At 38.8% G+C, this 64,560-nt stretch overlaps 1 protein-coding gene across 4 annotated transcripts; it reads left to right on the top strand.

The window, feature by feature from the left end:
* Positions 1 to 3,904: 3,904 nt before the first annotated feature.
* On the top strand, positions 3,905 to 53,749 carry LOC110462967. 4 transcript variants are annotated; one of them, XM_021517255.1, is made up of 12 exons: positions 3,905 to 4,274; positions 15,085 to 15,227; positions 16,314 to 16,455; positions 17,314 to 17,404; positions 18,098 to 18,288; positions 23,185 to 23,277; positions 27,646 to 27,788; positions 28,169 to 28,196; positions 28,464 to 28,543; positions 29,079 to 29,178; positions 43,396 to 43,545; positions 52,935 to 53,749. In XM_021517255.1, exons 2-12 carry the CDS (start codon positions 15,085 to 15,087, stop codon positions 53,088 to 53,090), a joined length of 1,317 nt encoding a protein of 438 aa, XP_021372930.1. In that variant the 5' UTR covers positions 3,905 to 4,274; the 3' UTR covers positions 53,091 to 53,749. The 4 variants fall into 4 exon arrangements, with proteins under 4 accessions (XP_021372930.1, XP_021372929.1, XP_021372931.1 ...); XM_021517254.1 differs by lacking the exon at positions 3,905 to 4,274 and adding an exon at positions 10,896 to 11,700; XM_021517256.1 differs by lacking the exons at positions 3,905 to 4,274; positions 23,185 to 23,277 and adding an exon at positions 10,896 to 11,700.
* The last annotated feature ends 10,811 nt before the right edge of the window (positions 53,750 to 64,560 follow it).

Genomic DNA, 64,560 nt, shown 5'->3' with positions numbered 1-64,560 from the left:
ACACAATGATACACATTGACACACAATGATACACATTGACACACAATAATACACATTGACACACTATGATACACATTGACACACAATGATACACAATGATAAACATTGACATACAATGATACACAATGATACACATTGATACACAATGATACACATTGACACACAATGATACACATTGACACACAATAATACACATTGACACACAATGATACACAATGATACACATTGACACACAATGATACACATTGATACACAATGATACACAATGATTCACATTGACACACAATGATACACATTGACACACAATGATACACATTGACACACAATGATACACATTAATACACAATGATACACAATGATACACAATGATACACATTGATACAATATGATACACATTGATACACAATGATACACAATGATTCACATTGACACACAATGATACACAATGATACACAATGATACACATTGAGACACAATGATACACAATGATACACATTGACAAACAATGATACACATTGATACACAATGATACACAATGATTCACAATGATACACAATGATACACAATGATTCACATTGACATACAATGATACACATTGACACACAATGATACACATTGATACACAATGATACACAATGATACACAATGATTCACATTAACACACATTGACACACAATGATACACAATGATACACATTGATACAAAATGATACACATTGACACACAATGATACACATTGACACACAATAATACACAATGATACACATTGATACACAATGATACACAATGATCCCCAATGATTCCCATTAACACACATTGACACACAATGATACACATGATACACATTGATACAAAATGATACACATTGACACAGAATGATACACATTGACACACAATAATACACAATGATACACATTGATACACAATGATACACAATGATTCACATTAACACACATTTACACACAATGATACACAATGATACACATTGATACACAATGATACACAATGATACACAATGATTCACATTAACACGCATTGACACACAATGATACACAATGATACACATTGACACACAATAATACACATTGACACAATGATACACATTGACACACTATGATACATATTGACACACAATAATACACATTCGCACACTATGATACATTTTGACACACAATGATACATATTGACACACAATGATACACATTGGCACACAATGATACACATTGGCACACTATGATACATTTTGACACACAATGATACATATTGACACACAACGATACATATTGACACACAATGATACACATTGGCACACTATGATACATTGTGACACACAATGATACATATTGACACACTATGATACACATTGGCACACGATGATACATTTTGACACACAATGATACATATTGACACACTATGATACACATTGGCACACGATGATACATTTTGACACACAATGATACATATTGACACACAATGATACATATTGACACACTATGATACATATTGGCACACTATGATACATATTGACACACAATAATACACATTGGCACACTATGATACACATTGACACACTCTATGATACATTTTGACACACAATGATACATATTGACACACTATGATACATATTGGCACACTATGATACATTTTGAGACACAATGATACACATTGGCACACTATGATACATTTTGAGACACAATGATACACATTGGCACACTATGATACACATTGACACACTATGATACATTTTGACACACAATGATACATTTTGAGACACAATGATACACATTGGCACACTATGATACACATTGTCACACTATGATACACATTGACAGATACACAATGATACACATTGGCTCACTATGATACACATTGGCACGCTATGATACATATTGACACTCTTCGATACATTTTGACTCACAATGATACATATTGACCCACAATGATACACATTGGCTCACTATGATACACATTGACACACCATGATACATATTGACACACAGTGATACATATTGACACACAAATGATACACATTGATACACAATGCTACACAATGATTCACATTGACACACAATGATTCACATTGACACACAATGATACATATTGACACACTATGATACACATTGGCACACTATGATACATATTGACACACTTCGATACATTTTGACACACAATGATACATATTGACACACAATGATTCACATTGACACACAATGATACACATTGACACACTATGATACACATTAATACACTATGATACACATTGACATCATACGATACACGTTGATACACAATGATACATATTGACACACTATGAACACATTGGCACACTATGATACAAATTGACACACAATGATTTACATTGACACACAATGATTCATATTGACACACAATGATACACATTGATACACAATGATACACAAGGATTCACATTGACACACAATGATCCACATTGACACACAATGATACACATTGACTCACAATGATACACATTGACACACTATGATACACATTGGCACGCTATGATACATATTGACACACTTCGTTACATTTTGACACACAATGATACACATTGATAAACATTGATACACAATGATACACAAGGATTCACATTGACACACAATGATCCACATTGACACACAATAATACACATTGACACACAATGATACACATTGGCACACTATGATACACATTGGCACACTATGATACATATTGACACACAATGATACATATTGATACACAATGATACACATTGACACACTATGATACATATTGATACACAATGATACACATTGACACACAATAATACACATTGACACACAATGATACACATTGGCACACTATGATACACATTGACACACAATGATACACATTAACACACAATATTACACATTGACACACAATGATACACATTGACACACAATAATACACATTGACACACAATTATACACATTGGCACACTATGATACACATTGACACACTATGATACATATTGACACACTATGATACATATTGACACACTATGGTACACATTGACACACTATGATACACATTGACACACTTTAATGCACATTGATACACTATGATACGCATTGATACACCATGATACACATTGACACACTATGATACGCATTGACACACATTGACACACTATGATACACATTGATACACTATGATACACATTGACATCATACGATACACGTTGATACACAATGATACATATTGACACACAATGATACATATTGACACACTATGATACACATTGACACACTATGATACACATTGACACACTATGATACACATTGACATACTATGGTACACATTGACACAATAGGATACACATTGACACAGTATGATACACATTGACACACTATGATACACATTGACACACTATGATACACATTGACACACTATGATACACATTGACACACTATGATACACATTGACACACTATGATACACATTGACACACTTTGATACACATTGACACACTATGATACACATTTACACACTTTGATACACATTGACACACTATTATACACATTGACACACTTTGATACACATTGACACACTATGATACACATTGATACACTATGATACACATTGACACACTTTGATACACATTGACACACTATGATACGCATTGACACACTATAAAACCCATTAGCACACTCTGCTGGCAGTGGCAATAAGATAATATGATTCTAATCGAGAACGTTAAACTATAATATACCCTGCTTTGGACTGACAATAATAGAATGTACCCCACAAAGAAATCGGTGAAGTGTCGAAAACAACCCAGTGTAAACTAGAGATCGGTCGGAGTGATGTCGACAGATGTTATCGGTCCTCTGTGTAACTGTTCTGTCCTGTGATGACGCTGACAAGTAACAGTTGGCGGCCTTCTTAAGTCGGATATAAACGCATTGCTACATGCGTCTTAGAAAGGTTATTTACCTTATGTGAGGGCATACAAATAGGTATTTCAGTTATTACACAGAACGACTGTGTTTATAGAGATGTGATCTTTATAATATTGTGTTAACAAGTCTCTGTCGATATGATACCCTACCAGTGTTGAATAAGGGTTTAGTACTGGAGTGACATAATATCAAACAGTTGACCGCTATATTATCAGATGTTTGACCAGCTGTCCGTCATCAGATAGATTTAACCTTCCCGCCATCAGATAGATTTGACCCGCCTGCCATCGAAGAGTTTGGACTGGCCGCAGTCAGGGAGGTTTTAGGACCTGTCCAATGTACAGGCATCAACAAAGGTAGGTACGGTTAGTTTGAAGGGCTTTGAGGTATCCTTTGATTCGGCATTATTACAGAGGTGGAACGTCAGCGATTCGTGAAAAGTATATTTAAGTTAGCATTGTTTATATCGCTAACAACAAGCACTGTTCAATCCATATATTTACATACGAAAAAGTAATAATCGAATTGTGATTTCAACGTAATCTGATAACACAGGTTGTATGTGTGATCGACCTCCAGTTTATATGACTTCAAATGTATTCACTGTGCTATTAAAAGCAGAAAACTAAGAACCACAATGTTGCTGATTTAAAAACAATAACCAGACTATTTTTTTCGTACTATTTGTGAAAAATTTGTGTAGCATCCGATCTATTCTCAAACATATAACTTAACGGTGCTGATGACTTTACAGATACATTTCATTGCATCTATATATACGTCATCAATGAATGACGTACATATAGATGAGACCCAATAAGGCAGAGTGAGCTAGGAGACTCGCTCGGATTTACCCAACAACTCAATAAGGTAGAGAGAGCTAAGTGACACGTTCAGATTTACCCCACAACCGAATAAGGCAGAGTGAGCTAGCAGACTCGCTCAGATTTACCCCACAACTCAATAAGGCAGAGAGATCTAACGGTATCGCTCAGATTTACCCCACAACCCAATCAGGCAGAGTGAACTAGCAGACTCGCTCAGATTCACCCCACAACCCAATAAGGCAGAGTGAACTAGCAGACTCGCTCAGATTCACCCCACTACCCAATCAGGTAGAGTGAACTAGCAGACTCGCTCAGATTCACCCCACAACCCAATCAGACAGAGTGAGCTAGCAGACTCGCTCAGATTTACCCTACAAACCAATAAGGTAGAGTGAGCAAGCAGACCCGCTCAGATTTACCAAACAACCCGTTTAGGAAAACTGAGCTTACAGACTGGCTTATATTTACCCCGCAACCAAGACAGGTTTCTTGATTCCTAACTCCATTGAAGTTTATCAAACTCTAACAGGTTATTTTTAAATTACAGAGAACACTCGGTAAAATAAGCTAACTCAAGTAAGAGAGCACGATAGCAAGCTGTTACTAATGAGGGGACCTCCATTTGTCTCAGTGTGTGTATTATTTTGTACATAGTATGGGTGGTTGACACTGGTCAAGTATTTAGATGAAATGTCAGACTACCCAGATATTAATTTATTCTATTTTGCACAACAGCAATACTACATGTATAAGCTTGCACTTCGATTACTAAACTTTACCCCGCTTCCCATAAGACCCACGTGACATCTTTGTTTCTCTCTCTCTCTCTCTCTCTCTCTCGTATGCTGATCAGACTTATCTGAGGTACGAAATGTATATATTACAAATATAGCGGCTTTTTCTGCTCAGCCAGCTGTTACGTACAGGTGAAGATAAAGGAATATTGATACCGAATCTTTTATTACTTAATAGACTTTACGTTCTATCAGGTAACCAGATAAGTTTCGTGCAGAACATATATACTTAGAACAAAACAAACCGAATAAAATCAAAACTATAATTCTGGTTTTGCTTAATGTGGGGAAAAACTGTTACAGAAAATATCCTATTAATTGCACCATGACACGCTAGGGAGTATTTGGCACACTATGATACACATTGACACACTAATCTTTGTTTCGATAGGTAGCTAATCACAATTAGGGGTGATTAGACACGCTAGGGAGTATACGTAGCGGATCACAATTAGGGGTGATTAGACACTCTAGGAAGATAGGTAGCTAATCACAATTAGGGGTGATTAGACACGCTAGGGAGTATATGTAGCGGTTCACAATTAGGGGTTTAGACACGCTAGAGAGTATACGTAGCGGATCACAATTAGGGATGATAAGACACGCTAGGGAGTATAGGTAGCGGATCACAATTAGGGGTGATAAGACACGCTAGGGAGTATACGTAGCGGATCACAATTAGGTGTGATAAGACACTCTAGGTAGTATACGTAGCGGATCACAATTAGGGGTGTTTGACACGCTAGGGAGTAGCGGATCACAATTAGGGTTGATAAGACACGCTAGGGAGTATACGTAGCGGAGCACAATTAGGGGGGATAAGACACGCTAGGGAGTATAGGTAGCGGATCACAATTAGGGGTGATAAGACTCGCTAGGGAGTATACGTAGCGGATCACAATTAGAGGTGATAAGACACGCTAGGGAGTATACGTACCGGATCACAATTAGGGGTGATTAGACACGCTAAGGAGTAGCTGATCACAATTAGGGGTGATAAGACACGCTGGGGAGTATACGTAGCGGATCACAATTAGGTGTGATAAGACACTCTAGGTAGTATACGTAGCGGATCACAATTAGGGGTGTTTGACACGCTAGGGAGGAGCTGATCACAATTAGGGGTGTTTGACACGCTAGGGAGGAGCTGATCACAATTAGGGGTGTTTGACACGCTAGGGAGTATACGTAACGGATCAAAATTAGGGGTGATTAGACACGCTAGGGAGTATACGTAGCGGTTCACAATTAGGGGTGATAAGACACGCTAGGGGGTATACGTAGCGGATCACAATTAGGGGTGAGAAGACACGCTAGGGAGTATACGTAGCGGAGCACAATTAGGGGTGATAAGACACGCTAGGGGGTATACGTAGCGGATCACAATTAGGGGTGATCAGACACGCTAGGGAGTAGCTGATCACAGGTGATAAGACACGCTAGGGAGTATACGTCGCGGATCACAATTAGGGGTGATTAGACACTCTGGGGAGTAGCTGATCACAATTAGGGGTGTTTGATACGCTAGGGATTATACGTAGCGTATCACAATTAGGGGTGATAAGACACGCTAGGGACTATACGTAGCGGATCACAATTAGGGGTGATAGGCTAGGGAGTATAGGTAGCGGATCACAATTAGGGGTGATTAGACCCGCTAGGGAGTATATGTAGCGGTTCACAATTAGGGGTTTAGACACGCTAGAGAGTATACGTAGCGGATCACAATTAGGGGGGATTAGACACTCTAGGGAGTAGCTGATCACAATTAGGGGTGTTTGATACGCTAGGGAGTATACGTAGCGTATAGACACGCTAGGGAGTATACGTAGCGGAACACAATTAGGGGCGATAAGACACGCTAGGGAGTATACGTAGCTTACAATTAGGGGTGATTAGACACGCTAGGGGGTATACGTAGCGGATCACAATTAGGGGTGTTTGACACGCTAGGAAGTAGCTGATCACAATTAGGGGTGATTAGAAACACTAAGGAGTAGCTGATCACAATTAGGGGTGAGATTAGACACGCTAGGGAGTAGCTGATCACAATTAGGGGTGACTAGAAACACTAAGGCGTAGCTGATCACAATTAGGGGTGATTAGAAACACTAAGGAGTAGCTCTAGAGAGTATACGTAGCGGATCACAATTAGGGGTGTTTGACACGCTAGGGAGGAGCTGATCACAATTAGGGGTGTTTGACACGCTAGGAAGTTTAGGGGTGATAAGACACGCTAGGGAGTATTCGTAGCGGATCACAATTAGGGTTGATAAGACACGATAGGGAGTATACGTAGCGGATCACAATTAGGTGTGATAAGACACTCTAGGTAGTATACGTAGCGGATCACAATTAGGGGTGTTTGACACGCTAGGGAGTATACGTAGCGGATCCCAATTAGGGGTGATAAGACACGCTAGGGAGCATACGTAGCGGATCACAATTAGGGGTGATAGGCTAGGGAGTATAGGTAGCGGATCACAATTAGGGGTGTTAAGACACGCTAGGGAGTATACGTAGCGGGTCACAATTAGGGGTGATAAGACACGCTAGTGAGTATACGTAGCGTATCACAATTAGGGGTGATAAGACACGCTAGTGAGTATACGTAGCGGATCACAATTAGGGGGGATTAGACACTCTAGGGAGTAGCTGATCACAATTAGGGGTGATTAGAAACACTAAGGAGTAGCTGATCACAATTAGGGGTGATTAGACACGCTAGGGAGTATACGTAGCGGATCACAATTAGGGGTGATAAGACACGCTATGGAGTATACGTAGCGGATCACAATTAGGGGTGTTTGACACGCTAGGAAGTAGCTGATCACAATTAGGGGTGTTTGATACGCTAGGGAGTATACGTAGCGTATCACAATTAGGGGTGATAAGACACGCTAGGGAGTATACGTAGCGGATCACAATTAGGGGTGATAAGACACGCTATGGAGTATACGTAGCGGATCACAATTAGGGGTGATCAGACACGCTAGGGAGTAGCTGATCACAATTAGGGGTGATTAGACACGCTAAGGAGTAGCTGATCACAATTAGGGGTGATTAGACACGCTAGGGAGTATACGTAACGGATCACAATTAGGGGTGATAAGACACGCTAGGGAGTATACGTAGCGGATCACAATTAGGGGTGATAAGACACGCTAGGGAGTATACGTAGCGGATCACAATTAGGGGTGATAAGACACGCTAGGGAGTATACGTAGCGGATCACAATTAGGGGTGATAAGACACGCTAGGGAGTATACGTAGCGGATCACAATTAGGGGTGATAAGACACGCTAGGGAGTATACGTAGCGGATCACAATTAGGGGTGATAAGACACGCTAGGGAGTATACGTAGCGGATCACAATTAGGGGTGATAAGACACGCTAGGGAGTATACGTAGCGGATCACAATTAGGGGTGATAAGACACGCTAGGGAGTATACGTAGCGGATCACAATTAGGGGTGATAAGACACGCTAGGGAGTATACGTAGCGGATCACAATTAGGGGTGATAAGACACGCTAGGGAGTATACGTAGCGGATCACAATTAGGGGTGATAAGACACGCTAGGGAGTATACGTAGCGGATCACAATTAGGGGTGATAAGACACGCTAGGGAGTATACGTAGCGGATCACAATTAGGGGTGATAAGACACGCTAGGGAGTATACGTAGCGGATCACAATTAGGGGTGATAAGACACGCTAGGGAGTATACGTAGCGGATCACAATTAGGGGTGATAAGACACGCTAGGGAGTATACGTAGCGGATCACAATTAGGGGTGATAAGACACGCTAGGGAGTATACGTAGCGGATCACAATTAGGGGTGATAAGACACGCTAGGGAGTATACGTAGCGGATCACAATTAGGGGTGATAAGACACGCTAGGGAGTATACGTAGCGGATCACAATTAGGGGTGATAAGACACGCTAGGGAGTATACGTAGCGGATCACAATTAGGGGTGATAAGACACGCTAGGGAGTATACGTAGCGGATCACAATTAGGGGTGATAAGACACGCTAGGGAGTATACGTAGCGGATCACAATTAGGGGTGATAAGACACGCTAGGGAGTATACGTAGCGGATCACAATTAGGGGTGATAAGACACGCTAGGGAGTATACGTAGCGGATCACAATTAGGGGTGATAAGACACGCTAGGGAGTATACGTAGCGGATCACAATTAGGGGTGATAAGACACGCTAGGGAGTATACGTAGCGGATCACAATTAGGGGTGATAAGACACGCTAGGGAGTATACGTAGCGGATCACAATTAGGGGTGATAAGACACGCTAGGGAGTATACGTAGCGGATCACAATTAGGGGTGATAAGACACGCTAGGGAGTATACGTAGCGGATCACAATTAGGGGTGATAAGACACGCTAGGGAGTATACGTAGCGGATCACAATTAGGGGTGATAAGACACGCTAGGGAGTATACGTAGCGGATCACAATTAGGGGTGATAAGACACGCTAGGGAGTATACGTAGCGGATCACAATTAGAGGTGATTAGACACGCTAGGGAGTATACGTAGCGGATCACAATTAGGGGTGATAAGACACGCTATGGAGTGTACGTAGCGGATCACAATTAGGGTTGTTAAGACACGCTAGGGAGTATACGTAGCGGATCACAATTAGGGGTGATTAGACACGCTAGGGAGTGTACGTAACGGATCACAATTAGGGGTGATAAGACGCTAGGGAGTATATATATGTAGTTCATCCCAATAAGGGACCGCTAGTGACGTCATTAGTAATACCCAAAACGGTTTCCGGAAAGGAAGGAGTACAATTGATCATCTTTCGTCAATTACAAGAATACTAGAATCGTGTATAAAAAAGAAACAGTCTACCTTTGTAGCATTGACTTCGTCGATTTTTCAGAAAGCGTATGACCGGAAAGACAGACGGTTATTACGGACAATTTAGTTTGGTGATATTGGCATCAGTGACAATTTTATCTGTGTAATGCATAGTTTGTATTCTAACGTTAGGGGTTGTGTCCGTGTGCAGTGTCTAGTCCGGATTAAAACAGGGCTGTTTATTATCGGCCATCATGTTCAACTTATTTATCAATGATCTTGCCATTTAATTATCAGCAACAGGAAAAGGTGTCAAAATGGATGATGAGACTATTGTAAGCTTAGTGTACGCAGACGATTTAGCGCTGATCGCAGAAAATTGTGAGGATCTCCAATGTTTATTTAACGTACTGTCAGACTGGTGTCTTACTAATCGTATGGTTGTCAACGGAAGTAAAACGAAAGTTGTGCATTTCCGGAATGCGGCTATCGCCCGGTCTCAGTATTTACTTCATTGTGGTGATTTGCCGACATCGATTGACTATTGCTAACGGATACGCTGGATTACGCGGTAACGGCCAAATGTGTAGCTCAATCCGCTAGCCGTGTTTTAGGTTTACTTATCTCTAGGTTCAAAGCCGCCGGAGGGCTTCCATAATTAACGTTTATACTACTCTCCGATACCATGGTGTGGTCAACCATAAGTTATGGGGCGGCTATATGGGGAACACAGGATCATTCGTGTACTAATGCCGTGCAGAATCGGGCTGGACGCTTCTTTTGGGGTGTTGCTGCAGTGGCTGGTGAGATGGCCTGGGAGCCAACAACAGTAAGGCAATGGAAGTGTGTGGTTTCCCATTGGTATAGGCTTAGTAATATGGATAATTCACGTATCAATTATCGCGTCTTCCAGTGGTGTCGGATAATCTCGAACCGGAGTTTTAGGAACTGGCATTTTAGATTTTTAAAAACATTAAAGGAACTTGACCTCATCAACGTTCATGATGCGATGAGGTATTCTAAAATCGAAGCATGTAATATGATCCAGGAAGCTATGATGAACATTTATAAAAAAAAAGTGGTTACATCTTTTACGGAAACCATTGGTCAACGTAGAATGAGAAAATAAGCTTCGAATATGTGTGAACTATATGTGAAGTTGCCTCTTACTGGAGGCCAACGTATACGTAGCGCACTCGCTAAATTAAGATGTGGGGTAGCTCCACTGCGCCTCGAAACCGGAAGATATGAAAACCTACTCGTGATGGACAGAACATGTAGATTTTGTGTAGACCAGATATAGAGGATGAGGAACACACACTTACTAGAGGTCCGGTTTTTGATGATATACGTGATATTTGATATGATATAGCTATAGAAACTGATAGTGATTTTATGAATTTTAATTATGAGGAGAAGCTACACTTTGTTTTATCAAATGAGAACTGTGCTAAATATAGTGCCAAAGCTCTAGCAGCTATTCTTAAACGTCGTAATAATGTTATATATCATTGATTATTGTACATTGAAGTTTGAAATTTCAATATAATGTTATGGCATGTATTAGCTTCTCTCTCTTATAGCCTTTTAAAGTGAAGTGCTTTTACATGCATTTAACCTATTTTAGTCGCTCGTAATTCTTTTAGAGTGGCTTTCGTCATATCTGTTATGTATAGTTTACTGTATCGTTGTATATATGTATGCGGAAGGTGAGACTCAAATAAACTATCTGCATCACGGTATGAAGTAGATAGAGTATTTGATAAACCGGAAGCAGAGATCACGTTATAGTTCCCTGTGGTAGCTAATTCATTATTAGATCGACACACAAGATATGCTACAATCCCCTATTGTATGATAGACTATAACCGAGGCAAAGAATTAAAAAAACGAAGCACTAAAACATCCCCAAAATTAACTCAATCAGCAGTTTCTATTTTCTGGAACAACCTTACAGAAGTGTGAGGTAGGTTGAACTTGCAATGAAATAAAAACAATCAGTCCTTTTCATTACGGTGATTTTCAATTGAATTACTGTAATTATGATGACTAGAAATAGCCTTATGAAATAATAATAATAATAACACACAATCAGGCGCGTAACAACCTATGTAGCAAAAAAGCCCGGGCTTACACATCATTTTTGACAAAATAAAAATAAAATAAACGCAACATAGACTATATGATATAAAATATTAAAAAGCAATGACAGATGTTTTGTATCTGCTATAAAGACCGCCAACTAAAATGCTTCGTTGCAATCAAAGTCTCTAACAAATGTAGCACTGAGGGTAGCATATTCGTTCGGCATGGTAACCAGTATATCGGTTCTTATGTACATAACGTTAAACTATTCCTAGTGCTAGCTTGTGATACAAGTCTCATATCTCTGCGCAACCGGAGTCACAGTCGCGAGGAGAAACGTCACACTCTTACAACAAGTATCCCAAAATCCACATAATTTTAGAATTTTCTTTTCCGTGGAATAATGTTACCGAACACCATAATAGAACTGGCGTAGATGAGTACCAATCCCTTCGTACCCAAAAAGAAGCAAAATATTTGTAAAATAATAGGGGAAAATGATATTTTCTTGCTTTAAAATGGCCATTAAAACTGATGCCAGAACAAGGGAGAACGAGTCTCATGTGTTCTAGAAAACAAAATTCTCCTGGGGGAGACCCCCCAGACCCCCACCAATGGGAGGCAGAAAACCCCCTCCCATACCCTCCCCCTCCTCGCGCTACGCGCTTCGGGGTGCTACCTTCGGCAGCACACTTCATCGTTGGGCTTACACATTGAAAACCCGTTTGTTACGCCCCTGACAATGATTTAATATAGCGCCCTATGTAGCTAGAAAAGGCCACTCTAAAGCGCTTAACAGTACATAGATATACAATGTATACAATCAATACAAATAGCATTTATGCTATAAATCTCCATCACGATCATCCTATCACGACTGAAGCTAGTTTTTTGGATAAATATACATCAAGAACAACAAAGAATAAAATATGTCCAGTAAATGTCATTTTATTAAATGACGAATAACATGGCAGACATGGATAACAACAATGTCAACCATGTTGCATAAACATATTTACAAACATAAACAATATCTTAAATATATATCAAAAAGGTGGAGCACGAGAATACGCCAATTAAAAATAGAATGTGAAGCTAAAATTTGCATGGGTTGGATGTGGGACAAAGAAATTCCGAGCAATACTTTCACCTTGTAAATTTTATGTTAATATCACATGACGTTAATCTGGATATCTGATTGGCTGATTGCCTTGACATATACATGTAATCAGTATGGGTGTACTCGATTTACTTCGAACCGTATGACCCTGAATCTTTCAGCTTCACATCTTACTCGTAATTATATAGACGATTAAAACATACAATATTCCGATCTACAACATTAATGTATTTATTGGTATAAATTGTATTTATGCTATAAATCTCCGTCACGATCATCCGATCACGACTGAAGCTAGTTTTTTGGATAAATATACATCAAGAACAACAAAGAATAAAATATGTCCAGTAAATGTCATTTTATTAAATGACGAATAACATGGCAGACATGGATAACAACAATGTCAACCATGTTGAATAAACATATTTGCATTTAGAGATTAATCAATACAATTTTGAGGAATTCGCAGGAGCTTCCTTATCAGGCGTTAATTACTAGTCCTATGCCACCTGGCTAATATCTCCCTATGTGTGTATGCGTTCTGTTTGTGGTGGAACCGTGGCTCCAACGGTATCATTTATAGTACCACCTGACTTGAATGCTACAGCAAATAAAGAGTAAACCAAAGAATTGTGAGGGAAATGGGTTGTTATCTCCGTAGGCTGTCATTCTGTAGGTTGAGAGTTACAGTATTCATTCGCTTGAAAGTAAGAAGTCCTGATCTTACCTTAACTTTTACCAACCAGTCAGTTTGGTCCCTCTGATCTAAATATTGTTAGGTGTTAATAACCAACTGCATTCATCCTTTAAGTAGTACCCCAGACGTAAGAGAGAGTGAAAATAAAAACAAATCGGGGCCTAACTTCTTCCTTAAGGTTCTCAGTATTTTAGGCAATTATATGATTTATATTAGATTTTTACGGGGATATAAACGCACGATAAACAATAAAATTGGAAGTTATCGTTATCTCGAGTTTATCAAAACGCAAATATCGCAAGATCTTTCCATATTATTCAATTATAGCCTTTAGCTAAGGTCGATACCTGGATTATCAACCCGAGAAAACATATATTAATCGAGGACGCAAATATTAACCAAGGACGCAGTCCGAGATCAATATATCTTTTCCGGTTGATAATTCCAGTTATCAACCGAAGTTAAAGGCTACATTTGTTTTATTATTTTCAAAATAGTGATGTAAGCAAGCTACGAAAGTGGGACGGTGCGTTCGTTTGCAGACACGTCATAATTCTATATTTAGAAACACTCAGTCTTTCTAAAAAAATCACTGGCTCCAAGTCAATATCGGATTTTATCGGTGGATACGTGATGCACTTCTAGCCAATCACTTGTCGGGCATTATATGAAAAAACAAAATCCCAAATATTTTCGGGAATTAAATCGAAAACATATATTCCGATATAAAAGGGGTTACATGAAGCGGTTATTACCTTTCCTACTCCTAGAATACATTGTTCATGACACAACTTGTTTGTAATATATTCTAGATGATGACGTCATACGGTAACTGTACAGACGATGTTCTATGGACCTTGGAGACAATTGGAGGTTGCGCCTCGGGAGACACAGGGGGACTAGGGGTCGTGTTTGGAGTTGTCTGTATCCCACTGTGGACCTTTTCACAGCTCGCGTGCGTAGTCGTCATTAGCGACACAGCGTAACGGTTTGATGAAATCTAATTTCCACCCTGTATCAATCCCCATTATATTTATGATACGTTAAATATCCCTATCCAAATGCACTGTGTTTTGTCGTATATACAGTAACCTCCCCTTAACTTCGTTTTGGATATACATGTACATATGTACGTTTAGCTCAGTTGGGCCAGGACACTCTATCTGGCCCGGGTTACTTTAACGTGGTAAGAGTTAATCAACGGTTAAGGGCAGTAAGCGTACAGCAAAATCAAGAGCATCCTACATCATTTTACTGCCATACAGACCAAAACCTGGAGGATTTATTTCGTTTTCAAATTTCTTCATATTGGCAACAATTACAATTTTTCATTAACCACTGATTAAAGTAAATCAACATTTGAACAACTGCGGCCTGAAGTTCGGGGCTAGAACTCCAGGCTAGTCATACGGAATTTTACACTCAAATCACTGCTGATTAAATTATTTGAATTGAAATTTGAACAACTGAAAATAATAGTTAAAAGTGTTCTCTGGTTAATAAAACCTCCCTGATCTCCCATCAACATTGACCATTGTCAAGAGTAAATAATATCGGGAATAATATCTGACTGAACAACATTGATAATCATTAACATCACCTTCTCAAATATATCATTTTTAATCAGAAAATTTATAAATGTGATTTGCATAATAAAATGTGAACTGAATCTAGCCTCTCGAGGTCGTTCATTTACGTTCACCATCCGGGTACTTTCGTCACTCGGGCACGTCCGTGTTATTCGGGTACGTCCGTCACTCGGGGCTGTTCATTACTCATATTTTCTTCTGGAATCTTTTTTGCATGCATTTTAGCAGATGTGATTTTCATGCTACCTAGCTACGCTGTTAATGAAATATTTCACTGTTGTCACTACAAGTTGCTTCCCTTTGTCCAGTGAACTCGACAAATTATTTGAGTAGCACTGTAATAATAGTTAAGTCTCAAATACACCTTCCCTGACGCCTTGATTCTTGATTCGAACCCGCGCCTACCAGCTATATCTCGTATCTTACAACAAATTGTATTTCTTCTATTTCAGTCTGTATTTGATATATTGTCAGCCGGACGGTAAAGCCAGTAAAACAGGTACAAGTCACGTGACCTGCATCGTCGTATTTCATTGGGTAGCTGATGTTCTCAGTTTGTTCGGTTGTATTATGACGCATCAATTACCCTTACAGGTATATATAGTACAGTGTTACAGTACAATGTAATACTACAATATTGTACCGAAATATTAGCATACAATGTTATAATACAATGTCATAATACAATGTCATAATACAATGTTACACTACAGTTTTATAATACAATGTTATAATACAATGTTATAATACAATGTAATACTACAATATTGTACCGAAATATTATCATACAATGTTTTACTACAGTGTTACACTACAGTGTTATAATACAATGTTATAATACAATGTTATGATACAATGTTATAATACAATGTCATAATACAATGTCATAATACAATGTTACACTACAGTTTTATAATACAATGTTATAATACAAAGTAATACTACAATACTGTACCGAAATATTATCATACAATGTTTTATTACAATGTTACACTACAGTGTTATAATGCAATGTTATACAATGTTATATTACAGTATTATACTAAATGATATACTACAATGTTATATTACAGTATTATACAACGTTCAACTACAATGTTATACTGCAATGTAATCACTCAATGCTATACTACAATGTTATACTACAATATAATGTTTTAATTAATGTAAACTTTATTGATTATGTAGGATAAATATCTTAGACTGTTTAAAACGTAAAATAAAACTCGTTTAGATACTAACAATGTTAACTTGGTATATGGTGGGGTCGGAATGAAGAAATGCCTACGATTTGATTCCAAAGAGATGTGATAGGAAATCATAATAGAAGATAACCGGTAATATACCTGAAACACCTGATATTAATGAACGCCCGAGATTGAACGCTTCTGTTAACTGAGATCTAGTATTGATGTGGTTAAGCTGACATAGTACGACGTGTTTGTGTTTCAGACGTATTACGCCCTTACATCAGCCAGTGTTCATTTCCTCGCCATCGTACCGGCCATGTTGTCGAGTAGAAGGACTCGTCGTAGCGATAAGGGTAAGGACAAACTCACAATATTCCAGCAGAATGATCCGACAGTGGAAGAACAGTAATCGACATTAATAATAGAACACGCGCCTCAGCCACAAAGCGGACGAAGTAGAGCAACACAAATTATAAGAGGTTGGCTAGCCAAATATTGTTTATAATGAGAATTGAACACGGAACGTGTATCAAATTTAAGTTATATTTAAGGTACCAACGTCTATATTCATTCTAAATAGGTACAATGTATTTCCATTCGGCAATTTAGCCTGGAAAGCCACTCATGTCCATTCTTTTATCGAATATCTAAATATCTTGGGGGGGAAAATGGGGACCTAACTATGAGACATACTGAAAATGCATTCAACAATAAAGTTAATTGTAGACCTTGTCAATTGGGGGGCTGAAATGTGGCACATTGACCCATTTTCTGTTCAATGCGATTTGCGCTAGTTTCTGTTTAACGTTAATACCCTCTTTACACAGGATGGTGACCTTTTGGTCTCCCTTGTGCGACTATAAACTGGCTAGTTGGTCGTTTGAGGCTCAAAGGAGGCCGATAGGTCTCTGGATCCGCCACTGTGGGCATGAAACAGTTTAATATTTTTACATTGCTTTTCATAATGGGGAACATTATGCAATAGATTACCACTAATATCTTTTAATGGTTAATGTTTAAGAGGTATGGTTAACGTGTTTTTTCAGATATGGGTGAGACAACGTTCAACTGCAAATGTTTACGACACTGTTGTATGACACAGTCCTCGTGTACCGCGGCCATGTCCATTCTCTCCGCTGTTTCCTTGGTTACTGTTACCATGCTACAGACGCCGTGGTACAAGTCAGCCGTAAAACGACACGACACGCCTAGCAACGGAGGAAATATTCACTCACAGGTATATACTTAAAAAGGACTAAGTTAATATAATTTGATAATACATTTATCTGCAGCGGGTAAACAAATGACAACATAAATGAACAAGTTCTCTAATATAGTCTGAACCTGCGACATTCTCCTATTATACTCCGTACACACTGGATTATCAAGGTTTACCTGAACACTCCGGACTAGCGATATTTACCGGTACACCCGGGTTATCAAGGTTTACCTGAACAGTCTGGTCTGGCGATATTTACCGGTTCACACCGGGCTATAAAGGTTTACCTGAACACTCCGGTCTAGCGATATTTACCGGTACACACCGGGCTATCAAGGTTTACCTGTACACATCGGACTAGCGATATTTACCGGTACACACTGGGCTATCATGGTTTTTCTGTACATTTCGGACTAGCGATATTTACCGGTACACACTGGGTTATCAAGGTTTACCTGTACAATTCGGACTAGCAATATTTACCGGTACACACTGGGTTATCAAGGTTTACCTGTACAATTAGGACTAGCGATAGTAACTGGTACATACCGGGTTATCAAGGTTGACCTGAACACTCCGGTCTAGCGGTATTTACCGGTACACACCGGGTTATCAAGGTTTACCTGTTCAATTCGGACTAGCCATATTTACCGGTACACACTGGGTTATCAAGGTTTACTTGTACTCTTCGGACTAGCGATAGTAACCAATACACTGGGTTATTAAGGTTTTTCTGTACACTCAGGACTAACAATATTTACCGGTACATACTGCATTTTCAAGGTTTACCTGTACAATTCGGACTAGCGATATACACCGGTACACACAGGGGTATCAATATTTCCATGTACACACCGAGTCATCAAGGTGTTTACCTGTAAACTCTGAACTAGCGATATTTACCTATACACATTGGGCTATCAAGGTTACCTGTACTCTCCGGACTAGCGACATTTTCACTGTTTACCTGTTCACTTCGGACTAGCAATATTTACCGGTACACACTGGATTATCAAGGTTTACCTGTACACTCCGGACTAGCGATAGTAACCGGTACACACCGGGTTATCAAGGTTTACCTGTACACTTCGGACTAGCGATAGTAACCGCTACATACCGGGTTATCAAGGTTTTCCTGTACCCCCCGGACTAGCGATAGTAACGGGTACACACCGGTTTATCAAGGTTTACCTGTACACTTCGGACTAGCGATAGTAACCGGTACATACCCGGTTATTAAGGTTTTTCTGTACACTCAGGACTAACAATAATTACCGGTACATACTGCATTATCAAGGTTTATCTGTACAATTCGGACTAGCGATAGTAATCGGTACCATTGGCTAGAAAGGTTTACATGTACACTCCGGACTAGCGATATGTACCGGTACATACCGGGTTATCAAGGTTTACCCGTACACTCCGGACTAGTGATATTAACCGGTACATAACGGGTTATCAAGGTTTTCCTGTACACTCCGGACTAGCGATAGTAATCGGTACATACCGGGTTATCAAGGTTTACCTGTACATTTTGGACTAGCGATAGTAACCGGTACATAACGGGATATCAAGGTTTTTCTGTGCACTCAGGACTAAAAGATATTTACCGGTACACACCGGGTTATCAAGGTTTACTTGTACACTTGACTCCGGTTTAGCGATATTTACCTGTACACATCGGGCTATCAAGGTTTATCTGTACATACCGGATTAGCAATATTTACCTGTACACACCGGGTTATCATGGTTTATCTGTACATACCGGATTAGCGATATTTACCTGTACACACCGGGTTATCAAGTTTTATCTGTATATACCGGATTAGCGATATTTACCTGTACACACCGGGTTATCATGGTTTACCTGTACATACCGGACTAACGATATTTTACTGTACTGTGTGAACGTATGCGGGGGAGAGTGAACCGTGAACTCGTTTATCTCTTTATCTTGAATAAAAATAAGGGAAGAGCTTAACAAGTGTTAGACATGTCCTATACGTGGGATTATAATCAGATATCTACAGGCGACTGTCCACGTGGCTGACGGATGGCTATTTGATCTGCTGCTGTCTGTGGTGACATCAGTGTTGATGATATTACATGTTAAACTGCGTGAAAGCTTTAACGTTTTGTACAATATGTACTAGAACACTAGACGATGTCGACAGCGTGGACAAAATGAAGTCGAATGATTGGAGCACCAGTCCTTTCTCACGACATACAAGAGACAAAATGTACATTAGATAAATTTATATAAATTTTCACCACGGTATATTAACATTTCTATTGCAAGTTTCTCTATAAGCATTACCAAAAGAAATTGCGTCCATAGGGCTATGAACGCAATTGGATCGGCGTCATTTTGAAGCTTCTGATCCCGCTTCTAATAACATGAAACTACCGTTAAGAGCAAACATTTTAATGACGTTATGCTGTCCAATGAATCTGGTTTGCACGTACGATATAAACGAATCAATATCGAAAATATGAGGAAATATCTGTATTAAGGTTAAAAATTACTTTAAAATTTAGAATGTCTATATAAGGATCAAACGGAATTTTCTTAATGTTCATGTCATTATGAGCGCAAGTCGGTTCATACCAGCATGATATTGAAAAAAAATGCCGTTTAATCCTTAAATAAATGCAAAGGAGTCTGAAACTTGAAATTGGAAATGAGGCAGTATTCAAGAACTGTTAACAGGTTAAGTTTAATATGGTTGCTTAGATGTCAAGCTTTACTTTAAGACAAGCTGCTTGAATATTTATGAAGCATCGGGTCTTAAATTAAAACTCGACATATAAGAAAGTAGTCTAGCATAATTAAACACAAATTTGCCTGCCCAATCTTTGACGGACATGTTTTCCTTTAGGCCCGCACCCTAAGTAAAACTACTGTACTTCCATGTACATGTACCTCGCTTACTTCATTGCTTTGAATTAAAAATAAGTCTTCGAATATTCGGTAAATGTATGACTTACTTGATTATTATATTTTAAATATGGAATTATTCAAACGAAATCCAAAAAAATTAGCCAATCAGTTCATGAACGGCCTTTCTCAGAGTATTTGTTTTGAACTGGTTCCACCATCCCTATAAAACGAACTCCCGGACTCCCAGGGATGAATGTTCAGCGATTTGAAATCAAAGACTGGGTGCTGCTTTTTTCAACCTTTTTCCATTGACTTCAAAATTTATTTTTTTACTTGTACCATGGATACCTGTCAATATGTAACACGGAGATAAGTACATTGGCAACGACCTCAATGTCATTTGATCAGCGTCACAATACTATCTCGGTACGTTGTAAGATGTACTGGAGCTACTGAATTTTATACCAGAGGTCATATCAATCCCAAATATTGACCTGATACCGGATACGTACAGAGGGTCACAGCTCAAGGTTATATCCTAATGAATGTTCTCCTCAGTACCCCTCATAGGAAATGGAGTTTGTGTCTTGCATACCATTGGTGTTAGCTGTATTTTTGTAAGACTGAATAGTTAACCACGACATTGTATGTTCTATAGCAGCAAAGCAACAGTTATACTGTAGCGGAACGTTGTGTGTAGGAGCAAATCGTCAATCATTATTCCTTGTTCGCCTCTTGTACCAGTCCAAACGACATCTGTTGTATTTGAGAGATCAGACGAGACGCACGAGTTACTCCCCTTGACAATTAAGAACTTCCGCGAGCAAGCGGTCTACAGTTTATTGTATGCATGAATGATATATTCTCTCATTTCCGTGTGTGTAAGATAGAGCTGTGCAGGGTAAGAGAGGGGGGTAAGAAATGTATTTCTTGCATACTAGACCACGATACCGCATTTCTGGCGGTGCTGGAAAATTCTATCCGACCCACGGGTCTAGATCGCTTTCACGCGCAGACTTGCGTGGGAATTATGGTGACCTTTCGGGGTCACGCTATTGTTCGTGACGTCATTTTATGACGTTTTGGGGTCAGTCAGGGTCATTGAAGTCACTAACAATTGCCATCCGGGCTTCATATGCAAATGAGAAGCGGACAGTTAACAACTTTACTAGAAGAGCAGCTGTTTTGACGGGTTTTAGGTTCGTTTTCGTTTAATAAATATCAGGGGAAAATTGATATTTTCAAAATGGTAGCCAGTCCAAACGCATTTTCATGGTTTCTGAGCTTATTCTGGTAGTTGGAATGAGAGAAAAATACTCCTTTTTTCTCAATAGTGCAGGATAGGGAAATTCCAACCTCGGGATTACAAAATTTGGCAAAACCCTCGGAAATTGCACCAAAGCCTTCATGAAATAAATAGCTACGTGCAACGCACCCGTACAATCACTGCGATTTTAGATGAACACGTGTGGGTTGGTGGGTATGATATTGTCATTTTTACAAATCTACAATTGCTATATTTTCTGCAAACATTGTTCTTCATTTATTTAATAGCCACGTATTGATATATCAAAATACTTCTCCCGTTGACCCAAACATTTGAGTACTGCAAAGATTAGATCCTCATGGGGCACGTGTAAATCTTGCATGTTTGAGAGTGTAGAAAAACATTTCTTTCATCTCTGAGATAAGAAAGGACTGGAAGCTTTTCTATCTTAAATTGCACTTTATGTGCGTGACGTCACAATGAGACAATTATGACATGACGTCACGAAGTTGGAACATCTAATGTAGCGGAAAATGCGACGCATTCAGGGGTTCTGGGATAGTTTTAGTGACTGGAATGAGAAAAAAACATTTTTTCATCTGTTGGGGTGTATGATAGGAAGATGTTACCCTCGGGATTTTCAAATTGGTGCAAAACCTGAGGCTCGAGGGTTTGCAGCAATTTGAAAATTCAGAGGGTGCAATATCCCTATCTTACACCGTTGAGCATGATAGAGTATTATAACCCTCCTGCATTCTCTTTATAGCCCCTCCGTCTGTATGTCTTGACGGGTTATTGTCTCGGAGCTCTCTCGGCCGGACTTACGTGGCTGACGAAATTCAGAGAGGTCATACAATTTGTAAGTCAGTAAAATTTAGTGTCATCTGTATTCTTTTTAGACTGGATAGCTCAACACACTGTACAAATAATTGGCAAAAATGATAAAAAAAAATGGAAAAGAAAACTTAAAAGGCAAACTTCATAATGCTAATATGAACCTCTGGTATAGTTAAGATTACATATTTTGTTGTATGATAAGTGGTACTCTTAAAGTTATAAAGAATTTCGACATCTACCTCAACTACAATGTGTACATGCTATAACAGCGGCTGATGATACGGTCAGCCACATCAACTTTGGGTGGTCGGGTAGCGCAGTGGATAACGCACTTTTCTTTCACCAAGGCGGCCGGGGTTCGATTCTCCTATCGGATATGAAAAAGTATGGGGTCACCTGCCTGCCCACTTGGGTTTTCTCCGGGTACTCCGGTTTCCTCCCACAGTAATTATGTAAACATTTGTATATAATTACTGATATATTTACATGATGTACTTTTTAGATGTTAAAAATAATTAATACAGTAAAAAATCAGGACTCACACAGCTAAATCATTTACTATATGCTATTTCTAAGCTTTTTAGCTAATAGCTTTTCTATTTGAAGCTCAACACTAGTGACAACTGCCTAGATTCATAGATTCATACCTGACAAAGGTTTCAAAAGGCATTTTGGCGGGTTTAATGGCATATAAGAGCGCTACAGACGTCTGCTTTTGACAACCGGAATTTATTAACCAAACCGGTGAAGTGGGACGGGAACACCCCCTGAGTTTAGACCACAAATCAATCCGCCATCACATATCAAAATTAACCAAGAGTATACATTTTTTAATGTTTAATATCTGTAGATTTCATTCAATGTAAGACATGTCAACAATTACCCATTAAGATTACTCAGAGGCACTGTATTAAACCGGAACACATTTTAGGTCGGGACTATAATCGTATGAAACGCTTGCTGATTGGCTAAGTTAGTTGTGTATGAAACACTTGCTGATTGGCTAAGTTAGTTTTGTGTGAAACACTTGCTAATTGGCTAAGTTAGTTGTTTGTGAAACACTTGCTGATTGGCTAAGTTAGTTGTGTATGACACACTTGCTGATTGGCTAAGTTAGTTGTGTGTGAAACACTTGCTGATTGGCTAAGTTAGTTGTGTATGAAACACTTGCTGATTGGCTAAGTTAGTTGTGTATGAAACACTTGCTGATTGGCTAAGTTAGTTGTGTGTGAAACACTTGCTGATTGGCTAAGTTAGTTGTGTATGAAACACTTGCTGATTGGCTAAGTTAGTTGTGTGTGAAACACTTGCTGATTGGCTAAGTTAGTTGTGTATGAAACACTTGCTGATTGGCTAAGTTAGTTGTGTGTGAAACACTTGCTGATTGGCTAAGTTAGTTGTGTATGAAACACTTGCTGATTGGCTAAGTTAGTTGTGTGTGAAACACTTGCTGATTGGCTAAGTTAGTTGTGTATGAAACACTTGCTGATTGGCTAAGTTAGTTGTGTGTGAAACACTTGCTGATTGGCTAAGTTAGTTGTGTATGAAACACTTGCTGATTGGCTAAGTTAGTTGTGTGTGAAACACTTGCTGATTGGCTAAGTTAGTTGTGTATGAAACACTTGCTGATTGGCTAAGTTAGTTGTGTGTGAAACACTTGCTGATTGGCTAAGTTAGTTGTGTATGAAACACTTGCTGATTGGCTAAGTTAGTTGTGTGTGAAACACTTGCTGATTGGCTAAGTTAGTTGTGTATGAAACACTTGCTGATTGGCTAAGTTAGTTGTGTGTGAAACACTTGCTGATTGGCTAAGTTAGTTGTGTATGAAACACTTGCTGATTGGCTAAGTTAGTTGTGTGTGAAACACTTGCTGATTGGCTAAGTTAGTTGTGTATGAAACACTTGCTGATTGGCTAAGTTAGTTGTGTGTGAAACACTTGCTGATTGGCTAAGTTAGTTGTGTATGAAACACTTGCTGATTGGCTAAGTTAGTTGTGTGTGAAACACTTGCTGATTGGCTAAGTTAGTTGTGTATGAAACACTTGCTGATTGGCTAAGTTAGTTGTGTGTGAAACACTTGCTGATTGGCTAAGTTAGTTGTGTATGAAACACTTGCTGATTGGCTAAGTTAGTTGTGTGTGAAACACTTGCTGATTGGCTAAGTTAGTTGTGTATGAAACACTTGCTGATTGGCTAAGTTAGTTGTGTGTGAAACACTTGCTGATTGGCTAAGTTAGTTGTGTGTGAAACACTTGCTGATTGGCTAAGTTAGTTGTGTATGAAACACTTGCTGATTGGCTAAGTTAGTTGTGTGTGAAACACTTGCTGATTGGCTAAGTTAGTTGTGTATGAAACACTTGCTGATTGGCTAAGTTAGTTGTGTGTGAAACACTTGCTGATTGGCTAAGTTAGTTGTGTATGAAACACTTGCTGATTGGCTAAGTTAGTTGTGTGTGAAACACTTGCTGATTGGCTAAGTTAGTTGTGTATGAAACACTTGCTGATTGGCTAAGTTAGTTGTGTGTGAAACACTTGCTGATTGGCTAAGTTAGTTGTGTATGAAACACTTGCTGATTGGCTAAGTTAGTTGTGTGTGAAACACTTGCTGATTGGCTAAGTTAGTTGTGTATGAAACACTTGCTGATTGGCTAAGTTAGTTGTGTGTGAAACACTTGCTGATTGGCTAAGTTAGTTGTGTATGAAACACTTGCTGATTGGCTAAGTTAGTTGTGTGTGAAACACTTGCTGATTGGCTAAGTTAGTTGTGTATGAAACACTTGCTGATTGGCTAAGTTAGTTGTGTGTGAAACACTTGCTGATTGGCTAAGTTAGTTGTGTATGAAACACTTGCTGATTGGCTAAGTTAGTTGTGTGTGAAACACTTGCTGATTGGCTAAGTTAGTTGTGTATGAAACACTTGCTGATTGGCTAAGTTAGTTGTGTGTGAAACACTTGCTGATTGGCTAAGTTAGTTGTGTATGAAACACTTGCTGATTGGCTAAGTTAGTTGTGTGTGAAACACTTGCTGATTGGCTAAGTTAGTTGTGTATGAAACACTTGCTGATTGGCTAAGTTAGTTGTGTGTGAAACACTTGCTGATTGGCTAAGTTAGTTGTGTATGAAACACTTGCTGATTGGCTAAGTTAGTTGTGTGTGAAACACTTGCTGATTGGCTAAGTTAGTTGTGTGTGAAACACTTGCTGATTGGTTAAGTTAATTGTGTACGAAACGCTTGCTGATTTGCTAAGTTATATGTAGTTGTGTATGACACACTTGTTGATTAGCTAAGTTAGTTGTGTATGAAACACTTGCAGATTGGCTAAGATTGGCTAAGTTAGTTGTGTAGGAAACACTTGCTGATTGGCTAAGTTAGTTGTGTATGAAACCCTTGCTGATTGGCTAAGTTAGTTTTGTGTGAAACATTTGCTGCTTGGCTAAGTTAGTTGTGTGTGAAACACTTGCTGATTGGTTAAGTTAATTGTGTACGAAACGCTTGCTGATTTGCTAAGTTATATGTAGTTGTTTATGACACACTTGTTGATTAGCTAAGTTAGTTGTGTATGAAACACTTGCTGATTGGCTTAGTTAGTTGTGTATGAAACACTTGCTGATTGGCTTAGTTAGTTGCGTATGAAACACTTGCTGATTGGCTAAGTTAGTTTTGTGTGAAACATTTGCTGATTGGCTAAGTTAGTTGTGTGTGAAACACTTGCTAATTGGCTAAGTTAGTTGTGTATGACACACTTGCTGATTGGCTAAGTTAGTTGTGTGTGAAACACTTGCTGATTGGCTAAGTTAGTAGTGTACGAAACACTTACTGATCGACTAAGTTAGTTGATTGTGAAACACTTGCTGATTGGCTAAGTTCATTGTGTATGACACACTTGCTGATTGGCTAAGTTAGTTGTGTATGACACACTTGCTTATTGGCTAAGGTAGTTGTGTATGAAACACTTGCTGATTGGTTAAGTTAATTGTGTACGAAACGCTTGCTGATTTGCTAAGTTAGTTGTGTATGACACACTTGCTTATTGGCTAAGTTAGTTGTGTATGAAACACTTGCTGATTGGTTAAGCTAATTGTGTACGAAACGCTTGCTGATTTGCTAAGTTAGTTGTGTATGACACACTTGCTGATTGGCTAAGTTAGTTGTGTATGAAACACTTGCAGATTGGTTAAGTTAATTGTGTACGAAACGCTTGCTGATTGGCTAAGTTAGTTGTGTATGACACACTTGCTGATTGGCTAAGTTAGTTGTGTATGAAACACCTGCTGATTGGCTAAGATTGGCTAAGTTAACTGTGTATGGAACACTTGCTGATAGGGATTGGCTAAGTTAGTTGTTTGATCCTGAAAATGATCTATATTTGTATTACTTTCTATTTAGTAGTATCGACCGTATTCATACACCTACATCCGGGTCTTCCTTCACTTTGTCGCCATCTTGTCTGAGGGATTTTACGTCACAGGCGTCTTATACTACAACCAATCACGTGTCTTCATTCTACACTCGCTTCCCTGGACCCTAGCCAGGTAAATTATATGCATAGGATGTTCTCTCAAATGTGTATTTATTGTTCAGTCTTAACGACCAATCGACACAAAGAAAATTGGTAAAATATTGCAGTTTTGGGAAATGGTATACAGGTTTAAAATAGATGGTACTAATTAATGAGGTCTTGCGGATCATATTTGGTCTCCAGTGTTACCTCACAAGAGGACACAAGGGGACGCTGGTTATGTAGGGGCTCAAATAAGCAACCAAATAAACCACCATGCGGTAGATAACACACAATACTTTCCATCGTCGTCGATTAAGTATATCGTTACCAGCTTGGTCGTTACAAATTAGAATGCATTGTAAATAAAAAAAACACGTATTTGTCTCAATGCAGTATACTTGTATTTTTTAGAATGGGAGTTGCCGGAATCCACATCGGAGTATCCTTTGTCTATTGTGTAGATATTACCAGGTGTTTTTTGACGTAATTCTTTTAACCGAATAAAATTCAATAGCAAATTCTACAAAATTCACATCAGAGATTCTACACGTGTTTTGAGTATGTATAATAGTTCATAAGCGTGTACTTGGGTTACGTACCATTAGATTTCGTGAGAGTCGATACAGTTGTAGAAGATTTTAGTGGAGTATTGAATTTGCGTCAAGTTCATACAATTGTATCAGACAATCATTTCTTGACCAAGCAGATACTACTACAGGGAAGCATTCACTACTGTTCTACAAAGGATATCGAGACCGATGGGGGTTACCCAGCAATAATACACAGGTAAGGATCAGCATTATGTCAATATATACAACACAACAGGGACACGTACATAGATTCATAAAAACGAACTACACAGGTGACCATAATACAAAGGTTAACAACTATATATGCTTCAAAGGTAAACGGTATTATTATAACTATCAATAAGATCTCTATGTACAGTGTATAGGAGGTACTGTATAGTGTAGTGGTAGGACGCCGGGCTCGTGACCGAAGGGTTCGAGTAACGTCACAGCACTTTGTTGTATCCTTGAGCAAGATACTTTACTCCGCTTGTTCCAGTCTACTCAGCTGTAAATGAGTACGTGGTTGGGCAGCGCTAGAACTGTTGAATGCTAGCTAGCTGTGAGTGCCTAAATGGCAGCACCGGCTGTATGCTCCTTAGGGAGTTGAGAAAGATATTGGCTGGTTGCAAAGGCCCTATAACCACGGATGATAATTTGTGAACCGCTTTGAGACGAACTACGAACTAGGTTGTGGTAAATCAGCATATAAGAACCTCGAATTATTATTAATTATTATTTATTACTTACAGCACGACGTCTGATTCCGATGGGAGTGAGGAGGACCATGTGATGTTTGAGTTTCCGCCTATGACGTTTGATGGCAGTGCAAACAAAGATGACATTTCACAGGTATATCTATCCACTAGCTTGGACATAATCTCCAGTATCCAATTAACATTCATATTATATGTTTGATAAAAAATGATGCATATCCTACATGATTTTCAAAAACAAATGGTGTTCGCACACAACAAGAGAATAACGAGGTATCATCGAACAATAGTTAAAACTTAGGAATGATAAAACTGGGGCAAAATATGAACAAAGGAAATACTAGCAAGAAGAAAATGTACAAAGAAAATAAGACCAGGTGTTCCGGAAGGTTAAGAGTCTTCTGCTTCATCGACAACACCCGTCATGTAAATCTAAGTAATGACACGTCCTTACATCGAGAACTCCGGTAGGAACGAGAAAACCACAAGGTTCTAACGAACATACTTAGACAAACATCTACTTCATATCACACCAGATATACATCGGAATTAAAGATACTGTTCTTTTCTATGCATTTTGTTGCAGGTATCCTTTTGAATTATTCATTTAAGGTGGAAGTAAAAGTATAACAGCAGTATACGTCATGACTGGACACGTAGTGGATAAGCTCCTTGGTCTATGGTCAAAAGGTTCGGGTATAAAATTAATAATAATAATAATTCAAGGTTCCTATATACCGCTTTATCACAACCTAGTTCTTAGTTCTTCTCAAAGCGGTTCACAAATTATTATCCGTGGTTATAGGGCCTTTACAACCAGCCAATATCTTTCTCAACTCCCTGCTAGCATTCAACCATTCTAGCACTGCCCAACCACGTACTCATTTACAGCTGAGTAGACTGGAACAAGCATAGTAAAGTATCTTGCTCAAGGATACAACACAGTATCGGGACGTGACTTGAACTCGCAACCCTTCGGTCACGAGCCCGGCGTCATACCACTAGACTATCGTGCCTCCATTCCCGTGACAGAGATGCTCGTTTCTGCGCAAAAATATTAATTTACGATGGATATTTCACATCACCTTACACAAAGTTGTATTGTGTGTAATTAATTGATATTTTTTGTGCATAGGAGATGATGCCAGCAAATATATTAAAAAATAAATCTCTTTCCCTGTCGAAGCCATAACCCATTACGCTGGTACTCTTTACCTTCTATAATCGTTTAAAGATTTAGAGAGTATTACTCCACAGCTATTTCTATTTTATCACACATAACCTACAAGACAATATATATAGAAGCACTAACACAGAGCGGTAAAGTTTCTGATTTCTTAAACTGAATACATGTATGTGTGCGTTCTTTCCATTGTTAATCATACATACATGTAATTGTATTTGATACAAATCTAGTTATTTTTTGTAGCTATTACGCTGGTCATTTAGATTCCTGGGTCACGTGTTAAATTTTCGAGTGTGATTATTCCGTCAATTGACGGACTCCAGATCTAGATTTACCTATGTAATGGAGATAATTGACGTTGGTGCAGAGGAAGGTGGTCTGTGTAGTCTGACCACGTAATTAATGGCGGCCTTCTCCGATACGGAAATGACCAAGCCCTTGGGGGCTAACACACTGGACTAATTGCGAGTTCAGAATGGAGAGAAGGTTTCCAACTTACGTCACCCCTAAACACCATATCTTAATTACCTAAACACGCCCAGCTCTGTGGCGACGCGTAACTGTTTAACTTCACCATTTTACACCACAGCATCAACACACAAGTACAAAATATACCATAGCATCAACACACAAGTACAACATATACCACAGCATCAACACAAAAGTACAAAATATACCACAGCATCAACACACAAGTACAATATATACCATAGCATCAACACAAATATATAATATATCACAGCATCAACACACAAGTACAAAATATACCACGGCATCAACACACAAGTGCAAAATATACCACAGCATCAACACACAAGTACAACATATACCACATTATCAACACACAAGTACAAAATATACCACAACATCAACACACAAGTACAAAATATACCACAGCATCAACACACAAGTGCAAAATATACCACAGCATCAACACACAAGAACAACATATACCACAAAGTACAAAATATTCCACAGCATCAACACACAAGTACAATATATACCACAGCATCAACACACAAGAACAACATATACCACAAAGTACAAAATATTCCACAGCATCAACACACAAGTAGAAAATATTCCACATCATCAACACACAAGTACAAAATATACCACAACATCAACACACAAGTACAAAATATTCCACAGCATCAACACACAAGTAGAAAATATACCACATCATCAACACACAAGTACAAAATATACCACAAAATCAACACACAAGTACAAAATATACCACAGCATCAACACACAAGTACAACATATACCACAGCATCAACACACAAGTACAAAATATACCACAAAATCAACACAAAAGTACAAAATATACCACAGCATCAACACAAAAGTACAAAATATTCCACAGCATCAACACACAAGTACAAAATATACCACAGCATCAACACACAAGTACAAAATATACCACATCATCAACACACAAGTACAAAATATACCACAGCATCAACACACAAGTACAAAATATACCACAGCATCAACACACAAGTACAAAATATACCACAGCATCAACACACAAGTACAAAATATACCACAGCATCAACACACAAGTACAAAATATACCACAGCATCAACACACAAGTACAAAATATACCACAGCATCAACACACAAGTACAAAATATACCACAGCATCAACACACAAGTACAAAATATACCACAGCATCAACACACAAGTACAAAATATACCACAGCATCAACACACAAGTACAAAATATACCACAGCATCAACACACAAGTACAAAATATACCACAGCATCAACACACAAGTACAAAATATACCACAGCATCAACACACAAGTACAAAATATACCACAGCATCAACACACAAGTACAAAATATACCACAGCATCAACACACAAGTACAAAATATACCACAGCATCAACACACAAGTACAAAATATACCACAGCATCAACACACAAGTACAAAATATACCACAGCATCAACACACAAGCACAACATATACCACATTATCAACACACAAGTACAAAATATACCACAGCATCAACACACAAGTACAAAATATACCACAAAATCAACACACAAGTACGAAATATACCACAGCATCATCACACAAGCACAAAGTAAACCACAGCATCAACACACAAGTACAAAATATACCACAGCATCAACACACAAGTACAAAATATACCACAAAATCAACACACAAGTACAAAATATTCCACAGCATCAACACACAAGTACAGAATATACCACAAAATCAACACACAAGTACAAAATATTCCACAGCATCAACACACAAGTACAGAATATACCACAAAATCAACACACAAGTACGAAATATACCACAAAATCAACACACAAGTACGAAATATACCACAAAATCAACACACAAGTACGAAATATACCACAAAATCAACACACAAGTACAAAATATACCACAGCATCAAAACACAAGTACCAACTATACCACAGCATCAACACACAAGTACAACATATACTACATCATCAACACACAAGTACAAAATATACCACAGCATCATCACACAAGCACAACATATACCACAGCATCAACACACAAGTACAAAATATACCACAACATCAACACACAAGTACAAAATATACCACAGCATCAACACACAAGTACAAAATATACCACAGCATCAACACACAAGTACAAAATATACCACAGCATCAACACACAAGTACAAAATATACCACAGCATCAACACACAAGTACAAAATATACCACAGCATCAACACACAAGTACAAAATATACCACAGCATCAACACACAAGTACAAAATATACCACAGCATCAACACACAAGTACAAAATATACCACAGCATCAACACACAAGTACAAAATATACCACAGCATCAACACACAAGTACAAAATATACCACAGCATCAACACACAAGTACAAAATATACCACAGCATCAACACACAAGTACAAAATATACCACAGCATCAACACACAAGTACAAAATATACCACAGCATCAACACACAAGTACAAAATATACCACAGCATCAACACACAAGTACAAAATATACCACAGCATCAACACACAAGTACAAAATATACCACAGCATCAACACACAAGTACAAAATATACCACAGCATCAACACACAAGTACAAAATATACCACAGCATCAACACACAAGTACAAAATATACCACAGCATCAACACACAAGTACAAAATATACCACAGCATCAACACACAAGTACAAAATATACCACAGCATCAACACACAAGTACAAAATATACCACAGCATCAACACACAAGTACAAAATATACCACAGCATCAACACACAAGTACAAAATATACCACAGCATCAACACACAAGTACAAAATATACCACAGCATCAACACACAAGTACAAAATATACCACAGCATCAACACACAAGTACAAAATATACCACAGCATCAACACACAAGTACAAAATATACCACAGCATCAACACACAAGTACAAAATATACCACAGCATCAACACACAAGTACAAAATATACCACAGCATCAACACACAAGTACAAAATATACCACAGCATCAACACACAAGTACAAAATATACCACAGCATCAACACACAAGTACAAAATATACCACAGCATCAACACACAAGTACAAAATATACCACAGCATCAACACACAAGTACAAAATATACCACAGCATCAACACACAAGTACAAAATATACCACAGCATCAACACACAAGTACAAAATATACCACAGCATCAACACACAAGAACAACATATAACACAGCATCAACATACAAGTACAAAATATACCACAACATCAACACACAAGTACAAAATATACCACAGCATCAACACACAAGTACAAAATATACCGCAAAGATAAAATAAACATTCAAGCACAAAATATACCACACCATCAACACACAAGTATAAAATATATCACAGCATCTCATCAACTCACAATTACAAAATATACCACTAAGATAAAATAAACATTCAAATTCACAATTGCAGACTGTAGTACAGCGTCAATACACAAGTGTAAATTATACCGCTGTGCCAATACATTATAAACTGTAAAATAAACTTACTATACCGTGTCTCTTGAGCAGTACACTGTACTTAAATACTAACTTATATTTGGAAACATTTGTACTCGGAATTTTGGTTTAAAATCCTACTTGATTTTAGGCCACTATGCTTCTTCACAATTTAAAAAAAGAGAAGTTAAGCTCAGCATGACCTAGGTATATAAATGAAGTTTCGTGTCATTTCGAGAGATTGACATTCTATAATACAGGTTGAACTATTTTTATAAAAACTTAAGCCTTAATGTCCTTATATTGACCTTTAAGTGTCACTATATAATAATTTGATAACTCGGTCTTAAGTATGACTTACAGTGTATTATCAGGTTACCATACAATCTTGTAGGGCATCTGTTGACACTTCATCTGTACTCTCTTCTCTCCTAAACCCCTCATTCTGCTTTGTAGGTCTCTAGAATATTAATAGTGTTACTGGTTAAGCAAATTGTATATATATATACATTCTTTTTCAAATTGAAATAACTCCGCTGCATGGCACTTTGATATATTAACTGGAAGGAACAGGAATGACTCGAGGAAGGATTCTAAGGGATGTGTATCATATGGACAAACGAGCAGCTGATGTGAAAAGAATGTGTAGCTAGTGCGTGCCATGCAGTAGTTTAAGTTTAAGTAGTTTAAAAATATTCATATTTTGAATGAACCTTTTGTATCATTCGAAATATACTCTACTTATCTCTATGATCTCTTCTGTCCTTCAAAACTCTTTTTTTTATTCTATGTTCCTTGTTTTCATACAATTAATTTGATTGACATATGTCGCTATCACTAGCATTGTAATATTATAGTTGAGGAGAAGGCTTCTATAAAATGTTATAACTTGTGCCTAATCCATTCGATTATATCAGTAAAATATGTTTGAATCACTGGAACTCTCTAAGACAGTTGTAATCAAGTCGGGTAATCTCTGAGGAGGTTGTATAGCTGTGATGTCATCACTAAGGAGGTTCTATAACTGTGATGTCATCACTGATTAGGTTCTATAGCTGTGATGTCATCACTGAGGAGGTTGTATAGCTGTGATGTCATCACTGAGGAAGTTCTATAACTGTGATGTGATCTCTGAGGAGGTTGTATAGCTGTGATGTCATCACTGAGGAGGTTGTATAGCTGTGATGTCATCACTGAGGAAGTTCTATAACTGTGATGTCATCTATGAGGAGGTTGTATAGCTGTGATGTCATCACTGAGGAGGTTGTATAGCTGTGATATCATCACTGAGGAGGTTGTATAGCTGTGATGTCATCACTGATGAGGTTCTATAGCTGTGATGTCATCACTGAGGAAGTTCTATAACTGTGATGTCATCTATGAGGAGGTTGTATAGCTGTGATGTCATCACTAAGGAGGTTCTAAAACTGTGATGTCATCACTGAGGAGGTTGTATAGCTGTGATGTCATCACTGAGGAGGTTCTATAACTGTGATGTCATCACTGAGGAGGTTGTATAGCTGTGATGTCATCACTGAGGAGGTTCTATAGCTGTGATGTCATCACTGAGGAGGTTGTATAGCTGTGATGTCATCACTGAGGAGGTTCTATAGCTGTGATGTCATCACTGAGGAGGTTCTATAGCTGTGATGTCATCACTGAGGAGGTTCTATAGCTGTGATGTCATCACTGAGGAGGTTCTATAGCTGTGATGTCATCACTGAGGAGGTTCTATAGCTGTGATGTCATCACTGAGGAGGTTCTATAGCTGTGATGTCATCACTGAGGAGGTTCTATAGCTGTGATGTCATCACTGAGGAGGTTCTATAGCTGTGATGTCATCACTGAGGAGGTTGTATAGCTGTGATGTCATCACTGAGGAGGTTCTATAGCTGTGATGTCATCACTGAGGAGGTTCTATAGCTGTGATGTCATCACTGAGGAGGTTCTATAGCTGTGATGTCATCACTGAGGAGGTTCTATAGCTGTGATGTCATCACTGAGGAGGTTCTATAGCTGTGATGTCATCACTGAGGAGGTTCTATAGCTGTGATGTCATCACTGAGGAGGTTCTATAGCTGTGATGTCATCACTGAGGAGGTTCTATAGCTGTGATGTCATCACTGAGGAGGTTCTATAGCTGTGATGTCATCACTGAGGAGGTTCTATAGCTGTGATGTCATCACTGAGGAGGTTCTATAGCTGTGATGTCATCACTGAGGAGGTTCTATAGCTGTGATGTCATCACTGAGGAGGTTCTATAGCTGTGATGTCATCACTGAGGAGGTTCTATAGCTGTGATGTCATCACTGAGGAGGTTCTATAGCTGTGATGTCATCACTGAGGAGGTTCTATAGCTGTGATGTCATCACTGAGGAGGTTCTATAGCTGTGATGTCATCACTGAGGAGGTTCTATAGCTGTGATGTCATCACTGAGGAGGTTCTATAGCTGTGATGTCATCACTGAGGAGGTTCTATAGCTGTGATGTCATCACTGAGGAGGTTCTATAGCTGTGATGTCATCACTGAGGAGGTTCTATAGCTGTGATGTCATCACTGAGGAGGTTCTATAACTGTGATGTCATCACTGAGGAGGTTCTATAGCTGTGATGTCATCACTGAGGAGGTTCTATAGCTGTGATGTCATCACTGAGGAGGTTCTATAGCTGTGATGTCATCACTGAGGAGGTTCTATAGCTGTGATGTCATCACTGAGGAGGTTCTATAGCTGTGATGTCATCACTGAGGAGGTTCTATAGCTGTGATGTCATCACTGAGGAGGTTCTATAGCTGTGATGTCATCACTGAGGAGGTTCTATAGCTGTGATGTCATCACTGAGGAGGTTCTATAGCTGTGATGTCATCACTGAGGAGGTTCTATAGCTGTGATGTCATCACTGAGGAGGTTCTATAGCTGTGATGTCATCACTGAGGAGGTTCTATAGCTGTGATGTCATCACTGAGGAGGTTCTATAGCTGTGATGTCATCACTGAGGAGGTTCTATAGCTGTGATGTCATCACTGAGGAGGTTCTATAGCTGTGATGTCATCACTGAGGAGGTTCTATAGCTGTGATGTCATCACTGAGGAGGTTCTATAGCTGTGATGTCATCACTGAGGAGGTTCTATAGCTGTGATGTCATCACTGAGGAGGTTGTATAGCTGTGATGTCATCACTGAGGAGGTTCTATAGCTGTGATGTCATCACTGAGGAGGTTCTATAGCTGTGATGTCATCACTGAGGAGGTTCTATAGCTGTGATGTCATCACTGAGGAGGTTCTATAGCTGTGATGTCATCACTGAGGAGGTTCTATAGCTGTGATGTCATCACTGAGGAGGTTCTATAGCTGTGATGTCATCACTGAGGAGGTTCTATAGCTGTGATGTCATCACTGAGGAGGTTCTATAGCTGTGATGTCATCACTGAGGAGGTTCTATAGCTGTGATGTCATCACTGAGGAGGTTCTATAGCTGTGATGTCATCACTGAGGAGATTGTATAGTTGTGATGTCATCACTGATGAGGTTCTATAGCTGTGATGTCATCACTGAGGAGGTGCTATAGCTGTGATGTCATCACTGAGGAGGTTGTATAGCTGTGATGTTATCACTGAAGAGGTTGTATAGCTGTGATGTCATCACTGAGGAGGTTCTATAATATAATTACTTATCGTGTTGTTTAAGAAACATTAGTATCACTTAGTGTTTAATATTCCCTCTGGATCCACACCCACCTAGCAATACCGGCTGTCACCAAACTAACCTGCTGCTTGAACTCGTTTGATGAAACATTAGTTTGTATTAGAGTTTTGTCATATCCCTATCGCCAATACCGTGCTCCATGCTCCCACGCACACATGAAAAGGTAATGTGTACAGGACAGGATCCGTGTCTGCATCTAGTACAGACTCTTTATTACAGAGGCCCAGTGATCAACGACAAACACGTGATAGGTACCAGGTCTAAGTTTCGTCAAGAGGTAATGAAATTGATTGTAACTTTGAACAATAGTGATGTGAGGTGGTAAGAAAGAGACGCACACTTTCTGACTGTAATTGGAAATTTCATTTGTGAAATATCGTCAATTAGTCGTAATACAAAGGTCAAAAGTTCAAACCTAGAAGAGAAACCCGGGAAAAGTGTACGTTGTTCCTGCGTAATGAAGATTGTCACGTGTGTTTGATATATTGAATTTGTAGTGTTGACGTGCCTGAATGCTAGGCAAACATAAGGCGAGGGGAGAGAGTCTGACGTCTGTACAATCTCTAATCAAAGACAATTTGATAAGCATATCTGGTGCATAGTGTTGATATGGGTAAGGCATCATAACACTTTAGGACAACATAAGACTATGGGCAACGCAGAACTATACGACAACACAGGACTAAAGACACTACAACTGCAGACTACACAGCACTTCAGACAACACAACTGCAGACTACACAGCACTTCAGACAACACAACTGCAGACTACCCAGCACTTCAGACAACACAACGGCAGACTACACAGCACTTCAGACGACACAACTGCAGACTACACAGCGCTTCAGACAACACAACTGCAGACTACACAGCACTTCAGACAACACAACTGCAGACAACACAGCACTTCAGACAACACAACTGCAGACTACACAGCACTTCAGACAACACAATTGCAGACAACACGGCACTGTAAGACGACACAGAACTTCAGACTACACATCACTGCAGACATCACAGAACTATAGGACAGCACGGCACTAAAGATAATATAGCGTCTTCCCCCATTTTTAAATGAAAACAAGTAAACTGTTGCTTTTCTTGGACGAGCTCAATAAGGTTCGACTATTGAAAAGTTTAGAACATCTGGAAATGAGAAATGAAATCGAGGTATCATTTGAAAGATAGGATTATCTAGGTCACGCTGTTACTGTGATACTCTAGACTGTGTCCGTCATACTCTAGACTGTGTCCATCAAATGTTACTGTGATACTCTAGACTGAGTCCATCAAATGTTACTGTGATACTCTAGACTGTGTCCATCAAATGTTACTGTGATACTCTAGACTGAGTCCATCAGATGTTACTGTGATACTCTAGACTGAGTCCATCAAATGTTACTGTGATACTCTAGACTGAGTCCATCAAATGTTACTGTGATACTCTAGACTGAGTCCATCAAATGTTACTGTGATACTCTAGACTGAGTCCATCAAATGTTACTGTGATACTCTAGACTGAGTCCATCAAATGTTACTGTGATACTCTAGACTGAGTCCATCAAATGTTACTGTGATACTCTAGACTGAGTCCATCAAATGTTACTGTGATACTCTAGACTGAGTCCATCAAATGTTACTGTGATACTCTAGACTGAGTCCATCAAATGTTACTGTGATACTCTAGACTGAGTCCATCAAATGTTACTGTGACACTCTAGACTGAGTCCATCAAATGTTACTGTGATACTCTAGACTGAGTCCATCAGATGTTACTGTGATACTCTAAACTGAGTCCATCAAATGTTACTGTGATACTCTAGACTGAGTCCATTAAATGTTACTGTGATACTCTGGACTTTGTCCATTAAATGTTACTTTGATACAGCAAACCGTGTCCATCAAATGTTACTGTGATACTCGATACTGAGTCCATCAAATGTTACTGTAATACTACAGCAGAAGAAATAGCGTACTTAGTTAACCGCCTAATATGTCTAGAAAATAACTTCGTCAAGTCACTTACGCGTCATACAGACTCTATCACTACTGCATAATGCATTTAAATGTTTGATTGAAAAGCCGGCCGTGTGACACTTTGTAGACGCAATGATACTGATTGTATAATGGCTACTACTTCAGTGTTTATAATGCCGACCAGAGCCTAGCCAGAATTTATCTTATACAGCACTTCACATTTGATATACAATGTACCATCCTTACTGTAGACTTTCTCCACGCGATACCCACGTAATTTTGCGACGTCATTGCGGAAGCAGGATTTGGATTACAACATCCGTCAATTAGACAGGAATTGCATCAAAGTATGGGTGTCATGTTCGGCCATTGAAAGGCTACTCTCTGATAAGTAGGTGTTTTTGCATGGTGATACGTTTGGGTCAGACCTGCACAAATTACAGTATTTGATGAAGAAAAAAGTTAACCGTAAATTATCAGGGGCAAGAGGCCCGCTGCATGTTTACATGCTGGAGACAACATGTCAGATTGTCATGTCAACTAACAACATCAGCTTATTTCAAAACAAAAATCTTTTCAGCGATGTTTCCATGTTCTTATGTCTTTATATTTTGTTAATCTCTTGCTCCAGATATACATGTATTCTATGGGTTTTATGCTGTTTTACAGCTGGTTAGACTGTAACCTGTCACCCTGTTTAATTGTATCATTCACACGGTGAATACATTTATTCGACATCTGTTTGCTATTGTTTTTGTGGTGACGCTCATAAGAAATATACCACAAAACTGAATTCCTGTGAGTACAGCATCCATACCAGTAAGTTTTACCGTTACATGACCGCGAGATTCTTTTGATGAACATCAAAGGATCAAACTAGCCTTCTCGTCTCATCCGCAAGGCGTTGCGCACTGAGCCTTCGGTTTTGCTATGATATATTCCAGGGGTAAAGAGAGCCAAAGTGAGCTCAACCCCTGGATATCGAGGATGGCCAAACGTGAGATCTCGGAGGTTTTTGTACTTAGTATGCAAGTTTCTTGGGAAATTTCTGACAACTTTACCTAGATAAAACGTGATGACAAAAAGTTAAACATATACATTGTATAAATTAACATTGACATGAAAAACAGCGAAAAGAAAGGAAAAGTATGAAGATAGAGGTGGAAGAAGGGAGCGAGGGGAAATATTCCCGTGAGAATATTTGTCCACCAATTTGTTCAAAACCTTACACAAGACTAATAATATTGACATTCGTTTAGAATGGAAGAGTCGCATCTCCGTATAGAAGTGTTTCGAAATAGTGGAATTGTTGAATGTCAATGCTCAAAAGAGCATTATATAATCCTATTTGAGGATTTGAAAATTGAGTACAGACAAAAAAAATATTAGCATATTTATGAATTATGCTCATCACATTGCCAAGCAGCGAACAAATACCTATACGGAATAAATCATTTAAGACCATTAGAGGTTTATCTAATTCGTGCTGAAAAAATCGATATATATCAGTTAACGAAATTCCAATATTTTGGTAAAAAAAAACACTTGGTGTGAGTCATACTTCACATTAAATGCAAAAGATGATATTTTCATGACGGATTTATCAAGTTCGTTTGCATAAGCCTTTCTTTAACTCATTCACCCCTGTAGTTTTTTTAATGAACTATCCCAACCTTTGAATTGGAAGAGTTCAAATGTGTCTTCAGGGGTGAATGAGTTAAAGGACATACATGACTTTTGAAGGACATGTAATCTACAACGCGGCAATCGATAAGAGTTACGGATGTCATGACTAACTTCTTTTGTTCTTAAAGGAGCCAACGATGAAGATAATCCGGAACTAATTCATTGTGAATATGATTATAAGTGGAGAGTTTAATCTTTCCTATCCTAGATTTGAAAGGTACCTTCAAGTACCAGGGTAAAGTGTCTCACAAGAGGCGACAGGGGACAGACCAGGCATAACTCTTGCTGCTTCTAACTACATCCTTTCCAAGGCATATGAGAGTTCATCAGAACAACCATCCCGTACACAGTCGGCACGTTACAGTTGGTCTAACGAAGGACGTATGAGTAGTATTTAATGTTTCCTTGCTAACTTTATATCATTATTGCTTTAAGGGACTGACTTTGGAATTCGAAGAGTCTTGCACAATTATTGACAAACATGGTCATGTCATTTACAGTTGTTGTGGAGAAACATTTCTAGGTGATATTGAGAGTCAGTGAGAGGGCTTGGCTTGTTGTTCACAAGTAAGGTTAGGTTTGATACCAAGAGGTCTAGAAGAGAACTACGTACGGTCTTTGCGGGATTAAATTACATAAGCCATTGTTCAGACCAATCTGGTAGACATTGAATATCATGGTTAAGATTATGTTCTATAAATTCAAGACCGCAGAAAACTCCAGGAAAGAGAGATCATCGGCGAAGTGCCTGTTAAAACTTCCAGAGGATCAACAAGATCGTTTATGTAGGATAAAACAAAAAAGGACCGAGATTACTTGGAGCTGTTTACCTATAGTTACATACGAAAGAAATATAATAAAACTTCATATTACCAAGAACATCTCTGCCATAAGGATTCGATCCCCTGGTCATCGGAGCTTATCAACAGCGCTTCTTTCTGCAGCATTACTGAGAATAATTTCTAAATGTTATAACTCTCTAAAAGGCCCACAGTCTAAACCATTGTATATATGTTTTACAATAGTGATGGGATTATTTACTTTCAGGTTATTTTAGCGCTTCACGGTTCCAGTAAAATGTGAAAATTTGGATGTGTGTAATTAACTTGTTGAGCTCACTGATACGGCATTGATATGTATGTATGTAATCTAGAGGTGTTTATACATTTTTTTTAACTATTCAAAAAATAAAGAATATTTTCCTCGCAAAAATATTCAACCATTTCATAAACCTATTGACAATTTCCTGGACAGTTAAGGGTCAAGCTCATATGACCGTCCATTTATCCATCTGTTAGCATTTTTTCTTGTCTGCAAATTCCTGACTGAATTTTTCATCCTATTTCATGAAACTTAATACAGGTATTTCCGATATCTTATATGATTCACATCACTTACTATAGTTGTGTTCGGGTGGTGCAGTGGATAGCGCACTTGACTTTCACCAAGGCGGCCGGGGTTCGATTCCCCGATCGGACGTGAACAGGTTGGGGTCACCTGCCTGACCACGTGGGTTTTCTTCGGGCACTCCGGTTTCCTCCCACAATAAAACCCCCACGCGCTAACAACCGGGCCAACAAGAGTGATAATTATAAGTTGAAATAACTTGTTTCATAATTGATGTAAAAAAAAATAAAGTGGGGTTTTTTTGGTTTTTTTTATAGTTGTGTTGGTCATGTGCTGTACAAAAAAAAAATCATATTTCATTGATCATTATTCAATTTACATGATATATATATCAGCTTAGTTCCACTTATTTCATAACTGGTATCCTTATTTTGTACTTCAGACAGATGAGGAGGGAGATCTGGGAAATTCGTACGCTGTCTTTCCGTCGACAAATACTGCCATGACCTACAGTACTGACGGCAAAAGACAGATGTTCGAGTATACGTACTGTGACAGCCCGGCTGACACCTCGTCAGAACAGGATTTGGAGGTACAGCAACAAACGAAACTACACAACATACATAGATAATACGTAGTTATCTACAGATTGCGTAGATGTAGACTAAATCAGAAATAACTGGTTTCGCTAACAAAAGAATTATTACATATCTGGTTTTATACACGTATGAATAACTTAATAATTATTACATGTGTTTTCAAATTGTCACTACTGCGACTTCAATACTGTATAAATTTATAACAATATTATAATACATCGAAAGTGATAGTATTTAAGGGTGCAAAGGTCAACTTAAAGGTCAAAGCTACTATTTATAGATTTTCTTCTTTGGCATCGGTCTAGCGACTTCATTCCTACACAGATGTTGATCAAACATTACCTCGACCAAATGTTTGTTTCAATGAGCCAAGGTCAGGGTCATCGTTATCAAGCATATTCCAACTCCTTAAACTGATCAAGTAAAGGTATGAGGATACCTCCAATATTGTGTCAAGGTCACCTGTTAGTATTTATAGATTGTTTGTCATCGCTCCAAAGATTTTATCACTGCACATATTTCATTTAATTTAAATACATGTTGAAAGTAGAAATCCTCGAACAAGGTCGTGTTTCAGGGTGCCAAGTTCAAGGTCACTATTCATAAAATGTCTAACGAATTAATTCTTACACAGATTTTGTTCAAAATTCACATGTACGTTAGTCATAGTATTGGGAAACCTAGAACGACTTTGTGTTTTACGGTGCCGAAGTTTAAGTCTTTACTATCATTGTGATGAATGTACAAATCGTAATCCTACCTTCGCTGATTTAGCATATTATTCAGGTTAGATACGTTGATCTGTTGGCGTTAATCATTTGTGTTATGTCTCCGTAATTCGAACGCTTAGAAGACAGATAGTTTTCGAGGTACAATCAAAACGTACAGGTGATTATACCTCACTCACCGCTAGGTGTCGCTAGGATAGCAAGAGGGTATAAATAGGCAGAATCCAGCGACAATCAGCCCAGTTCTGTTTCGATCTTGGCGTGTTCACAGCAGTGACAGATCGTAAGTACCTAATATATGTGAGACCGGCTTTGTGTTGGAAAGATAGAAGTGACTGAATAAGTCTTGCCTTGATCCACACACTGCCTGGAAGATATATTAAATAAACGATTGAGTGCTGTAGCGAGATACCGTTAGACAGAAGGTGTCACGGGCATAGGCTGTGCAGTGCTAGTCGCGACCAGGCTAGTCGTGACTAGGTATAGTCGTTGGTGCTAGTCGTGACTAGGGGTAGTCGCGACCAGGCTAGTCGTGACTAGGTATAGTCGTTAGAGCTAGTCGTGACTAGGGATAGTCGTGGACATTAGAGAGTGCTGTAGTTGTATACTAGTATGAGGCTGTCGTGATCGGCGCGACTAGGTCATATAGCTAGGTAGCTGACTATAGGGCAACTATAGTGACTAGGGCTAGCCGCGACTAGGTAGTCGAGTTGTGTACTGCCTGGATTGTACGGTAGTGTGTGTAGTGTGTTATATTGATACAGAGCAGATAGCTTTGGTATTAGTTCTATAGTCGTGCAGTAATTATTCTGTTCATATCATGTATTAAGCATTAGGTAATGGGTATGCTGGTTACAAGGTAGTAACACATATTTGTATATATTTGCAACTGTAGTATAGTTATAATTAAGCTTACAGCACAGGGATCCTTAGAAGTGACTAGGGTACGGACCCCGGAACGTTACATAATTTTGGTGGCAGCGTGTGGGATCCCTGTGGTTAGGTTTCAGTATTATAATTTGTGTTTATTAGAATAAACCTGTACTGTTTTTATAGTCATACCTTATAGTTATTTGTATTGGTTTGTGAAGATGGCTAGCTATGTAGAGGATGATGTTCTCAGTCCATTAGAGGATGTCGAGGAAACTGTTAGCCAGAGAGGGGACGGGTCGTACCATGGTCGTACAAGCCCTATGACACCAGGGATAAAAAGGCATGTCCATTATTCAAAATCTACACCTCGTAGACCTAGGGACTCTGGTATTGCATCGAGTGATAGAACTAGAGGGGAATATACACAGCACATAGATGTTCCCAGGCTATCCTCAGATATGGCTGTTGATAAGGTTGAGGATGAAATCAGACAAATGAGGGCTGAGTTGTCTAGGTTACAGACAAAGAGTGAAGGTATTCTAAAACCGTCTCCAACTACAAGGCCATATACTGAAAGGAAATTGGACCACCCCAGAGAGAGAGCCCGTTCAAGAACAGAGCAGCTCCCTGACTATGTTGGTGACATTGATGGAGGTGGTCGAGATTGGGTGACACAAAGGAACTCTCAGAGACGTCGCAGGAGGCCAGTATATGAGCATGACAGCGGTAGTGAGGATGATGAAGAACAAGAGTATTCCAGAAAACCACGCAACACTCCAATGAAGGTCAGACATGTGAAGGCTGCAACATATGATGGTTCCACCTCATGGGTTGACTACAAATCTCATTTTGAGACTTGTTCCCGTATCAACAACTGGTCGGATTATGAAAAGGGTCTTTATTTGGCTGTTGCACTCAGAGGTCAAGCACAAGGCATCCTTGGGGACCTGGCCATATCAAAGCAAGAAGACTATAAGTCCCTGGTCAGCGCATTAGAAGAACGTTTTGCTCCTCCTAACCAAACAGAGTTATACCGGGTTCAACTCTTAGAGAGGCGACAGAAAGCAGCGGAAAGTCTGCCAGAGCTGGGACAAGCCATTAGACGGCTCGTAAACCTGGCATACCCGACAGTGCCCAGTGATGTGCGGGATACCTTGGCTAAGCAGCAATTCATTGAGGCTCTAGCTGATTCAGACATGAGAATTAGGATAAAACAAGGTAGACCTCAAACTCTGACAGACACTATACGGCTAGCTGTGGAACTGGAGGCCTACACTCGAGCTGAAAAGAAATGGAGTGATGGTAAAGCTCATCTGAGATCCACAAACACAGAGGACAGTCCTACTACAGAGAAGGCTAGTGTGACTACAGAGAAAGCTAGTCAGAACTCTGATATGTCTAGTCTATTAAAAGGCATACAACAGCAACTACAGTCCTTACAAGATGAGGTAGTGAAGCTGAAAGGAAGTAATAGGAATTCAAGTCAGCAAAGACCAAATAAAGACAAGGCTAGTCGAAAAACTTGCTACTATTGCAATGAGGAGGGTCATTTTCGCAGGAATTGCCCGAAGTTGAAAAATCAGGCAACCACTGACAATGGAGCAGATAAGCCAGTGGCGAAGCGAGTTAGAACTCGGAGAAGACGGAAACAGACTGAACAGAAGGCTAATATAGGAGTCTCATCAGCTGTTCATGAAGCTGGCATGTATATTAAGACTGACATACATGGTGCCAAGGCAAAGTTGTTGGTCGATACAGGGGCAACCATAACTTTGATTTCTGAAGATCTGTATAACCACATTTCTCCGGCGGCTAGACCCGAGTTAAAGCAGATAAGTAAAGAGGTCTTGACAGCAAGTGGAGACAAATTACCAATCCTCGGACAAGGGAGGTTTAACATCAGATTGGAGGACGACACAAACCTACTGGTAGAAGCGGTTGTTGCGAAACTCACCACAGATGGCATTCTAGGTCTTGATGTTATGATAGAGAGAAATGTAACTCTGGATATGGCCAAGGGTTGTCTTACCTTAGATGGAGTGCATGTTGAGGCTAAATATGAGGGAACTATGGGTTGTTTCCGAGTGTGTACAACTGAGAAGATTGTAGTACCAGCAAAATCAGAGGTCATAGTCTCTGGAAAGGTGTGTGTGCCTGATGGTAAGGCCATGCAGGGGAACGCCTTACTAGTGGAAGGATTTGAATCTTTTTTGAAGAGCGACCGTGCTATCATTGGTCGTTCACTGGTGGACAATACAGCTACAGTGCCTGTACGCATGATGAATACCTCAGAGGAAGATAAGTTGATCTATCCTGGCACTTCCATAGCACAAGTTAGTGCAATTCAGAGTGTAGTAGAGGAAATAGAAGGAAAACAGCCTCACAAAAATAACAGCTTAAGAGAGGACCTGGCTAAACTACTAGAAGCATCGAAAACAAACCTCACCGGCCAACAATACGAGGAGCTGAGACATCTTGTGCAAAAGTATGAAGGATTGTTTGCTGCATCAGATGAGGACTTGGGGCGAACAGATGTCGTGAAGCATAAGATCAATACTGGAGATGCTCGTCCGATAAAACAGCCTTTACGACGTATCCCAGGCAATATGGGACCAGAAGTTGACAAACAAGTGCAGAACATGCTCGACCGAGGTATTATAAAGAAATCCTCTAGTCCTTGGAGCTCAGGCATTGTTTTGGTCAAGAAAAAGGATGGGACAATGCGGTTTTGCGTAGATTACAGACGACTTAACGCTGTCAGCATTCCCGATGCATACCCTCTGCCTCGTATTGACGAGACACTAGATCAACTAGCTGGATGTTCATGGTTTTCGACACTAGACCTGAACTCTGGATACTGGCAGGTAGAGTTGGATTCGGAGGACCGTGCCAAAACCGCATTCGCCACTCGCACAGGGTTGTACGAGTTCCAAGTTATGCCCTTTGGTTTAAATTCAGCCCCAGCAACATTCGAACGATTAATGGAGACTGTACTGGCAGGACTACAGTGGCAGGTGTGCCTCATATACCTTGATGATGTCATTATTGTGGGAAGATCATTTGAGGAGATGATGGACAATCTCGAAAAAGTATTTGACCGATTGTTAGCTGCTGGGTTGAAATTGAAAGCTAGGAAGTGCCTTCTATGTGCAAAAGAGGTTCTATACCTAGGGCATGTCATTTCAGAGTCAGGTGTTTCAACAGATCCTGCGAAAACAAGAACGGTGGAGCAATGGCCTGTTCCTGTCAATGTGCGAGAGGTGCGCTCTTTTCTTGGATTCTGTAGCTATTATCGAAGGTTTATTAAGGATTTTGCTAAAATTGCCAAGTGCCTTCACAAACTCACAGAAAAAGGACGAACATTTGAGTGGAGTTCCTCTTGCCAGGAAGCATTTGAGACTCTTAAGAGGTTGTTGGTAAAAGCACCTGTCCTTGCGCATCCAGACTTTACCAAGGAGTTTATACTAGATACCGATGCGAGCAATGACGCTATCGGTGCAGTGCTGTCTCAGATAGTGGATGATGTTGAGAGGCCAGTAGCATTCGCCAGTCGGACTCTTACTAAAGCAGAGCGAGGGTATTGCGTGACCAGAAAGGAACTGTTGGCAGTTGTATACTTCACCAAGTACCTGCGCCATTACCTGTATGGAAGAAGGTTCACAGTACGGACAGACCATAGTTCGCTTCGTTGGCTGCTGAACTTCAAAGATCCCGAAGGACAGATGGCTAGGTGGCTACAAGTGCTGAGCTCATATGACATGACCATCGTCCATCGACCTGGAGTCAAACATCAGAATGCTGATAGTCTCAGCCGGTTACCCTGCAGGCAATGTGGGTTCGAACCACAATGGGAAACCAAGATTGAGACCACAGATCAGGTTATGAGTGTACAAAACCCCAATGAATGTAACGAGATTGCTTCCCCAGAACTACCAGCAGATAGTGAAGAACTGTCTTTGTCACAGAAACAAGAGGCAGATGAGGATATTCAACTTGTTAGAACTTGGGTGCTTGACAAGAAACGACCACCATTCAACGCCATTGCTGGCAGGAATATCACCGTCCGATCATTATGGATGCAGTTTGAAGCTTTATTTGTCAAAGACAACCTATTGTACAGAGGGAGTTCTAGCGGAAATCCACAGGTTGTTCTACCACGAAAAGAACGAAGGACCGTCCTTTCTCATACGCATGACAACAAGACAGCCGGTCACTTGGGAATGAAGAAAACTCTAGCAAAGATTAGACAAACGTTTTACTGGCCTGGGCTTAAAGGCGATGTCAAACGATATGTAGCTGGATGTGTACCGTGTTGTCGAGGAAAGTCTCCTACCAAAGCAAAAAGAGCCCCAATGCAAATGGTCAAAGCAGGGTTTCCTATGGAACGATTAGGAATAGACATCCTCTGTGAATTACCCCAAACCGACCAAGGAAACAGACACATATTGGTGATATCAGATTATTATACCAAGTGGACTGAATGCTTCGCCATGAGGGACATGGAAGCCAAGACTGTTGCAAGAATTCTGGTTGAAGAAGTAATTTGTAGGTTTGGTGTACCCAGCACCATTCATTCAGATCAGGGTTCTCAATTCGAGAGTGCTCTTTTCCAGGAAATGTGCAAGCTCTTAGAGATTAAGAAAACACGAACGACCCCTTACCACCCAAAGTCGGATGGAATGGTCGAACGATTTAACAAAACGTTAGTCAACATGTTAAAAGGTTTTGTTAATGACCAACAAACCGACTGGGACCTGCACTTACCATACGTGACTATGGCTTACAGGTCAGCTGAACATGAAACAACGGCTAACACCCCAAACTTCATGATGTTGGGCAGGGAGACCAGCACCCCATTGGATATCCAGTATTCAATGCCTCGGGATATCAAAGTCATACCCCAAAATATGTGGGCTTGGCGGCTGAAAGAGAAGATGGAGGATGCCCATCATATGGTGAGACAGCATGTGAAAGGAGCCATGTTGAGACAGAAGAAGAATCATGACTCCAAGCTGTCCTGGCAGAACTTCAAACCAGGCAATGAAGTTTTTGTGTTCTTTCCGAATGTAAAGGTGGGACGAAGTCACAAGTTATCAAGTCGGTGGAGAGGACCGTACAAGGTGCTGACTAAGTTGACAGACGTCACCTACAGAGTGCGTTGCGGACGCAAGGGGAAGTCACAGGTCATCCATGCAGACCGTATGAAGTTACGAGAGGGTCAGGTCATGAGCGGTGAAAATACCCAAGAAGCGAGAGGGTTAAGGGATCGACAAACACAGGTCGATGAGAGTTGTTTCAGCTACTTGAAAGTAGGGGATGCTGCGTCATCTAGAGAAATGAATGGGAGTGTGATGGAAGATGCTCATATGGAGGTGGAGAATGATGTGAATAACAGTGATTCAGTCAGAAATGGAGAGAAAACGTTTGAGAACAACTCCAGGCAAACACGCACTCGACGACCACCTCAGTGGCATTCTAGTTACACTTCAGAATATTAGGTAGATCAGACTATTTGTGTTATCACTATATGAGGGTAACATTTGCTGTTGTAGAAGAATCATAGTGTATATTTTTGATTGATGTCATTACATCTTGGAGAGTTCAGGACCAGAGTTGTTTTATTTTTATAACGCGAGGACGCGTTGTTCTCGGAGGCGTGGGTAATGTGATGAATGTACATATCGTAATCCTACCTTCGCTGATTTAGCATATTATTCAGGTTAGATACGTTGATCTGTTGGCGTTAATCATTTGTGTTATGTCTCCGTAATTCGAACGCTTAGAAGACAGATAGTTTTCGAGGTACAATCAAAACGTACAGGTGATTATACCTCACTCACCGCTAGGTGTCGCTAGGATAGCAAGAGGGTATAAATAGGCAGAATCCAGCGACAATCGGCCCAGTTCTGTTCTGATCTCGGCGTGTGTACAGCAGTGACAGATCGCAAGTACCTAATATATGCGAGACCGGCTTTGTGTTGGAAAGATAGAAGTGACTGAATAAGTCTTGCCTTGATCCACACACTGCCTGGAAGATATATTAAATAAACGATTGAGTGCTGTAGCGAGATACTGTTAGACAGAAGGTGTCACGGGCATAGGCTGTGCAGTGCTAGTCGCGACCAGGCTAGTCGTGACTAGGTATAGTCGTTGGTGCTAGTCGTGACTAGGGGTAGTCGCGACCAGGCTAGTCGTGACTAGGTATAGTCGTTAGAGCTAGTCGTGACTAGGGATAGTCGTGGTCATTAGAGAGTGCCGTAGTTGTATACTAGTATAAGGCTGTCGTGATCGGCGCGACTAGGTCATATAGCTAGGTAGCTGACTATAGGGCAACTATAGTGACTAGGGCTAGCCGCGACTAGGTAGTCGAGTTGTGTTCTGCCTGGATTGTACGGTAGTGTGTGTAGTGTGTTATATTGATACAAAGCAGATAGCTTTGGTATAAGTTCTATAGTCGTGCAGTAATTATTCTGTTCATATCATGTATTAAGCATTAGGTAATGGGTATGCTGGTTACAAGGTAGTAACACATATTTGTATATATTTGCAACTGTAGTATAGTTATAATTAAGCTTACAGCACAGGGATCCTTAGAAGTGACTAGGGTACGGACCCCGGAACGTTACATCATGTATAGAATATTTTTATAACCTCCTAAATTGTTGCTGTAATAATTCTGAAACAAATCTGAAGAAAAGTTTCAATGTTTACAAATCCGACTCAATCTCAACACCATAAAACAGGTATCTATAAATCTATAACTTGGTGTAGTTTTCCTTGTCCAGTATTATAGTTGTGACTCGTATTTCTTGTATGACACATAACTGGCGGCACAGTTGTCTAGTGGTAGTTTAAACAATATTTTATTTCATCACTTGCACACTATACATTACAATACAGTATAGATATAACGAGGATCGGAAAACAAGCTGTAAGCTTATATTAATTCCTCTCCTCTAGTTGTAGTACAGAGGCAGCAATTTACGTGGACATTTACACACATCATTGATGAGACGGACAAAACATCATTAAAATAATGGAAAAAATGCTACAGTTAAACATTATTTGATTGATAGTAAAAGACATTGACAACGAGCTGTTACTTAGTAAGGAATAAAAAGAAAATTGATTGATAAAGATTCCCAAGGAATCACATATAAATAGTTACCTCAGTGGTGTAAAAGAAAACTCATTTAGATATGCAATAGCCATTAAAATCTGCTGCTGTTGACGATAAAGTTCTGCACGGAAATGAATGTCTAGTGGTAGGATGCCGGGCTCGTGACCGAAGGGTTGCGGGTTCAAGTCACGTAACGGCACTGTGTTGTAATTTTGAGCAAGATCCTTTACTCCGCTTGTTCCAGTCTGCTCAGCTGTAAATGAGTACGTGGTTGGGCAGTGCTAGAATTGTTGAATGCTAGCTGTGAGCGCCGAAATGGCAGAACCGGCTATATGCTCCCCAGAGAGTTGAGAAAGATATTGGCTGGTTGCAAAAGCCCTATAACCACGGATAACAATTTGTGAATCCCTTTGAGACGATCTACGAGCTACGGTATATAAGAACCTCGAATTATTATTAGTAGTAGTAACTGTCTGTGTTATATTGATAAAAAGAATACACAGATACAATCATGATAATTTTCAGAAATAGGAAGGAACTTCAGGATCTTTCGCTAGGAGGGAATTTGTATCGTTGCCTTATTTTATAAGATTTAACATTATTTGTATGTTTGTTTTATGTTTCAACGTGACACACAAAGGACACAATTGTTTAATTTCAGTGGGACTTTGAATGTCCAGTTGTCCACAGAGATGACCGACCTTTGACGTCATCACTGAAGTACGCCCGGATGACGATGGGGTCATTAAAAAGTATATCATCCCTGGAATCCGATTCCGGCTATGAGAAAGTAGTGGACTGGTTCAAGCGCTCTTAGGACTCAGATTGTTTACTATATGGGAGCAATTTTGACTGTGTTGTTGTGTCCTGAGAACAGTGTTTACAGATATGAAACAGCATTCGATTGATGATACGTAAAGTCAAAGGCATTTCTTTTAACGTTCTTCATGAACATTGTCTTATTTCGAACTAGTACATTTATACAGTTTCCAATTCCAATTATAATAACATATTCACGCTTCTGCATATTGCATTATCAAGTTAGTGGAGTCCAACACAGCTAGGTCCCATTATGTGATTACATTTGTACACACAAATTATTTAAAAGTCTTACATAATTTTGTTGAAATTTGTCTATTTAAGCCTTTCAAGTTTATTATCAATAGAAACCCAAGAAAATTTAAAAGTGAAAATAACACCAATATTTACAATTTGAATTATATTGAACTGGTGCAAAATAAAAACAAAGAACAATTTTTAATGCATATTCTTAAAAATGTACCAGGAGAATAAGACCATGTGTTTCGGAATTGCCTCGCGTCTTCTCCCTAAATGTAAATTGCAACTGGTTCACCCGTTGTCAGCATAATGTGACCGGGCGGAATTAATGCTGTACTGTGTGCTTTCGGCATGGTGTTTCAGTGACATAGCGCTATAAAGTTGGCATCAGATCCGCGCTATCACAAGGACGCAAGCACGCCAACATACCCTGTCTCCTGCATACACACACACACAAGCACGCATACACCACTGCTGTTAATAGGACGTAAAACAAAATTAGACCAAACCAATCATGTGAATTGACATTCATATAACATCACAAAACAGACTATTTACAAATATTTACATTCTGTATGCTTAGACCCATTGACAAAAATTACATTCATTAATGCATAACACAGGTGTTCATAGAATCTCAGCACGTGGGAACTGATAGTAACCTGATCACACTGCGTAGTAATACACTACAAAAACTACTCACTCGGAACGACCGACCTAGATGCTTAATTCTTACATCTTAAAATATTATTGAACTGTGCTTTGTGAAATATCCACGTATTCACGTGTCCTGTGCTACAAATAAACATTGAATATGGAACTACATTTTGTTGTGTTATTGTTGTTGACGGTTGCTAAGATCTCTCACGATAGTGTCACATTTCCCCGCGAAAAAACACTGTTCTCGCCACTGCGTTGCACCCGTGTATAAGCAGGAACAAACCCTGTTTATTTGTTTTATTCGTTGTTATATCGATCCACTGAAAGGATTCGTCAATGTAAATATAAGGAATGATATTTATTTTTTCAACATTTATGAGGTCATAACAACAATGGGTTTTTGGACATATTTTACATGAATCGCTAACGCGATTCATTCAATATGTCCATAAACCCATTGTTGTTGAAAAAATAAAAATCATTCCTGAAATGAAATAAAGAAAATGGCGATCAAGTTACTTGTCCATAGTCTTCATGCCGAATCTCTAGAAACGCTGCTTTGTCGTCTAGTCTTTTCTGAAGCACGTTCGCCTACGTTCTCTTGTCGAAGCAATTAATGACGTCAACATATATAGATAAAAAGATACACATACATGTACCACATTGAAAAAGTAATCGACAGTTTTTTATGAAAGTTCGATTTGTGTCCGACTATCAAGTTCCACCCCGTAGAGTAGAAAACAAATTTGTATGATTGATCATTACACAAAGCCAAATTTTGAAAGCCATGATTTTTATCTAAATACAAAGTTGTACTTTTGTCTTCAGAAGCAAAAAACGGAAAAACAAATATTTCATAATGACTTAATTATTTCGTATTTATCCTATTATTCTTTCTGTAGATATACATATACTATAGTTGTCAGATGTCATAGGAAATGTCGTCATTAATACTCCATGTGTCGCTCTCATATACGGCCTCTGCGCCCCTGGAATAAGTCCTGACAAAATCGAAGGCACAAATACTAGGCTGACATCTGTCCTTTGAAGATTACAGTAGAAATTACAACCGACTTAAAAGCCGGTTAATCAAACCGTTACGCTGTAGCGTGCTTCCTCTGATATAAAGATCACACTACATCATCTACATATTGGCGCGTTCAGAGCATTCGCAGTAGCGTAGCATACATGTACGCCAGTATGCTCAAGCATACAAAGACATTTCAAGATATTTTTTCAATCATATATTTTCATTAGTTTTTTTTTTAATGATTTATATGGACCGTCCGTATCAGGAAAAAAATAAAGCAAATCTAAAAAAAAATCTCCGATAAAATGGTATTGCTTTGTCAATACACATTGAAAAATCTCGAAGGTTTGTTTCTAGGGCCTCGTGGAATTGTGTTTTCCCCACCTATGGGAAATCCTCCCATACCCTCCCCCTCCTTCGACGCTACGCGATCCTCTGTAAGCATACACTCCAAAAAATGATTTGCTACGCCACTGCATCGATTTGTCATAATATGTTTCAGGGATACAAAGATTTCGGGGATGAGTATATATGTTGTTACCTTGTGGACATACGTCATCGTCTGTAGCAGAGTGACAATATCTACATTATTACATAACATTTTTTTTGCATATCACATTAGTTCAAGAAGGAAGTGCGGGGAAATAACAGACATGTCATATATAAGTACTGTATAGCGCTTTAAATTTGCGGGGTCAATATTTCGCGGTTTCGTATTCAGTACATATTCGCGGGGGTCAAGTTTCGCTGTGCACCCGAATCCCATGTGTCGTGTATAGTATTTTAGTGTCATTATTTAAGGGTTAAACCTCGAAATACAAGTAAACCGTTTGAAAATACTGATCCCGAGCGTCGTCATCCGCCAGTGACTTCATTCGAAAGGAAATCAAATGTGAATCAATTAATCACCTACCGTGTACACATAAATATGTTGTGGCAACTTATATGTAAAAGTGTTGTTTTTACACGAACTGCCCAGTTGTCCGGTGATAATCTTATTTGAGTTCATTTAAGCTTTCATAACAGCGTTGGGTTATAACTATTTCAACATGGTGTGATAAGGTCCGTAAAAGTGATTACCGGTTTCGATAGATATTAGTCAAAGCGCGAATATAGCGAAACTATAACCCCCGCGAAATATAAACGCTATACAGTATATAATTTATATGACGGCCTGACACATAAACTATATAACCGGTCAATTAAAAGAAAACCAAGCAATGTACGTATTGAACGTGTCGCGACGTTTCAATAAATCTTTCCTGTTATGCAACTAAGCTCCGTCTAGATATCTCTTTAATAGTACCATTATGAAATGTAGACATGTTCTGATTGTATCAAAAATAATGCAAGACAGGAAGATGAAAAAGTGGTTTAGGATACACAAGGAAATTCACGGATTAAAAGGCGTAGGACAGATGCAGCTGTTAAACTAAGCCTATACTGAACAGCTGTTGCTTGTACTAATTTAAGTCTGAATAGTTTCAAACAGGTTTCCTTTTTAAGCTATCCCGCCTGAATTCTATCTAGGTGACCGCGATAATATTTGTTGACGCAACGTATTAAACAAGCCGTTCTTAATATGTCATACATTCCATATCATAATAATTACAAGACCTAGATTGGAAATCTGTTAAATTAACACTGTAAGGATAAGCATTAAGTGTGCTGAAAGTGTGTCCCGATTTGATAAGTAGAATCAGAAGAGATTCCGTATCTTAATTGGAGAGGAATATCGTGTTTATGTAACTCTTAACACCTTAGGGAGATTTTTGGTCTCCTGTCATTTAACGAAGAAATTTCCACAGCATTGTGTCTGCTTTTATAAAAATAATCTGTTATTGGAAAGACTACAAATCGTTGTTTTGATAATTTAGGGCTTGCTTGTTACTCCACCAGATACATAGGAGTAGGAACATTGTACAAGGTATGCTACTTGGGCATTTTACAAATTCATTAATTTTTCTCCTTTCTTATTCATAATAGTTCCCTATCTGGTTTCCAAATCTAAACGAGTTTTTACTACATTGTAACATCCATTGGCAAACCAATTCAAAGTTTTATAACCAACAAATAGATAATCCCTAGAATAATTTGGAATGGATATCCTCACCCCAGTGATCGAGTTCGTAAAACATTATAAATCTCGAAGAAACAACGAATTAAGCTTCCTTTCAACAAAGACAATAAACGTATATATTAAATCACCTGCTTTATATGTTGCTATGCCAAGTATTTCTGTACAAAAAAAATATATGTTTCCAAGTTTCAACAAATGTTTTGAGTGTTCCCTATGGTGGCATATTTCTGCCATCCACTTGCGACTTACGAGTTACGTATGTCGACATAATTATTGAAAGATGTCGACATAATCTGAGAATATGTCGACATAATCTGAGAAGATGTCGACATAACTGTTAAATTATGTCGACATATTATCGCATTTGCCGAGATAATTTTGCCGAGATAATTATCTCGTAAGTGGGTAACTCGGCTTTTTATCGTGTTAATGCTCGGGTGTGACATCGACTTGCCACTTACGACTTGCCACTTACGACTTATTTATGTCGACATCCTAGTAGATTATTGCCGACTTACCAAAACGAGGCTTGTGCACGAGGACCGCGAAGGTGGGCTGATGGTGACTGAACAGTGGTGACTATACTGGTGAGTAACTTGGTAAAATCAATGTAAATATGGGAAATCAAAGATATGGATATTACAGTAGGTTACTATGATGTACAGAGTTTATCAATCAAAGAGGGATTTTACATAAATAAGTCGTAAGTGGCAAGTCGTAAGTCGATGTCACACCCGAGCATTAACACGATAAAAAGCCGAGTTACCCACTTACGAGATAATTATCTCGGCAAAATTATCTCGGCAAATGTGATAATATGTCGACATAATTTAAAAGTTATGTCGACATCTTCTCAGATTATGTCGACATATTCTCAGATTATGTCGACATCTTTCAATAATTATGTCGACATACGTAACTCGTAAGTCGCAAGTGGATGGCAGAAATATGCCACCATAGTTCCCGATAGGGAACCATCACGTAACAAGGCTCGATTTCGTTCCCCCCTTTTTTTTTTTTTTACAAAATCGCTAATTATACTCATGTTAGAGAGACTGTGATATTTTTATTCAATCGACTTGAATATTGATTTTTTTACATTATAGAATACCAAACCAAACCAATTATAATATTTACTTATGTACCAAGGAATAAACTTATTAACATCAAATTTGCCAGTGTCCTTTGAAATAACATGCACTAGTCAAATATAGGTAGATACTTCAAGTTTGCGCTCTTCTAGTAAATCGACATTTTGAACGTTCAGTCCATAATCCACATGCATTTTTTTTTCATTTTAGGTAGTTAAGAACAAACGTGTAAATTCATTTAAATGGGCGAATTTTTATTCACTTAAAAATATGTTCTTAAAAGCTTTTTCTTTATAACGCATACTGTTATATTTTCTACAAGGCTACCCCCATTAGCACTTTGAACTAACACCTTAATGTCTGTCGTTTTATGGACATTGTAAAATTATCTCATCAAATATAATACAAATTATGATCATGTACTAGATTATTATTAAATAACTCATGCTTTCTACTAGATGTAAATGTAAACAACCATTTATTTTCATTTTCTATTTTTCCATGTGACGTATTATTGCATGTCATGGAACATATACATTTTCTGGTTAAGAAGGAGAGACATGATATCCTAGGTTTCTGAAAGCATGTGTTTATTATCGAGAATAAACCGCTGAGACTGAGTTCTAACATTGTTCCCTTGTGTCCCCTGTAATACCGTATATTTCCTATTCTTCCCGAGTCAGACTCATATTGAAACTTCCAAATCTTGTCTGTTTCATTTGCTCGTGAAATTGACCAGATTAAAAATGCCTGCTTGCATAAACACATTTTTTAGATTTCAAAAGAATTAAAAACAATTAAATATATAACAATTTATAGTCTGTTTATGTAATTTAGTATACTATTGCTGCTTTGAAACATCAGCTTACACTACAGTTTTTTGCATTACGTCCATACGTAGACTTACACAATTTCCACTATCGGCGTCAAGCTATATAGAATTTCACAAGTTCCATTGGTTGAAAACTCGTGTTAGTTGAAATAAAATAATTAAATATTGCTTTAGTCGATTTCATGGGGAGTTCATTAAATCTGTCTCAAGAACAACTCAATTCATCATCCCATTAAATCGATAAAAGTAAGATTCAATCCTTAAATGAATATATCTTCGGGTTCTAACTTTATATACATTATATAACCTTTGAAATGTGACAAATGTATGAACATGTATTCCTCTTTTTTTTGTTTTTTTCTTGTTGTTTTTTTTAAAATACAAATGTGGGTTTTTTGGGAGGGTTTTATAAGACGATTATGATTCATTGTTGACACTTATTCCGTCTTTGCGTATTGCAGAGTTATCTTCTATTGGGAGCAGGTATTGATTGTTACGTCATTGGTCTGTGTGAGAAAATTACGTCGATTGCTCAAAAAATGATGACGTTACTCTCACAAACAAGTGACGTAACAATCAATAGATGTACCTGCCCCCAAGAGAAGATAACTCTGCAATACGCAAAGACGGAATATATATACACTAAGCATGCTTCATGGTCACTGTGATTCATATTAACATGTAAAATATCAGCGGGTTCTAGGCGCTAAATAACTTCTGACAGAAGTATAAGAAGAGTGGGTTAAGTAGTGTCTGTGCTTATTGGTGCAAAAAGAACATATCTCAAACCAATAGTTTTCATGAAATCTAAAAACAAATCATGGTGTCGGTTGTCTGTTGTTGTTTACAAACTACATTGTATCATTACATCTACTACTGCTTACATAATTATCTGGAACTGTTGCCAAACATACTTGTTTAATCTGGTGCTCTATAAACTGTAGATAGTAGCATGTCTCTCTATATTCCTCTCTGTCTATCTCTTGTTTGTTTATCCGTTTCTCTGTGTTTCAATCATACACCGTCTATCTGTATTTTTTTCTGAATGTCTATCAGTTTCTTTATTCCCTATTGTATCTCGTTTTCTCTACGTCTATTTGTTTGTGTATCACCGCATCTTCATTTTTCTGTATATCCGTCTTGGTATCTTTGTCTCTCTGTATATCCGTCTTGATATCTCCGTCTCCACATCTCCCTGTATATCCGTCTTGATATCTCTGTCTTTCTATCTCCGTCTCCACATCTCTCTGTATATCCGTCTTGGTATCTCTGTCTCTCTATCTCCGTCTCCACATCTCCCTGTATATCCGTCGTGGTATCTCTGTCTCTCTGTATATCCGTCTTGGTATCTTTGTCTCTCTGTATTTCCGTCTTGATATCTCCGTCTCCACATCTCCCTGTATATCCGTCTTGATATCTCTGTCTTTCTATCCCCGTCTCCACATCTCTCTGTATATCCGTCTTGGTATCTCTGTCTCTCTGTATATCCGTCTTGATATCTCTGTCTCTCTATCTCCGTCTCCTCATCTCTCTGTATATCCGTCTTGGTATCTCTGTCTATATATATCTCCGTCTCTTCATCTCCCTGTATTTTCTTCTTGGGATCTTAGTTTCTATATATCCGTCTCCTCATATCACTCTTGGTATCTCAATCTCTCTATCTCCGTCTCTTCATCTCCCTGTATACCCGTCTTGGTATCCCCGTTTCTATATCTCAGTCTCTCCGGATTTGTATCCCCATCTTTCCGACTCTCTGCATTTCCGTCTCTCCTACTCTCTGTCTTATTTAATCAAACTTTTTTAAGTGCACGTAACCCGTTAATACACTATAAATTTGATTACGTCAGTAGTTAGTAACAATGCCGTTTTACAACGCAGAAATATGCAAATGATTGACATAGATGCCAGACTAAGGCTTAATATTACTTATCTTCATGTTGATCTTTATGCTAGAACAAAAAAGTCGGTCTAATCTTTTGTCTGTAACGGACACTAAACCGCCTACTGCTCTGGTTCATTATATGGACAGTAATCCAGGAATGAATCGGTTATCTCCCCTGAGCAAAATCTGGTATATCGTTCTTTTTTTAATCAATAGGAAAAAAACAGTATTTGGCATAAACAATCCCAAAACTACTAAAACGCTAGACGTTACAAATCCAGTATTTATCGATGATGGAAAATTAAACTGTGGACGTCGGCCCTGGACGTAGTTAAAACGATCAGAATCTAGGATGTTGAGCACAACGCCCGTACGGCTATTTAAATACCCTTTCCCTCAAATTTAAGTTGCAGTTTCATTACGTGTTCCGGCAATTATAATTAAACAGTTAAGAATCTGTAAAACTTGACTAAAAAATAAAAATAGGATTAATTTGATTTATAATAGATCCAACAGTACTACATATTAGCATTCCTATTCATGATAAACAAAGAGGGAAAGCAGATATAGGGATCAATGGTTACCTTTCCAGACCACATAAACCCCCCGATGACACTTGGTGAGGTATTTAACATCTGACGATGTAAACTGACCGTTCGTATTGTACCTCATTGTTGTTTGTATGAAAAACAGGGAGACAAGAGTTTTGAAGACAGAGAATTTTCATCATCTCATCGTCATTGACATAAGCCTACGTTATAAAGCGTTTAATGGGCACCTTTCCTCTTTTGTTTCATTTGTACATAGTTTACAATGTATGGAGCATTTTACAAAATAATTTTCATTATTTTGAACTTAAGTATGATATGTTTGTTCCCTAAATAAACGAAATAGACTTGGTGTAGTTAAATATTCACCGTTTATGGCTTTCGGTCAAAAAGGTCAATCCTTCGAGCGTATTTCTTGTTCATTAAACTACTGTGCAGAACCAGAAATATTCTTAGATCAAACATAAATATTGTTTTCGTGGAGTATGCTTTACCGTTAAGTTTACATTAAAATGAGCATAAATTTGGTTAAACCATATTTTGTAACTAAATTGAGATTTTCATCTAAAAACTGTTACCTGAAACCGTCCATTTTAAGGCCAGTAGCTGGTGGTTTATTATTAAACACAATAATAGACAGCATCAGGTAAACATTTACTTCATTGTACTTTCATCTTTATATGTACAATAAAAAATAAACGATGACGTCACAACTATGTTTTGAATAATAAACATTCTACTTTTTCACCCTGAATGTGATGAGGATTTCACAATTTGGGTGAAATATTATTCCAAATGGCTGCTGCCAGAGGTCACAAAACAAGGTATTCGACCACATAACAAGGATTTTGTCTGACCGAAATGTACTGATCTTCAAACATACCGTATTTAATATTCCCGCTTTGCCTCCGATAAAACCAGCAACTATAGGCTGCACGAGGCTGAACTATGCTTTGTTTTCTGTTTATTTCAAACATGAACTAAAGTTCTGACTCAGTTAGTTGCGGGTCAAATTGGTGCAGAAATGTGAACATGGCGGCAATATGGTTTTACAATATAATTTACCTGTTTCTTCATTATCATGTAACTATAGCAATGCACACCTAGGTGATTGACATTCCGTACCTGCTGATCTCACGCGCACGGCTAAACTGTCCAGGTAAACAGCCGCATGAGGTGTGATGACCTCCCTGATATCCATTACCGATTATTAACATAAACATGTAATTTTACAAATACAAATATCAACGACTTACTTTCTCATTAAAGATTATATAGAAATTAATTTCCGGTGCTAACAGTGTATTACATACACACTGTTGCATATTTCCGGATAAGAGCGGAATTATGCCATTCTTAACCTACCAATACATATACATATATATAATATATATTAGCTATCGTGATTCTTCCTAATTTGATATAGAATAAAGGACGTGAGAATGACAGTGCGGTTTTTCAAAACAGGCCGTTATGTTGATGCCTACTATAAAACAATGTTCTATATCATTTATTTTTCAACTGATTTAATACTTCATTCAAATATCATCTATATGTGCTTGGCCTGTTTAACCTTGCCATTTCACCAATGAACGAACTATATATTCTCAGCGGTGCTGAGCTCGAAGATAATACATCGTCAATTCAACCAATATCTGGGTATTCAAACTTAAGCTTTTATTGAAACCAACACAAGCAGCCTTGTCCTAAACATGTTACTGCAAATTTAACATTGCTCTAAAATCATTTTCTCAATGTTGTCTTAGCTTTAGGAAACATAATGTCAATTCAGCCTATGTATTTAACGTGCAATTTATATAAAACACAGAACCGACACAAATAACATTGCTTAAAGGTTTCAAAACCGACTTTCGTATCTGTAAGAAAATATACGGAAACAATAAGCATCCCTCCTAACACTACGCACACATTTTAATGTATAAGTATCTTTATAAAAGCTTGCTAGTAAATGTTCTCTTAAGAGCTATTAACGGTTCGTATGTGATTGCTACTACAGGTATAACATGAGGTAATAATAATGATAATAAATAATAATTCGAGGTTTTTAAATACCGCTTTATCACAACCTAGTTTGTAGGTCGTCCCAAAGCGGTTCACAATTATTATCCGTGGTTATAGGGCCTTTGAAACCAGTCAATAGCTTTCTCAACTGCCTGGGTAGCTTACAGCCGGAGCTGCCATTTCGGCGCTAACAGCTAGCATTCAACAAATAGATACAGCATACCGAAAATTATTTACAATGTACCATTTACCTGCTTTGTTCTTCTAGGACTCATCGGTGATGATAGGGGTCAAAAAGTAAAAATCCAAATTTGTTTACAATTCTTTTAGGCGCCTGTGTAAACAACAGAAAAGCAAGGAAAGGATAATCACGGAAGAATAGTATTGAATTTTTGAAATCCTCGATCTATTGACATTTCTGTCGAATATTGTGTGCCATTGCTGAACTTCAGGCTATGCGCACGAATGCCTGGAATATGTTTTAATAATGATGCCAAGGGCGACGGATGCTTTTTTCGCCACTTCGTTGGATTGAAAACGAAATTATTATTTCTTTCATTAATAAAGAAGAATTACCAAGGAATTGACAAATGGGAATAGACAATTATCTTCGAAGGTCACCTTGATGGTTATCAAAATTATAGATTTTGCTGTCTAAAACGCATCATGTAATTATAAGAATGCAGTCATTGAGTAATCAAAATACTAAAGGTGTACGTAGGTCACGAAGGATCGAACTTTGACATCTTGGAGGAAACCCAAACAATCGACATCGGAAAATGGAAACCTGCAAGTACCACAGGATGATGAACGAAAACGTAAAATGCGTCAACGCTTCCTGGTAGCAGAAGACCGTACCTGACCATGTCTGCGCTGCAAAGAATACTGTTGTATATTTGTATATGCAAGGCCAAGATTACAAAACTCTAGCGAAAGCTGATTTAGTGTGTTTCCCCGGTGTAGAATAAACGTTAAGAGAAATATACATAGACAACCAGAAATAGAAAAGAAATGTAAGGAGATGATTTTAAATCTTTTACTTCAGCGCTAGCCTTAAACGATAATTAGCAAAACATGCAACTG

The sequence above is a fragment of the Mizuhopecten yessoensis genome, unplaced genomic scaffold, assembly GCF_002113885.1.
Source record: "Mizuhopecten yessoensis strain PY_sf001 unplaced genomic scaffold, ASM211388v2 scaffold10847, whole genome shotgun sequence".
Classification (NCBI taxonomy): Eukaryota; Metazoa; Mollusca; class Bivalvia; order Pectinida; family Pectinidae; genus Mizuhopecten; species Mizuhopecten yessoensis.
Note: the sequence above shows the minus strand (reverse complement) of the source record. Positions and strands in the feature narration are given on the sequence as shown.

Bases quoted from the DNA above. Each gene is read 5' to 3' on its own strand.
- LOC110462967 (XM_021517254.1), top strand. From the start codon at position 11,677: ATGAGGAACACACACTTACTAGAG. The intron at 17,405-18,097 runs GTAAGGACAAAC...GTGTTTTTTCAG, and splicing joins GACTCGTCGTAGCGATAAGG to ATATGGGTGAGACAACGTTC. The intron at 28,544-29,078 runs GTAAGGATCAGC...TATTACTTACAG, and splicing joins TACCCAGCAATAATACACAG to CACGACGTCTGATTCCGATG.